General features: G+C 40.9%; 1 protein-coding gene across 3 annotated transcripts; it reads right to left on the reverse strand.

Annotated features, from left to right (window-relative positions):
• Positions 1-20,187: 20,187 nt before the first annotated feature.
• On the reverse strand, positions 20,188-60,628 carry BRMS1L (BRMS1 like transcriptional repressor). 3 transcript variants are annotated; one of them, XM_075530585.1, is made up of 10 exons: positions 60,346-60,628; positions 51,302-51,392; positions 45,684-45,811; positions 43,284-43,363; positions 34,098-34,194; positions 32,813-32,896; positions 27,252-27,316; positions 26,270-26,309; positions 24,240-24,387; positions 20,188-21,767 (listed from the first exon to the last, which is right to left on the reverse strand). In XM_075530585.1, the coding sequence occupies exons 1-10, from the start codon at positions 60,485-60,487 to the stop codon at positions 21,650-21,652; spliced, it is 993 nt and encodes a 330-aa protein (XP_075386700.1). In that variant the 5' UTR covers positions 60,488-60,628; the 3' UTR covers positions 20,188-21,649. The 3 variants fall into 3 exon arrangements, with proteins under 3 accessions (XP_075386700.1, XP_075386701.1, XP_075386702.1); XM_075530586.1 differs by having other exon boundaries at positions 24,240-24,366; positions 60,346-60,627; XM_075530587.1 differs by lacking the exon at positions 24,240-24,387.
• Positions 60,629-60,948: the final 320 nt, after the last annotated feature.

Genomic DNA, 60,948 nt, shown 5'->3' on the forward strand with positions numbered 1-60,948 from the left:
CTACCCTACCTTACAAGATCTCTATGAGTCAGCATTGACTCAACGGCAGTGAGTTTGGTTTGGGGTTTTTATGCCTGACTATTGTCCTCCTTTAAAAACAAAAAGATTTTCTTCGTTATATTAATTAGATCATACCTAAGGAGGATGGGTTCTAAATCTAGTCACTTCTGAGTTATAGAAAGAGCAGATTAGACAAACCCACATGAAGAAAGATCGGCCACAGGTGAACATCGTCTACAACAGTCACCAGGAACCAGAAGACGCACAGAAGAAGCTGACACAACCACGAGCCTGATTTGGGCTTTTAGTCTTCAGATTGTGAGAAAGGACACTTGTTCTTTAAAGCTACCCACTCTGGTAGTTGTGCTATCACATATAGCACAACCAATAGTAGAAACCTAAACAAGTATATCTGCAATGCACAGTACTGAGTGGTGTGTATACACACAGAAATGAAGAAGTTCATTTTTAATGCACACATTTTTGGTAGTGTTAGTAAATGCATAAAAGAGGACATGTGGGCTTTCTTATATACTGCATGAAGAGATGGCTGTCATGATGCCTGTAAGCAAGCGAGTCTCCTTCCCACTCCCATGCCTCTAGCTTTTTGGTTTTAAAATACAAGTACTTATAAAAGCCTGACATTGCCGAGAGTCAACTTTCCCATCTTAAAGATAATCTGGCAGCCTGAGAGTGAAGGTCACGCGGAGGAAACAGCTGGCAGAGAGAGATGTGAGTTACTGACAGCGACAGTTGAACACCGGGATCTAATGGACTGTGAAGTGCACTCAGTCTCTGGACTTTTCAAGTCTTCACAGATAATTCAACTCCCTCTCCACAAAGCTGTCTTGAATTGCATTACTGTAGTTTGAAGAGAAAAAAAAAACGACCTGCCTATTACTAAGGGAACAGGTTTTAGACGTTTTTTAGTATCCAAGATTTACAGGACCTCATGATTAAATGGAAGTGAAGAGTCAAAATTTCCAGCTAGTGATTTAGGTCTGGAGGGGGTTGGATAGGCATTGAGGTCCCAGGCAGGTAAAGATCCATGAAACATGGGAAAAGCCGGAAACCAAGTGAGCACAGTGCGGCTGGTATAAAGAAGTGTGACGCTCTCTAGCTCATGACATGAGGAGCACTTTTGACAGAACTAGTATAAATTGTTTGAAAAATGAATAGTTTTATGATTAGGGTAAAAGAATGATAACGTATAAAAATATTATCAACTTCAGATGCTGAATGTGGAGATTTAAAAAATAGTCATAAGAGTAGCATTGACTTTAATCAATAATTGTAGACTTCATGTAGAAAAGGAAAAAAAATCTGTCCAAGATTTAATAAGAAGTGATTTTTAAGTATTTTTTTAGATATTCAAAATCCACACAAACTAGCAAATCTCTATTTTGCAATACATAATAAAACATGTAAGCTTAAAAATATCAAAAACTTAAATATGGAGACAATTTTTTCATAGAAAAAATAAAAGCACACAGTCACCAACAAAATACACCTTGTCATCATTGTATTTAGTTGCATAATATGTGTCAAAAATAAAAATAGCTCACAACTCTATAAAACAGTCTTTCGGAATGGTGAAATGTGATATGCTTAGTTATTTATAACAAAAAATTAAATCTATACAATTAGCTTTGTAAAATAATATTAAATCTATATTATTCCAAAACATTTAGAAGCTGTGCTTATTAGTAATTAATATCCAAAATTTTCTTCTGTGTAACATCAATAGGCCATATATGTATAACTTGAAAAATAAGATAAAAGATCATTTATTGGTAAATCAGAAGAAATTACTAATAATTATCAGTAAATCAAACACAATATTATATCCTAAACGAAACAGAAGAGAGTAATGTCACCTGAAAACATAAATATATGAATTTAGAATTGATAGACTTGTGTGCAAGACCAAGGGGCTTCTTCATCACAAATATCTTTTTCCAATGACACAAACGACAACTATCTGCATGAATTTCTCCAGATGGAATGCACAGAAATAAAATTGACTATATCTGTGGAAAGAGACAATAGAGAAGCTCAATGTCAGCATCTAAAACCAGGGATGGTCCAATGTGGAACAGACCACCAATTGTTCCTATGTACATTCAGATTCAAGTAGAAAATGAAAACAGGTCCATAAGAGCCATAATATGACCTTGAGTCTATTCCACTCGAATTTCAAGAACATCTCAAGAACAGATTTGATGCATTAAACACTAATAGCAGAAGACCTATTGAGCTGTTGGATGACATCAAAAACAGCATACATGAAGAAACCAAAAGATCATTAAAAAGACAAGAAAGAAAAGATCAAAGTGCATGTTAGAAGAAACTTGAAACTTACTCTTAATTATAGAGTAGCTAAGGCAAACGGAAGACGTGATGTAGTCCAAGAGCTGAACAGAAAATCCCCCAGCATAGCTCAAGAAAAGGACAATATTACAATGAAATGCACAAAGAGCTAAACTTAGAAAACCAAAAAGGAAGGATGTGCTCAGCACATCTTAAACTCAAAGAGCTAAAAACTTCATGCTCAAGTTGCAGGACTGAAAGATTCTATTGGCAAAATACTGAATGACAAATGAAACATCCAAAGAAGGGGAGGGAGGAATGCAAAGTCACTGTACTCAACTGATTGACATGCAACCATTTCAAGAGAGAGCATATGAACACGAATTAGGGGTACTGAGGGAAGACGTCCAAGCTACACTGAAAACATGAGTGAAAAAAAAGGCTCCAGAACTGATGGAATTGTTGAAATGCTTCAGCAAACCTGAAGCATTGAAGCACTCAGTGTTCTATGCCAGGAAACTTGGAAGAAAACTGCTTGACCAACTGACTGGAAGATATAGACAGAGATATGTTTATTCCAAAGAAAGGTGGCCCAGCAGAATGTTCAAATTATAGAACGGTATCATTGCTATCACATGCATGTAAGTTTTGCTAAAGATCATCCATCAATGGTTGCAGTAGTACATTGATAGGGGGCTGCCAGAGGTCCGTTGCAGATTCAGAAGAGGAGAGGACATGGGACAAGGTATATCACTGGTGACATCCGCCGGACCTTGGCTCAAAGCAGAGAATAAAAGAAACAGGCTTACTTGTGTTTCATTAATTATGCAAAGGAATTCGACTATGTGGATCATAACAAACTATGGATAGTCTTGAGAAGAAGAACAGTTCCCGAACACTTCGATGTGCTTATGTGCCCACTTTTCAGGGATCATGAGACAGTTGCTGAATAGAACAAGGGGATGGTGGCTGGCTTAAAATCAGGAAAGGTGTGTGTCAGGTTTGTAGCCTCTCACCACACTTATTCAATTCATATGCTGAGCAAATAATCAGAGAAGCTGCATTATATGAAGAAGAGTGCGGCATCAGGACTAGAGGAAGGTTTATTAACAACCTGCAATACGCAGCTGACACAACCTGCAATATGCAGCTGACACAACCTAGCTTGCTGAAACTGAGGAGGAAATGAAGCACTTGCTGATGAAGATTAGGCAGCCTTCAATAGTGATTACAACTCAGTGTAAAGAAGACCAAAATCCTCACAACTAGACTAATAGGTAACATCATGATACATGGAGAAAAGGTTGAAGTTGACAAGGATTTTGTCTAACTTGGATCCACAATCAATGTTCATGGAAGCAGCAGTCAAGAGGTCGAAAGGCATATTGCATTAGGTAAAGGTAAAAGCCTTCTTTAGAGTATTGAAGCAAGGATGTTACTTTGAGGACTGAGGTGTACCTGACCCAAGCCATGGTATTCTCCATTGCATCGTGTTCATGTGAAAGTTGGACAGTGAATAAGGAAGATTGAAGATGCATTTTAATGGTGGTGCTGGAGAAGAATATTGAAAGTACCATGGACTGCCAAAAGGACAAACCAATCTGTATTAGAAGTAAGGTCAGTGTGCTCCTTAGAGGCAAGGATGTCAAGACTTCGTATTACATAGTTTGGACATATTGTCAGGAGAGAACAGTCCTTGGAGAAGGACGTCATGTTTGGTAAGGTGGAGGGGCAGAGAAGGGAGAAAGGCCCTTGATGAGATGGACTGACACAGTGGCTGCATCAGTGGGCTCAGACATAGGAACAATTGCATGTTGTGAGAATGTTCTGTTGGCACAGGGGCGCTGTGAGTTGGAGCTGACTTGATGGCACCTAACAACACCAGACAGAACAACAGACCGAGTGCATTGGAAAGTGGATTACCTCCACCCCCTGGCCGGTTCATGGAGGACCCATCTCCCTTTGGGGCTTACCTGGGTGGATTCTTGATGGAGATCACTATAGTGGGGGTTACATAATCATAAGAAAGGCCTGGCTGCCTTGGGGGAGCCCCAGGACCATTATTATAAGCGCCTCTGCCTAACATAATGTATGTCCCAATCATGGCTCCAATCCTATATTGATCTGCCCCCAACTAAGTTGTGTGACATTTTACTTTTATCTCTCATGTTCTTTTTAAAGCTCTGTATAATCCTTTGGACCCCATTATGATCTCAGGCTAGTGATCTCCCTCATTCAGAAGATAGGTCTCTGTCGTTGTCTTGCCCTTGTCTCATTTAAGACAATAAACCTTATCTTTAAAACAAAAGGAAAAAAAGAAGCTCCTGGATCGAGTATGAGACAGATGTAGACAAAAGTCAAACTCACGTGTACCAAACCTTGAGGGTAACATAACCACATGGAGCAACTCATAATCAGAGAGGTCTACAAGGCCAGCCCCACTCAGAGCCAAACTCACCTCACCCCACCCCACCAGAGGTGGGGTCAACACTGAACCTTCAAGTTTCCATGTCCATACAGAAGCAAACCAAGCAGGAGAGAGAGAGTAAGGACAAGACCCCATATGAGCACCCCAAGCCCCGAGGATGACGTCCCTGCATGGAGCTTCTACAGCACAGAGGACTGACTGTAAGGCTGACAACAGCCTGAGACATGATGTCCCCTCGCTGGAGCACACTGCAACAAAGGGCAATAATGAGTCCGGTCTGACCACCCCCACAGTGGGGTGAACCAAGGAGGGAACAAAACAGATCAGCAATAGGAGCAAAGAAAAGCCACAGAATCCCTGAAGAGCCCCAAAAATGGACTTCAGGCTAAGAGGGGCTGCTCCCAGAACTCCCCAGGACCGGTGGGGAGCTAGCTATAAAGGTCAGCAAACAGGCCTGGAACTATGTATGCTTTGGGGGGGGATATTTTTTGAGGGGGTGGCAAGGCTAGACTTTTTTTCTTTTTGTTTTTTTCTCTTTTTATTCAATCTTTTGTCCTTTTTTTGTTTTGTCTCTGTTACTGTTGTTTTGCCTACCAATATAAGACAGGCAGGTGAAGCAAGCCCAAGGAGAAAGCAACAAGACCTATGGTTCTGAAGGGACATGGGGAGAGGAGGAGGCAAGGCAAAGTAGTGGTGAGCAAACAACATCATACACAGGGGAACAACAAGGGAATTAAAAGCAACAACAAGGAGGATGTAGAAGTCCTGGGGGTGTTGGAGCAACAGCAATATAACTGAGAGGAGTTACTAAGAGGTAGAGAAAAGGTGCATGCGATGGTGGGACAGAAGGAAGGTAAAAAGGAATCCAAGGAAAGATCTAGGAAGCAAAGATATGGATAGAGGTATAAATATAGGTGTGCACTTGTGTAAATATATTAATTCATAAAAATACAAGTATGGCACTACACTGAGGAAGTGGACAGACTTTGGGATCTTCTCAAGCCCTCCTTCAATGCAAGAACATTTTGTTCTAACAACCTTGCATTCTGTGATGCTCACCCTCCAGACACAATTGCTGCAGACAAAATGGGTGCATAAGCAAATGTGGTGAAGAAAGCTGATAGTGCCCGGCTATTAAAAAAATATCGTATCTGGGGTCTTAAAGGCTTGAAGTTAAATAAGTGGCCATCTAGCAAGGAAACAACAAGCTCACATGGAAGAAGCACACCAGCCTATGCAATCATAAGGTGTCGATGGAATCAGATAACAGGCATCAGAAGACCCAAATATATATATGAATGAGGGAGTTTGGTCAGAGACCCCAAACCCATCTGGGGACAATAAGATATCCCCTTACAGAAGGGCCATAAGGAAGGAATGAGTCAACCAGGAAGCAGTATAGCACCAATGAAACACATAATATTCCTCTGATTCTTTGCGCCCTCCTGTCCCCCCACTATCATGACCGCAGTCCTACCTTTCAGTTCTGGCTAGACCGGAGCATGTACACTGGTACAGATAAGAGCTCACGACACACAGAATCCAGGTCAGATAAACCCCTCGGGAACAAAAATGGAAGAAGCAATACCAGAAGGGTAGGGTGATGGTCAGGGGAGAAAGGGAAGAAGGGGGAAACAATTGCAATGATCGATACAACATATGTACAAATATGCTTGTTACAATTGATGTATGGAATGTTATAAGAGCTGTAGGAGCCCCCAAGAAAATGATTTTTTGGGTCAAATTCATGAAAAAATTTCAGGCTTACCAGGTATTGCCTGGTGGAATCCCAAGATAACATTCCTTTGTAACTCTTCCAAATTTTCCCCTGTGGCTCAATTTTCAGCCAAGCAATAGACACGTACATAAGGAAAATAAGCACATTAGTGATGTGTGCACATGTTAGAAAATTGACTGTTTGGACTCCAGGGGGCAGCCTTTCCCCAAGGACAGAGTTCAGAAGGGTTAGGAAAGAAGGACGAAGGAAAGCAAACACAGGGAAGAGGTGAGGGGAGTGATGGTGCGCTGAGGGGATTGTGGTACATGAGATGAAAGAAAATGAGGATGAATTGCTGACTATACAGCTGACCACCTGCTCTGTGAGCCTCCACCCAGCTCACAGTAGTATATATGATTCACAACACATAACATATATACATATATATATATGGATTCACAACACATTTTTATAGGTGGGGTAACAATAAAATGTCTTTTATTAACATATAGATAATGTCATTCCATAGTTCAATCAAGTCAAGGAGAATTGCGCAATTGCTACCACAATCAGTTTCCAAACATTCTGTTTTCGACATGGACATCATCTCCCCTCCACCCCACCCCACCCTCATCATCACTGTACCTCCCTCCCGCCAAAACCCTTATTCTACTTGATGCCCCTACAGGTTCATCAATCCTGGATTCCATATATCAAAAAAAGGAAAAACATGCAACACAACTTCCAAAAGGTGACTTCCAATAGCATGACACCTCTGAGATACACGCTAATATGAACAAGCCAAAACAAGCCAGAACAATATAGATACAGGCAATTTAGGAAAACAGATCAGGTCCAGCATGCATCGTAGGGGGGATCTACTGACAAAATTGTAACTGTCAAGTCAGATTTATGCCTTTGATCGTCTATACGCATCTCTCCAAAGTTCTCCATTTAGTAACCACTTTCCTCCCATCCCTCAATTGTAGAGAGAGGGAGTTCTCTGGAGACTGATTTCCTGTGCAGTTCCACAAATGACTCGTGGGCTCCCACTGTCGGCCGTAGCCTTCTGTACACCGGGTTCTCACAATTTAGGTTCTGATACTCTTTGACTTTGGATTATATGGTTTACCAACCTTCCGTGACTGAGGATGGTGTGCTTCTCCCACGTGGACTTAGTTGACATCTCACGTAGAGAGCTGCTTGCTTAGAGACAAGCCTTTAAGACCCCAGACACTATTTTATCTGCTAGGCGGGTACCATCCACATTCTTAATCACACTGTGAAATGAACCGCTAGCAAACTTAACAAAGGAAAAGAAGGAGCAGACATCACTATCTAGGATTGAGGGTGAAATAGGGGAAGTCACAATAGATCCTAATGAAATAAAAAGAGTAATTTCGCAGTACTATGAAAGACTGTTTTCGAACAAATTCAATAATTTGGAGGATATGAACAAATACCTAGAAAAGTACTCTCTCCCCAAAATAACCCATATGGACGTTAAGCACTTGAATAGACCCAAGGCAAAAGTAGACATAGATAAGGTCAATGAGAAACTCCTAACCAAAAAAAGCCCCAGTCCAGATGGCTTCACAGGAGAATGACACCAAGTATTCAGAGAAGAGCTGACACCAATCCTACACAAACTCTTCCAGAACATAGAACGGGACAGCAAACTCATTCTATGAAGCCAGCATAACACTGATACCAAAATATATATTTTTTTAATCAAGCAAATTTTGCATGTGTGTGTGTGTGTGTGTGTGTGTGTGCCTTTAAAAAGAAAGCAAATAATCAAATTTGGTTGCATGGATACCTCTTATAAGAAGAAAACAGTAAAAAAATAATATAAGTATTGGTGATTTTCTAGTTCTCAGGCTAGGTGGGTTCCATTTGTATTATAATTTTATAAGTAAATAAAATAGAATTGTGCAGATACCAATGATGGTGATACTATATCTAAATAAAAGATTATCATCAGTCCAAATTCATTCAGTTTAGTCTCATCTTTTTTTTAAAAAAAAGAACTATTAGAAATGTCTTTATCCCTTGAAAAAAGTCTGAAGACAAATTCAAGGGCCACCAATATTTTCAGTTGTAACTTCAAACAAAAACTCAAAGTGCCCTCTACTGGCAGCCAGTGTTAGCCAGTGCTAATCAGAAATTAGAAAATAATGCAGGCTTCAATTGGTACATCTTAAATTTCAAGCTTGTGTCATATATAGGGAGCTATATTTGTGTTTACTATTATTTTCTACAACTTATGAAGTGGAATTTAAACCCTATAGGTTAGATTTGCTCTAAGTTATAAAGAATCTATACTTTTTAAAAATATATATATTTTATTAGGGACTCATACAACTCTTACCACAATCCACACAGATCCTAATGGGTAAAGCACATCTGTACATTCTTTGCCCTCATCTTTTTCAAAGCATTTGCTCTCCACTTAAGCCCTTTGCATCAAGTCCTCTTTTTCCCCCTCCCTCTCCGCTCCTCCCTCCTCATGAACCCTTGATAATTTATAGATTATTATTTTGTCCTATCTTGCCCTGTCTGGCATCTCCCTTCACCCCTTTTTCTGTTTTCCGTCCCCCAGGGAGGAGGTCACATGTAGATCCTTGTAATCGGTTCCCTCTTTCCAACCCACTCACCCTCTACCCTCCCAGTTTAAAGCTTTCTCTTTTTTTCAATACAAGCTTTCAAATACTATACAAAAATAAATCTAAATACTATTTAATAATGAAATATATTCATCTTTTAAATTATTGAGGACAACTGTTATATTCCAAAAACTGCTTTGGGACTTTGGTGTGAGAAGCAGGCATCAATATTTCGGGAATAAATACAGGGCTATGTCCTGAGTATGCACTTCTGACTATTTAAAATGTAGAAACCCGTGACTCTCCTCTTTCAGTCTTTGTAAAATTGTGAACTTCCTAAGAAAGATAACCATGAAATGAGTTTTTAAAAATTCTATGGAATTATGAGAAGTAAAATTTTATTTGCTGTGGGTGACGTGATTACTTGCTTAGCTGCTACCTGAAATGTTAGTGGTTCAAATTCACCAGCATTCCGTGGGGAAAAATGTGGCAGTCTGCTTCCATAAGATTTACAGCCTTGGAAACCCTATGGGGCAGTTTTACTCTCTCCTATAGGGTCACTATGAGTCAAAACAACTTGACATCAGTGAGTTTTGTTTCAGTTTTATTGACTGTGGCTGATAATTTCTCACTTATCAACATGGTTGAATTCCAAATACCAGGTCATTATGCAAAAACTGGCATTATGTGAAAGTGAAGGATGACCACACCCGAGTACAAAATAAAGGAAGATCACAGGTTGGTAAAGCAGAGGGGCAGCGAAAAGGAAGAAGACCCCCAACAAGACGGATGATGCAGTGGTTGCAACCATGGCCTCGAACATAAGAACAACTGGCAGGTTGGTGCAGGACCAGGCAGTGTTTTCTGTGTACACAGGGTCACTGTGAGTCAGAACCAGCTCACAGCACCTAACAACAGCATTGTTACGTAACTTCTGAATCACATAGCTACCAAACTGCATCATGGCATAAATGCCCACCCATTGGAAATCATGGCTCAGCCAAGTTGACACAAGCCATCACAGCCAAAGCTATTCTTGCTCCACACCTCGGTGTTCATTACTGACAGACACATATGATTAGTGCATAAATTAGCCACGCGGTAGAGTTTTTTACTATTATCATAAATGTCAAAGGGAATAAATGTAGTTTGTTATTGTAGTAGAACATCTGGGTTAAAATTGAGTCAAATAAAATTAAGAGGAGTGCTAAAACAGCTATTTTAAAATTCAGATCATCCATGGTAATTTCTAAACTGCATCCTGGGTCAGTATGGTCACAGGAAGATATTGAAAATAACAGCATTCTGTATGTCTCAATAAAAGTAAATGCTTTGTTGTGCAGCCACATACTATTCAATATAAAACCAAATGCAAACCCATTGCCATTGAATCGATTCCAACTGATACTCTATAGGACTGTCCCATAAGGGTTTCCAAGGCTGTACATTTTTAAAATAAATCATTTTATTGGGGGCTCTTACAGCTCTGATAACAATCCATACATCAATTGTATCAAGCTCGTTTGTATATATGTTGCCATCATCATTTTCAAAACATTTAAGGCTGTAATTTTTTTTACATTTTATTAGGGGCTCATACAACTCTTATCACAATCCATACATCTACATTTAAGGCTGTAAATTTTATAAAAGCAGGCTACCACATCTTTCTTCCAGAAAGCAGTCGATGGGTTTACACGACTGAATTTTCAGTTCGCCCCAGAGTACTAGCACCTATTTATTTTAAGTTTTATAGAGACATTTTATAGAAATCTTGTGCTTCTTAATGTTTAAGGTTCAGATAATCCTGTATCTGTAGATTAAGATCACTAAACCTCCTTATTCTACTATATTTCAGTGGCTCAATGACAATGCCCACTGCCTGAAAGAGAACCAATGAAGCAACCCAGGTCTAGAGTTTTACACAAAATATCAATGAAGTATTTTATTTTTCAACACAAGTTCATATTTACTAATTTTTGCTAATTTATACATTCCATAGTAAATTAACAGACCAATGGTGATTACTACTGTTCTTGAGGTTCTATTATTAAAAATAAATTGAGTATTGTTTGGTGCGAGGATAAAATTAGGAAAATGTGGAGTAGATAGCTGCTAAATGGCTATGGATTTAAGAGACAAATAAAAGTCACCTTTTTACTGCCAGATCTTTCCAGATCACTTTGATCTGTACTGAAAGGCTTGCACATGTCTTCGACAGTAACTCTAATATATACAGTCAGTTAAGATGTTCCTACTAAACTTTTATGTGATAAATTATTTTCAGTGAGCACAAATATAATCTTCACACAGTACTGTATCTTCTTACTGGATATCCCATAATTGGTATGCAGTAGGATAACATGCAACTAACATTTCACCGTAAGATTTTTGAGTAATAAGGAAAACTACACGTTCTAAAGTACGCAACCTAGGTCCGGTAGGCATTTACTGCCACCTTCAGGTTTTAATTAAAATGCATTGGTACTGCAGCTTTTAAATTTCTAGAAAACACATCTGACTCGGATTAACTTAGTAGAAAAATTAACATTATTTTCTGCTGGGAGAATAAAAAAAAAATCAAATCAAGCTCATCGCTATCTGTCAACTACAACTCATAGAGACCCTATAGACCCGGTGGCACAGGGCACGGTGGGAAGGGGGCCACAGAAGGCCCATGAAATCACCAGTACCAGCTAGCAGCACACACGCTTCACCAAGGAGAAGCAGTTCCAGCCGGCCTGCGAATGATCAAAAGCTTCCTCAATTCTGCAATAAGATGTAAGTCTTTATGGAAACCGACTCCCCAAGAGCAGCTGAGGGCTTGAATTGTCAGCATTTGGGTAGGCATCCAAGCACTTACCAACTGTGCCACCAGGGCAAAACAACCCCCAAATCCACTGCCGGTGTAGAACTGCCTCCTAGGTTCCTATGACCATCAATCTTCACCAAAAGAGAGCAGTTGGTTCTTGGAACTGCGTCTTTCTGTTAGAACCTGAGAGCTTAACCACTGTAACACTGGGACTCCTGAATCAGGGTAAAGGGCTATCTAACTTACAAGACAAATGGCTTTCAAGAAATGTCCTTTCACCCTGTCTCCTTATCTCTTACATTATCTTATATTATTTCTATAAGGTGTGATAAAAATCAAAACGTATATGTCCTATCAGTCTGTAAAACTGTGATTACATGCATGTGGCTGCCAGAAAAGTATCCTGAATAAACCTAAGGGTCTTTCCAACCACTGTCTTCCAGTCAACTCTGACTCCTAGTGGCCCGGAGAGGGTAACTGTGCCCCAAGGGAAGGATCATTAGGCTAAATATAATGAAATGGAAAATGTGTTGCCCTAATTTAAAAGCTGTTTTAAATGCCCCAGGTGTTAATGCCCTCTACTCAAAGACCACCAGGAACACACTGAAGCTAAAGAATTGAGGCTATTGCTCATTGAAGGGACGGAAAGCACACGCCATGGTCAGCTGTGGGGCATCTCTTTTGGCCCTTTTTAAAGTCCTTTCGGTTTTCTAAAAAGGGAAAGAGAAGGGAAGTACATGTGGATTATGTCTCTGGTAAATTCCCTCTGACGATGGACCAAGGACATGAATATCCTGACGATCTGCAGAATGCATTGGAAAGTGGATTACTGCAGATGAAGTTAGGTTAAAATGCAGCACTATCATTTGATCTCCCTTATGGCCCATTTTAAATTTGTTCCAGTTTTTAATATTTTCTGTATTCTTTTCTATTGAGTTTTTAAATCATTTTATTGGGGGCTTGTACAACTCTTATCACAATCCATACATACATCCATTGTGTCAAGCACACTTGTAAATTTGTTGCCATCATCATTCTCAAAACATTTGCTTTCTACTTGAGCCCTTGGTATCAGCTCCTCATTTTACCCCTCCATTCCCAGCCCCCCCATGACCCCTTGATCATTTATAAATTATTATTATTTTGTCATGTCTTACACTGTCCGACATATACCTTAACCCACTTTTCTGTTGTCCATCCCCCAGGGAGGAGGTTATATGTAAATTCTTGTAATCAGTTCCCCCTTTCTACTCCACCTTTCTTTCACCCTCCCTGTATCACCACTCTCACCACTGGTCCTGAAAGGTTCATCTGTCCTGGGGTCCCTGTGTTTCCAGTTCCTTTCTGTACCTTGTAGCCCCATCTATAAGGTAGAATTGGGATCATGATAGTGGAGAGTAGGAAGCATTAAAGAACTAGAAGAAAGTTATATGTTTCATTGTTGCTACACTGCACTGCACCCTGACTGGCTCATCTACTCCCCACAACCCTTCTGTAAGGGGATGTCCAGTTGCCTACAGATGGCTTTGGGACCCCACTCCGCACTCCCCCTCATTCACAATGATATGGTTTTTTGTTCTTTGATGCCTGATAACTGATCCCTTCGACACCTCGTGATCACACAGGCTGGTGTGCTTCATCCGTGTGGGCTTTGTTGCTTATCAGCTAGATGGCTAGTTGTTTATCTTCGAGCCTTTAAGACCCCAGACTCTATATTTTTTTGATAGCCAGGCACCATCAGCTTTCTTCACTACTTTTGCTTATTCACCCGCTTTGTCTTTAGCAATCGTGTCAGGAAGGTGAGCATCATGGAATGCCAGTTTAATAGAACAAAGTGTTCTTGCATTGAGGGAGTACTTGAATAGAGGTCCAATGTCCATCTGCTACCTTAATACTAAACCTGTAAATATATGCACATAGATCTACTTCCCCATTATCATATATAGATTTACATATGTCCATGCCTGTATTGAGACATCTATGAATGCCCTTTACCTCCTAGTTCTTTCCTCTGTTGTCTTTTACTTTCCTCTTGTCCTACTATCATGCTCAGCCTTCATTTGGGTTTCAGTCATTTCTCTCGGTTACATTGCCCTTGATCAAGTCCTACCAGGCCTCTTACACCCTCCTCACCATTGACTTTGGATGTTGTTCCCTTGTCCCTGGGTTTGTTAACACCACTTCCTCTCCCCCACATTCCCCTCTCCCATGTCCCCCCAGAATCGTTGGTCCTATTGTTTTCTCCTCCAGATTGTTTATGCAGCCTATCTTATCTACATAGACATGCAGAGATAATAATATGCACAAAAACAAGACAGAGCAAAACAAGGCAACAAAAGCAACAACAAAAATATCAATGACAAAAAAAAGAAAAACCTGTAAATAGTTCATGGTCTGTTTGTTGACCTTTAAGAGTGTTTTCCAGTCGAGTCTGATGCGGTGTCAAGCCCTGGCCCCAAAGTCTATTTTTGGCATTCCCTTGGGACTTCCTTGCTCTGCTCCCCTTGCTGTTCTGTTGCACGCCCTTAGTGTTTTGTCTCGGTGTGGTGAGGTCAGATTCGACACAATTCCCACACTGTCTCGTGTTGTCCCCTATAGGGCTATGAGTCAGTGAGGGATGTCTTGTCTCATAATGGGGTCGGCATATTGTCCTCTCTGTGCATTGGCTGCTCACCCGGGAACATCGTCCTCAAGGCTTGGTGGACCAGGATGTGCTCCACTCTCTGTTCCTCACCCTTCATTTGTTCCCGTGTGCTCTGATCAGACATGTCCCTCTCCCTGAGTTGCAGCTTCAGTGCTGTCCTCTGACATAAATTCTGGGGGGGGGAGGCAGCTGTCCATGGAATTGGGATTGGGGTCAGCCCCTCAGATATCTTTACTGGTTCCCTGCTTCATGCTGGTATGTTGCATGCACCTCTTGAAGCACCAGGTTGAAATCTGGTCCCTCTGTCCCTGTGAACATATAAAAATTACCCTCCCCTTTTAATCTGATTCAGTTGGTTATTGTTTGTAGTTTCATCTTTGTTTTTAAAATGTCTTTCTATAGATGAAGTCCAGGGTTGGTAAATCTATCGAGACAGGAACTGGATGAATGACTCCATGGGTCATGGCAGGGAAGATTGGAGGGAATTAAGGAGCTAATATCGATGAGTACAAGAATGAAGACAATGTTCTCAAACTGATTGTGGTGATGATTGTACAACTCTTCCTGATGTGACTGAACTATTGAATTGTATGATATGTGAATTATATGTCAATTAAACCGTTGGGTGAGGGGGAGAAGGTGCTAACAGGATTTACAGGATTGAGGCTTGGATTATGAGACTTTGTGGAATATTTAAAAGAAGGAAGCGAGGCTTTTCCCCAGATTAGATATTGTTAGGAAGCGTCCAATGATTTATGAATCTTATTTATAAAGCAGAAGTGTAAAGCTATCGTTGGTAAAAAGCAGTAGTCATTCATATTAGCCTTGATTTTGGCAATACCTAGACCAGATGATGCCATGATCTTGCTCCCCACCCCACCCCCACTTCATCATGGTCACAGATGGATTTGTTTGATGTTGGTGCTCTGTGGGATCGTTTATGTTCCAGAAAAGAACTGCACGGCCTAATTGAGTGCCAGGCCCATCCGCAGTCCAAGCTGATTGCCAAGCAGAAGTCGGATGTACGTCTCCCCTGCCATGCTCTACACCCCATTCTGACACCAGCCAATCCTCCCCTGACACTGTTTCTCTGCTGGATCCCATAATTCATGGCAATGGCCACACAGAACTCACAGACCATGCTCACAACTACAGGCCTTATTAGGGAAGCTAGTCGGTCACCCAAAAGGAGTCCTGGTGGCATAGTCACCGGGCTGCTCACCATAAGCTCAGACCTGCAAACCCACCAGCCCCTCTGAGGGAGAAAGATGAGGCTTTCTGCCCCCATAAAGGGTACCAGTCCCGACAACCCGCCGAGGCAGTTCTCATCTGTGTAATGGCGTCCCTATGAGTTGGCACCAACTCGATGGTAGTGAGTTTGTGTCTTGGTGCTGTAAGTGGGTCACAGCATGGTAAGGATACAGTTCTGCCTGCAATACCTCTGCTCAGTCCTGCTGGCCAGCATGGCTCGCTCCCATCCTGGTCTCTCAGCCATGTGGCCCCTCGGCCTCTGCCTGGTTCTGTAGGTTGGGAAGACTGACACTCCGTCTCCTCGTCTCAACATGGCTCCTCTGCTCTGCCTCCTGAACTCAGCACTGTAGCTTCAGGGCCTCGGCTGCCTCCATTTGAGAGAGAGGTCTCACGAGCGCTCCGCTGGGGGCTCTTAGCTTTTGATGGTCATGGGATTCTCTTTCACGTGGTCAAAATGTACGTAGTTTCCTCACCTTTTCCTCACCACTACAGACTTAAATTGTCTTAAATTTTTCATAATAAGCCCCTGTGATTGTCTGTACCAGGGTTGCCCTTAGTCAGAATTGACTCAATAGCAAGGGGGGGGGGCGGTTGTTTGGTGGTTGCTCTGTGACGTTCAAAATAATCTATCAGGATGACTCCTGTGGGATCTCAAAGACACATTTGCCATAATCTTCTGAGCTGGTCCTTCTGCCTGGAAACTAACGGTGGCCCTGGGAAGCCACAGCTCTCATTTTGGACGTTTTTTGATGGCACCATAATAAGCTGAAGATAAAAATATTCTTGAGAGAGCACGTCTGCAGTCACACACTGATCATGGAGACATGTATGAACACATTTTGTCCGGGCTAAGCCTGTGCGTATATGAGCTAGAACCGCAGTAGCAATATTTGGGGAGCTTACCTTCAGCATGAGACTTCAAATGAACTCATCGGCACCTTCCCTCTAGGAAAATCTATGTAAAAAGTTGTAACCAGATTTCTTAGTTTAGGTGAAACTTCAGGACCTAACTTCAGGTGAAATTTCCTAGACCCTTCTTGATACTGGGCTGTACACATCGCTATCATCTTACTAAGACTTTCATTTCTTGATGGCTTGTTGACGATGATTTCACTGTTGATACTGTTGGTAGCGTCTGTTATGGTGGCCCTATCAAAGGGTGTTTTTTTTTCCTTATCATGTGAAGATTTTACTCTCGATACTGTTGGTAGCATGTTATGTTGGTCCTATAGAAGGTTTTGGGTTTTTTTTCCCTGACCATGTGCCTTGCCGCTCTGGCCAATGTATTGAACCCTGTGTTCCCTACAGCAGAGGCAGCCAGTGAAATCTGATTGCTTGCAAGTCAGGGTCTGTGTTTAATGTGTAAACTATTTAACACTACTTTCCATGCTTAAAGCAAAAGGTAAACTGTATGTGTTAGGGTTGTGCTATTTACTTTTTATTATTTTCCATCTATTGGGAATTTCTGGCAAGATACTTTGAAAGTCCTAAAAGAAACTGACCGTGTCAAGCTGCTCGACTGCAAGCAACCATAAAGTCTAATTTGGGGAGGAGGCTTCCTAAAGGTGAAGCTAATATGCTCCCTTTCAAAGACATGTTCTATTAAAGGAAGGTCAAGGAAGGACGTTACGTAATAACATTATTTAGAGTCCACTTTTCCTTTGTTCTTTTTCTGTAGTGTGAGGGAGGTGACCTTGCCAGGAGACTGTTGCATTCTCCTGGAAAAAGAGGTGCCATAATTCTACTTCAGAAGCTGGCCACAGAATGACATTTCATCTCTGCTAGTAAAGATGACAAATTACGCTAAACGTCAGAGAAAACCAGACGCTTACGCAGACTAAATGACAACTGCTATTACAGGGATGTTGAAAAAAACATTATTGGAAAACGACTTGTAAATGGCATTTGGAATGGCAAAAATAGTCAAGTGCTTTCCCTTGTTTGAAAATAAATCTGTGATTTCAGTATATTTGGCTAATGTCAAGGTCAGCAATTCAAACCCTCCAGCTGCCCAGGAAAGAAGGCTGAAGCTATCTGCTCTTGAAAAGATTTACAGCCTGAAACCCCCATAGACTGGGGTCTCTGGGACCTGGAATCCACTCAGTGGCAGTGAGTTCTAGGTTGTGTTTCTTAGGAAAAACTTCCTTTTTTTTTTTTTTCAGACTTCAGGCCCTGTTTATATTATTCACTGCCTCCAGCAGTTTCTGAACTGAAGCTTATCTTCCGTGGGGTTAACTTGTAGTTCATAAATACATTGATAGTTTATATATGTATAAATAAAACAGACAACTTGGTTCGGGCCTTTTCTGCACAGCACCAGAGCTGCAGTCTTCTCAGGCTCAATGGTCCTGTTGGAATATCAGGCTTCTGACAGACAGGGGAGCCCAAAGGCTGTGTTCACTCACCCTTCTCCCTTCCTGGAGAGTCTGCTTCTTGGTGTAACTGTCTAAGGGAATGCTCAGGGCCAGTCACAGGGTGAGTGAGGATGGTGCTCTGGCCACTGCTTGCACGGTGCCTGCCATGTCCTTCTGATTCAATGGACTTCCTCCTTTTCTGCCTTCCTGCAGTTGGCTGACACGCAACCCTTTCAGGAGGTAGACCTGTTCTTCCATTTTAACAATGCACCTACTCATTCCTGAAGGGTAGCAAAGGTTGCCCCAAATCTTGTGGGGAAATAGTATTTCATCCACCCTATAAACCTGATCTCATCCCTTTAGACTTCTTTTTGTTGCCAAAACTCAAAAAATAAAATAAAGGAACATGACTTGAGTCCCACCAGGATGCCAGAACTGCTATTTAGTTGTGGCATAGATCAAAGAGCACAATACTTCAGGGTAGATTTAGCAAGATGGAAATACTGCCTTCAGAGGTGTATAGAAGATATGCCGAGAAACAATAGCCCCTTATTTGTATATTTCTGTTTAATAAAGGTTTCTAGGATCTTATAACAATGTTTTAACTTACCCTTGTATCCTTCTCAATGTTGTTTTATTGTTGTACTTTGTAGGAGTCTGTTCCGACACAGAAGAATCCTATGCACAACAAAAACACTGCCTGTTCCGATACTGCCCTCACCCCCCAATGTAAATTTTTCAGATGACCGTCTGTTGTACACTTCAGCCCACTAAGGACTGGTCAATACAACTTCCCAGAGCACAGTTACAGATAAACTAAAAATTCTAGTCTCTGGAACCATGAAGTAGAGGACAAGACTGGTCCATGGTGGCCAATGGAAGAGCTGCCCTGTCTATAAAGACAATATAAGGAAGAGGTGTTTGCTCTTAGCACCCTTCTACTATTCATGTTCTTTGGTAAAATGTCCCTTATTGTTCACAATTTTAAGTCTGTACACCCTACAACTATTTTTCTTGCAAAAGAAATTCTGTTTAATTCAATGTTAGACGAACTTATGGACTCAAAAAAGCAAAATCTTAGAAATGTCAGCTAAATTCCCTGTTTCTTTGTTTGTTTTAAATAATTATCAGTGAACTGAATTGTGACAATAGATACATGAAAACAATTGTACAGGAGGAAAGCTGCAATACACAGTCCCCAGGGCCCCGCCCCTGAAGGTGCCACTAAGGGAGGCCTTGGTGGCCATGGCTAAGAGGCCAGTTGCTGGCCAGGTAGGCCTGGATGGAAGACTAATGGCAAAGTGCCAATAACAAAATGCATCTCAGGGCACTTTACTCACAGACAGGGGTCCGTGGGTAGCATAAACGGATGCCTCTGAAGACAGGTCTGGTGGTAGGCACACTATACACATGGTATTGCCAAGAGCCAAAGTGGACTTGACAAGAACTGACAAGAATAATCATAAACAAGCATACACTTACCTAAGTCCGACTTTTATGACAGAAACATGATATATACAACATTTCTGCACACAAACACGTTTTTTGGGGGGAGGGGAACCAACTGAGCCCTCCCCCGGGTAATTTCATATGCATGCTACATATTATTTTATTTGTTGCTGTAAAAAATAAGGAGGAAAAAAATAAGCAGAATATATTTACAAAGATACCTTAGAGAGAGATGCAGCTGGCAAAAAAGACATGTGTATTATTTGTGTTAAAATATGATATTTAGAATTTGAAAGTAAATATACTAACTCCTAGTCAGTTTTTCAAACAAATATTTTCTATTCAGAAATTCAGAAGCTACCCAGTATATTTTTAGTAAAGAATAGCATGTACACCGTTTGTTTGGGTTTTTTGCTAAATAAAATGTAGCAGTCATGAACACACAAACATAAGCCAACAGACGCTGGATTACGGTTTAAGGACACTGAAAAATGTGGTCGGCACTCTAACACATTTTACATATTAGTTACTATAAACTGGGTCAAGTCTTTCTTAGAAGTACAGAGGTCATAAATAACAAATTAAAATGAATAAATAATTCAGATACTACAAAGGACACAAACACATCTTTTTATTATATACTAAATTTAAAAATACAAATCTTATTAAAAATGCTTATCAAACATTGTATACATATGGACTATCAAATACTATTAGATTATGACATTATATACATTTGCTAAGGTTAATTTGAAACAGAACAAAGTAACATTACTTTGCTAATAATGAAATTTCAGAAGTCAAATATTTTAAAATTTGGCAACTGTGAAGTAGTGATTTACACAGGAAAATGTTCACAGAGGTAAAAGAGTTAAAAACAAAAACGGAATAATGCAGCGATTCCTGCCCTAAGTGTTAAGAACTAGATCCCCCACCTCCCCAATCCTCGGAAGTGTCGCTATAACAAAAATTAAAGTGCACAAGATCACCAGGAATGCCTGTTTTGGTTTCACCCTACTTCTATGGCACAGCCACCAGACAGCGCTGCCTCTCCGAGGTCTCCGTTCCTGAGGCTTTCGAAGGTACTCGTCAGACAGCCATGGCAAGGACGTCCGACTCTTCCGAGAGTGCGCCAAACAGCCTTAAAGTGTTAGAACACTGAAGATAAAACCATTCTTTTGGGAATTGATTCAAGGAAGTTGTCCCTTTCTATTTTCTCCTAGGAATAAAATTGAGCAAAAGCCTGATTCTACCTCTGGAAAACACTTACTGAAAATGTGTTCCCAAAGATCAGACTTGTCCAGCCAGCGCACACAGTGACTGCCCACCGTTTACATACTGCATCATCAATACGAGGCACCGATACCTGCCCCCTAAAGGCTCACAGGCAGTACTTGACACTGATGTCACTGAGTAACGTTATACTTTATAAAAATAGGTCACCACCAGACACCCCAAAAGAGAGGAGAAGGAAATGTGCTAGTCTATGAAAGTGCTCCTTTTAGCTTAGAGACCCAATAGCTTAAAGTTTGGGTAAAACAAAACTGTAAAGTGAAGCCATCAGTTCTCAAGAAGCTGATGAAACCATATATACATACTCAAACATATACATGAATGCTTTCATTTTAATTTTGATTAACACTAATGGACTAGTACAAACCATTTATAAGAAACATTTCATCAGGCATATTTACAAACACATAACAAGTGACAAAGATGGACTTCTGTTAATTGCTGATAATTTGTAGCTATTTAGCAACATAGTTCACTAAAGACAGATCTACTTAATTATTAAAAAAAAGTTCTGTCAGAAACCTCTACCACACACACACACACACATATATATATATGGGTCATTTGGACCCAAGAGACAAATGAATATAATGATCATGATAAATTTTTATTACTGTTTCTTTTAAAAGCATCGCAATAGGAGGTCTATTTAGAGTACTACCTACAAATGCACATCCTCTCACGAGTCAAGGAGAATATTAAATTATTCAATACATTTTTACTCCTGTGGCACATCACACTGGGTAACACTAATAAGGTAGATTTAGATAACACTTAAATCATGATTATGAATGTTTAATTGAATATTTCCCTTTCTGTAGCTGCGAAATGTAAAGCTTAGATTTGCTTCCATCAGGTCTCTTAAACCAAACTTCATCATGGTTAATTGTTGTAATTACGGCACTAAAAAGGAAAAGAGAGAGAGAGAATGAACAAATTACAATATGCCTCCGCCACTCACTTTAGAGTACAGCATTCACTAGAAAGTCAAAATGGGAGAAAAACAAACAAACAAACAAACAAAATGGGTAGACGACATGATAGATTCAGATATGTAACTGTCATTGACCAGAAGGCAGTGCAATTGGCAAACATGACATTCTGTAACACTGAAAAGATCATCTCCTTTCTCCAGAAACCCACTGCCGCTAAGCTGGTTCCAACCGATAGGACAGGGTGGAACTGCCTCCCAGGTTTCCAAGGGGGTCCATCTTTCAGGAGCAGACTGCCACATCTTTCTTGCTGGTTCAAGCGCTGGTGCAAGCACTGTACCACGGGTCACCTATCGTTCACCAGTCAAGCAGGCAAAATTCACTTTCTGTAGACCTTTATTTCCACTCCGTCCCCTCCATCTCACGCCAAAAGAACAGAGAAGCAAAGCCCGTCTCCTTACATAATATTATGCCTCTGTCTTAGCAGCCCAAAGCCAGATTCTCTAGCCATCCGTGACATTGGTATGGGCTTTCTAGAATTTTCATACAAATATATGATGTCAATTTGAGTTTAATTCTCCTTGTGCTATTTCTTCTATATAATTTCTATTATGCTAAGTAGTACTAAATTTATTCAAAAGCAAAAAGGTCAAGAGAAGCATCCAGGAGTAGTATATATAAGCAAGCCCAATGAATGCCATGACAAAAATTGCTGTACACAATGTTTTTGGTATCCTGAATTTTATTTAAATCATTTTATTGGGGGCTCTTACAGCTCTTATCAATCCATACGTCCATTGTATCAAGCACATTTATACATACGTTGCCATCATCATTTTCAAAGCATTTTCTTTCCACTTGAGCCCTTGGTAATCAGTTCATTTCCTCCCTCCCCCACCCTTCCTCCCACATGAACCCTTGATAATTTATCATTTTTTTTCCTATCTTAAACCAACCTCTGTCTACCTTCATCTACTTTTCTGTTGTCTGTCCCCCTGGAAGGGGGTGACTGGTCGGTCATTGTGATCGGTTCCCTCTTTGTCCCCCACCTTCCCCTTCCCTCTTATTATCCCTACTCTCATTGTTGGTCCTGAGGGTTCATCTGTCCTGGATTCCTTGTGTTGAGAGCTCTTATCTGTACCTGTGAACATGCACTGGTCTAGCTGGATTTGTGAAGCAGAACTGGAGTCATGAAAGTGAGGAGGAGTGGGGGGGAGGAAGCACTAAAGAACTAGAGGAAAGTTGTATGTTTTGTCAATGCTCTACTGCACCCTAACTGGCTCATCTCTTGGTATACTGAATTTTTAAAGATGAAATAATAATCAAATTAAAATTACTGTATTTGGGAAATGATTGTTCGAGTCTAAACCCAAATACTTAATAAACCATAAAATCCTAGAAAAAAATATCTTCTAATTGTAAAACGTTACTATGAAAATTATATCCTAAAACCATGAAAGTTTCTAAAACTTAAGGGCTATATAATTAAGCGGAGATAGACTTTTAAAGAAATATTCAGTTGTCAAGTTATAGCTTAACGGTTACTGCTTTTAAGGGTGGTGTAGTGGTTACGCTTTGGGCTGTGATCTGCCTGGTCAGCAGTTCAAAACCACCAGCAGCACCGTGGGGGAAAGACTGGGCTTTCTAGCCCTGTCAACAGTCTCAGAAACCCCCACAGGGGGGTGCTATGAGTCAGCACTGACTCCACGGCAGTGAGATGGAGTTTTCTGGGGGGGTTGGGTACTCTTAAAGTTTATTTTCCTTTTATTTCCTCTTCTATTCAAAAATAATTTTTTATCCAAGATACTGTAACATACTAAAAAGTTTAAGAATCAGTAGGTTCACCAAAACTTGCAGTTCTTTGATTTATAAGTGGTAACAAGCATGGTCGCTCAGCTAGCTAAATCATTCCATTTCCACATATGTTTTTCAATTTAATATGGAACTGTTGTGCGCGGATATTAATACAGGTGTCAACATGTTAACAAAATGTTATGCCCAGTGAAAAAAGAATCTAAAGGCAATTCAGGTTGCATTGTGAATGTACTATAGAAGCAGTATTTTTAACAATAATATTCAGTGTTGGATTACCCAATAAACACAGGCTTACTTGTCTTACTTGTGTTTACTTACTAATGTGGAGTGAACAATTTCACATTTTTTCACTGTATCAAAGAGGCTGCTTCTAGTTATGGCGGGTATCTGCCTACCTTCCAGCCCCACAGCACCTTCCTACAGAACCAGAGCTTCTTTTCAAATGTATGATGCTGACTGGGACTCAGTACCCAGGCAGCAAGGTCAGTGCAGGCTCCCTTGTGCTTACTTACTAACTTGTAGTGAACAATCTCACTAGGCTTTCACAAACAGTCAGCTGATGCTCACCTCGCTTACTGGGCAATGCCCCCTTCGGGTAAAGAATACAGAAACTATAAAGGCTTTTTACCTTGTAGGACATTCATCTTTTTTATCAATACATATCGTTTGTCCACGAATATACCATTCACCATCATAATACAGTCTCCCTTCTTCAGACCTAGCACTGTGCAGATGTTTCTCCAGTTTCACAGGTGCTAAAGGGGTCAGTTCAAAAACTGTTATATTAATAAAACATTGTCAGAAAACAACAAGGTCAGAAAATTTAGAATTAACATTCATCCATGCATCCACGTGGAAAACACCAAAAATATTTTTTTTAAACCTAAATGTACTAAAACCATGGGAGTTTTAGGTCTTGCATACTTTTGTATAATGCACTAAGTATATGATTTAACTACTAAGCAAAACTGTGCAATGAACATCAAGCCATCAGTTAAATGAACACACGCCGCCGAAAAACGTATCCATTACAGCATCAGTCCCCATTGTCAACTTTAAGAAGCATTTGAAACTTCAATTGTCGTATTTCCACTAGAAAATTATATTCCTCATATTTTCTCTTTCAGGCCTTTTGACACATTATTGTAGATTTCCAGGATTCTCCAGGCCTTTAATTATAAAAAGGGAGCTATCCTAAGAAGGACTTCCATTTTTAAATCTTAAAAGTAGTTTGGCACAAGTCAGATAAACTCATGAAAAAGAAAAAAAAGTTCTTCATGGCAAAAGGCTTATCATGAATTAATTGCCTCTTAATCATTCAAATATCACTTCTTCAAAGATCTTCCCCAGGCACCTTTCCCTCGCCTCAGTTAAATCTTCAACCCAACCTTCATAGCAATTACTACAAACTATAAATACCCTGTTAATTATTCATTGACACTTATTCTGCCTCCCCTACGAAAGTTCCAGAAGATGACAGGAGGTGCAAGCTCTCTCACAATTGTATCGAGAGCCTAAAGTAGCTCCTGGTACGTAAAAGATGTTCAACAAATATTCAATCAAACTTTCATTCAACCAATATTTCCTGAACACTTTTTATACACGGGAAACTGGTGCTGGGAATGAAACTGTGACTAAGAGATGTGGTTCAGGCCTTTGTGAAGCTTTGGTTCTCACTTTTGTGAGACAGAAAAATAAGTAAACAATAAAGAAATACAGACTGTGGCAAGCACGATGAAGAAAGCACACACAGAGCGAGGCTCAAGATACTGGGGCCTGGGACGGCCCGTACTCTCAGAGGCATCTGTGACCTCGCTAAAAAGATCAAGGGCGACTCTTCTAGAGAGGCAGAGAGCTGCCTTCGAATTAATTCCCAAGTACTTGAATACAATAGTGCTGAAATTTCCTGCAATGATATAAAGAAATTCGGAAATATCTCTTATAAATTACTGTATCTGTTGAAATGTGGCTGGAAATTCCTTTTCTAATATAAGGGGCCTACAAAAAGTTTACAGAAAAGATAATGATCTCTTCATTCCATTTCTGTACAAACTTTTTGAAGCCCTCTCATATACATATGTATTTTTAACTAGTTTCACTGTACTTAGACGAGTTAAGAAACCTCATCCATAGTGAGAGGAAGTGAAAACACAGACAATTAACTTAGACAGCAACATCCATCGTTATTTTGGCAATGATTTTAGACCCCCCAAATATCAAGAACTTCCGACTGGATGTGAATTTTACTGAGGGATACCTTAGTAAATCTACTAAAGAGTAGGTAAATTTCTTTGATGAATTCCACTGCCCACACTGTAATCTCTCTTTTCAGAAAAGCACACACACAGAAGAAATTATGCATACAGTTTCTAAGGGTTGGAAGATTCCCTGAAGCCAATCCAGGGAGACCCAGGATAGCTCGGCACAAAAAGAACACTAAACGAGTATGTTTTTTAAATCACTGACCCATTATTAACAATAGCAATGCAAAAGAAGAAATTCTGACACTTTTCCATCAGACCAAACACTCCATAGTAATCCCAAACAGATGAAATTAAACTGTGATGAAAGAACCTCCTAACATGTACGTGACTTAACAACTTGGATTCAACAAATCTCCGTAGAGGAGACTTTTCAAATTCAGATGAAATTACTTACGTTCTGTTTTCACTCTGTGTGGACCCAGTGTAGCCATTGCCTTAATAATAAAATAAAATAAAGTTGTCTGAGTTCATAAATCGAAAACCCATGATTATATATATAAAATTCTCCCCAATAGCCGGATAACAAAGTGCATAACTTTTAGCTACTTTAATAAATATTTAATGTCAAAATTCATGAAAGTCCCTAGGGGGTGCAGTGTGCACCCGACTGCAAATCTAAAGGTTGGCGGGTCAAAACCACCTAGTGGTCTACTCTGATCAACTAAAACCACGCCCAGTGCCTTTGAGTTCATTCCATCTCAAAGCGACCAGAGGACAGAATAGAACTGCTCCAAAGAGTGTCTAGTGGGTTTGAACCATCAGCCTTGTGAGTAGTAGCCCCACAGTGCTACAAAAAAATCCTTTCAAGAAATCTACTGTGTAGCACATGGGGTTACCTACCAGGAGTCAAAATCAACTAGGTGGCAACAAGCAACAACAAAGAAACAACTAATAGATATAAAGAATAACAATTTCTCCTACAGGTATTATAAATACCTCAAGGAATGTCTAACTCTCAATTAAGAGAATTAGAAATGAAATAATTGAGTAAGGAAAACAAGTCTCCACTTTCCAATAAGCACAGAAAATCCTATCATTCCTGACTATTTAATTATGCAATAAAAGACACAATAAGGGTTCTTTCATGTTTGTTCACTCAGCAAGTAGTAAGAGTCAGCGCTGAGCTAAACACTAGGCACAGTACGGTATGCTGATCTACTAATTATTATTATTACTACTAGGCAACCAAAGCAAATACTTTTCTGCCCTCTGCATAAATTACTAAGTCATTATTACAGAAAAAATACAAACTGATGATTATGACTCTAATTCTTAAAATATTCTTACTATCTGCTGTTATCTGAAACAACTGCATTAGAGAATTTTTTTAAAGTAGATTATAAGAATAGACTGTTCCTCTGCTATTTTCGACATACCTTCCTAATTGTTGTCCAGTCTTCAAGAATGTCAAGATCTTGTAGCATATAAACTATATATGGACGTGGCAAAGTCAAGGTCAATTAGCTGTAAGAATTTTACACTTTACGCTTAAAGACAACAAAGGTAAATACTATTACATACCCAATCCTTCAATGGTAGTAATAACAACAGTTTATGATCTGACACAAAAGGTATCGCTCAAGTGAAACAGGGGTGGAAAAGAAGATGAGATTTACTTATGAATATACACAGCAGAGACAGGATATTCCTACGTATGTATTTGTATGCGCTGCAAATGTATTTATGAATAGAGTTGCATAAAAAGATAATAATAACCAAACCCATTTGCCATTGACTTCATTACAACTCATAGCAGCCCATATACAGGATTAAACAGGCTACATCGTGATTCTATACAGATTGGAAATTTTATAGAAGCGCACAGTCTCATCTTTCTCCTGCACAGTAGCTGGAGGATTTGAACTGCTGACTTTTCAGGTAACAAAACACTGAAAACTTCCTAGTTATAACCAAAGATCCTGAGTGAATGAATGAAAAATAAGGTGGTTTTTTTTTTTCAAGTAGATTATAAAAATATGCTGTGTTTATCTGCTATTTTAGACATACCTTCAGAATTGCTGGGCCTGGGGGCTATGACCATGGCCTTAAGGGACATCAAGGTCATTTGGCATAATATAGACCACAAGACAATGTTCTACATCTTACTTTGTGGAGTAGTAACTGGGATCTTAACAAGTTTGTATGCGGGCAACTAGGTGAAACAATTCTTCTCTCTTCACCTGCAGCAAAGAAGAATGAAGAAAATAAAAAATCCGAAGAAACAATTAGTGAAACGGACTAACACAAACCTAAGCTTGCACACTCCTGAGACCAGAAGAACCAGTTGGGGCCCAGCTACTACTGCTGACCAGGCTGGAAGGGATCACAATGAAAAGTCAAGTCCTGTACAGAGTGGGAGGAAAATGGGGAACAGAACTTAAAATCGTAAAAGACTAGACTTATGGCTCCAATAGAGACAAGTAAAAGCCTCGAAACTATAGCCCTCAGATATCCTTCAAGCCTAGAATTAGTTCAACATTAGACTAAACAACAGACAAGCCTACAAAATAACCATCACCACCAGGGAAGTATGCGCTCCTCTGAACAATCAATCCTGCAGGATCAGGAGAGCAATATTTCCCCGTGAAAAGCAGCAGAAAAGGACAGGAAAGAAAAACAAATAAAAATAGTAAATACTGGAAGTAAATGCAAAGAGTGCTGTTACACTGTAACAATGCAATCAATGTCACAAAACAAACTGTGCATGAATAATCGAAGAAAACCAATTTACACTATAAACTTTCACCCAAATCACAATTGAAAGTTGAAGAAAACATGTTTTTTTTACATTTTGAATTAAACTATAGGCAAAGTTCTATTTATCAAAGAATTATCAAATGAACAGTTTTGTATATAATTGTGGGGTTTGCTGAATTCTGACCTCAGATTCTTAGAAAAACTTGGGTTTTTTGGGGGGGCCATCCAGTAGGATCCAGCTATTGCTCCCCCGTGTGCAGCACAAGACACTTCCCAGTCCTGTGCCTCCCTTCTAATATCGATCTCTTTGATCCATGGTCACAGCCACTGTGTCAATTCCTCTCCTGCAGGGATTTCCTCCTTTTCTCCGACCCTCTCCTTTCTGAAACATGAAGTCCTTTTCCAGGGGCATGCTGTCTCTCCTGATCCAAAGCACGTGAGACAAAGTCGCATCATCCTCGATTCCGAAGGACATTTTGGCTACATTTGTTCCCAAGCACTTGTTTCTTCCTCTGGCAGGCCATGCTTCTTTCAATATTCTTGGCCACCCCGATTCAAATGCATCAATTGTTCTTCTGTCTTCTTTGTTATCCGGCTTGTGCAATACGTATGAGGCAACTGAAAATACCATGCTTAGGTCAGGTACACTTTAGTTCTCAAAAGTGACTTCCTTATTCTTCAACACTTTAAGAGGTCTTGCGCAGCAGGTCTGTCCAAAGCAATACATTATTTGATATATTTATTTTCAGAACTCAGAAAATTATAATTCCAGTTAATTGTTAGACAACGTTGTTTTACAGATATATCAGAAAGGCAAAAATAAATGGCTGACCCCAATAATATGTACACAAATATAAAATGTAAATACAAAGTATAAACTAATTTTCCTTTTTTGAAGTACTTTTAAGAAAAAAGCAGGACCTTGAAATTCTTGTTTCTTTTTTTCCCCCTCCTATTGCAATGCCTGAATGGTGACTAATTATTTTTAAATACTTTCTGCATCACTCAGTATTTTCCCATAGAATCTCTTAATATTTGCAACTGGGGGCTTGAATTTCTTCTTACAACTTGAGAAATGCTGTATTCTTCCCTTTTTATATTCTTTTGGAGTTAGAATTACAATTCATTAAAATATTTTTGTCTTCTCAAACTGCCTTTTGAAATTTTCTGTTCAGCTCTTACTTCATATCTTCCATTTGCCTCAGCTACTCTATGATCCCTATAAAATTTCAATCTCTTCTGACATACACTTTCATCTCTTCTTAGCTTTTGACTTTTGCTTTCTTCATGTTATATATTCTTGATGTCATCCCACAACTCAGCTAGTCTTCACTTATGAATATTTAATATGTCAAATCCATTCTTAAAATTTCCATATTCAAATGGAATACATTTGAGGTTGTATTTTGGCTCTCATGGTCTCGTTTTAACTTTCTTCAGCTACCGACAAAAGGTGAATGAGTACAATTAGTGGTCTCTTTTGTAGATGACCCGATTTGGTTTTGGCTGACGACATTGAGGTTTCACCATTATCTCTCTCCACAGCGGTAGTCCAGTTGATCCCTGTGGCAAGGTCCATGTTTACATTATTGAAGAGTTGTATTTGCAATGAAAAAGTAAATTCTATCATGTGGTCTCCAACTTCATTACTATCTACTAATCTTTCCTCTAGCTCCAACTTTTACATTCCAGTCACCATTAAGTGTCATTGTATCTTGATTTCATGCTTGATTAATTTCAGACAGAAGACATTAGAATTCTTCAATTTTATCATCACTGACTTTAGTGGTTGGTGTGTCAATTTTAATAACAGTTTTTTGAACTGTTTTTTGTAGGCATATAAGTATTATCCGATCACAAGGAACAATGTACTTTAAGATAGATCTTGAAATATTCTTTTGATCATGAATATGATGAAATTCCTGTTCAACTTGTCATCTGCAGCACAGTAAACCATACACTCACATCTGACTAAAATACCTAATATCAGTCCATTTCAGCTCACCAACATCGATCTTTATGTGGTCCATTTCATTTTTTGATGACTTCCAATTTTCCTTGAGTCATACTTTGTACATTCCATGTTCCAGTTATAAATGAATGTTTTCAGTTTTTTCCCCTAATTTTGAGTCATACCCCATCAGCATGAAGGTTTAAAAGCCTTGCTCTGTCCCTGTCAGTAAGGCTGGCTCTACTTTGGGCAGGTAGTTGCTCTTCCATGCCTCCCAGCCTGCCCCGCTCATTTTCTGACACGGTATCGGACAAGCTTCACCTGCCATTTATGAGGTTTGCAGTGGCTAACCCCTCAGAATTAGACCCTCAGAAATAGAAGTGAACCACCTAGTCCCTCTTCCTTGATATCATAGTCTTAAAACTCGCTGAAATCGGTCCACCATAGGGGACCCAGCTGGTCACCTGGTTTGAAATCAGGTGGCATCCCTCCCAGCATCAGCACAGCAGCACCGAAGCTACCATAACATGGACACACGAGCTGTGGTCCAAAACCGTAGTGCCAGGATAACCATATTGCCTAAGTGTTATATTACTGACGGTAAAATCTACCACCAACCTAATCACTACTTTGAGGTGGGGACAAGAGTAGTGGGGAGGTGAGTGCCCAGATTAAATGGACATATTAAAGATACTCAATTTCAGAGGCATTAAAGATACTCCAGTTTCATAGGCACTAAACCTTATTTTAATGCCTTACTTTTTTTTTTTACTGTAATGCCTTACTTAAGATCATCCAACAATGGTTACAGCAGCACATTAACAGGCGTTCAGGTCGGATTCAGAAGAGGGCGTGGACCAAGGGGTATCAGTGCTAATGTCAGATGGATCTTGCCTCAAAGCAGAGAATACCAGAAAGATGTTTATTTGCATTTTATTGACTATGCCAAGGCATTCGGCGATGTGGATCACAGTAAACTATGGATAAGCTGGATAAACAATTCACTGTACTCATGTGGAACTTGTACATGGATTAAGAGGCAGCTGTGCAAACAGAACAAGGAGCTGCTCTAGGGTTTAACATCAGGGTTGCATTCTCGCACCATGCTTGTTCAGTCTGTATGCTGAGCAAATCGTCAGGGAAACTGAACTATATGAAGAAGAGTCCAGGATTAGAGGAAGATTTATTAGCAACCTGCGGTATGACACAACCTTGCCTGCTGAAAGTGGGGAGGACTCGAAGCACTTGCTGATGAAGATCAAGGAGTGCAGCCTTCAGTATGGATGACAGCTCAGCGGAAGGAAGACCAAAATCCTCACAACTGGGCCAATAGGTAACATCAAGTTAAATGGAGAAAAGTTGGAAGTATTCAAGGATTCTGTCTTACTTGAATCTACAATCAGTGCTCAGGGAACAGCAGTTAAGAAATCAAAAGACTAGTTGCATTAGGTAAATCTGCTGCACAAGACCTTTATTAGAGTACTGAAAAGCAAGGATGTTTCTTTAAGGACTAAGTCACACTTGACCCAAGCCATGGTATTCAGCATTGCCTCTTATCTTATGCAGGTGAAAGTTGGACATTGACTAAGGAAGACTAGAAAAGAATAGATGAATTTGAATTGTGTTGCTGGGGAAGACTATTAAAAGGACAAACCAATGTGCATTCGAAGTAAGGTCAGAGTGCTCCTTAGAGGCAAGGATGGCAAGACTTCATCTTACATACTTTGATATGTTGTCAGGAGAGACCGATCCCAGGAGGACATCATATTTGGTGAAGTGGAGGGGCAGCAAAGAGGAAGGTCCTTGATGAGATGGACTGACCCAGCAGCTGCATCAAAGGGCCCAGGCATAGGAACAATTGTTGGACAGACCATGCAGCATTGCAGTCTGTTATGCACAGAGTTGCATGGGTCAGATGAGACTCCATGACACCTAACAACAAATGTTATTTTTTAAAGTAAATATTTTTAAAAATCACACAATCAAACTATATACTAAGCACCTATTTCAACATCAAAACCCTGTGGGCTAGATAGTCACATTGATTTTCAATGTTGAAATTGTGAGTAAATTTCTACTCCTTTTATCCAAGTTTTATACGGTATATCTGCCTTCAGTTTTAGAAATCATCTTCTGCTTGTGGTGCAATCATGAAAATAAAAGCAATATGTATTAGTACGAGTTACAAAGGTATGCACAATGCTAAACAGTTCTCCTAGGACTTTAGGACTAGTAGTTAGGGTAGAGAGATGAAAGCAAAAAAACCCCAGTAGTTTTGGCGAAGGATATCTGACACAACAACCGGTTTCTTCTTGTCAGGACTGAAAGCATCCTTCCTCTTTCTCCTTGACTGAAGCTCGTCATTCCATAGCTCTGGCGAGTACATGAAATACAAAATATTAGCAGCTATCTGGTGGCCGAAGGGGGAAAACAGAACTAAATAGTTTCATGCTACTTCTTTTTGCATAAAACTTCATTAGTAGATGAGCCCCCGAAAAAATGATTTAAAAACAACTCCATTAGTAGCAATGTACATACATATATATGCTTAAGAGCATGGTATTGTCATGGGAAGGAGTATATGCTGATAAACATTCCTATCCCTTGCTAAGGATAACTGTAGGCAGCAGGATCACTAATGCCTGAGGACCACATCTAGCATTTTGATATGCATCCGTGACAGGTACCGTTTCACCACATCCTTAGAGCTACCTCTAAGGTAAGTATTCTTACTACTTCCCTTTTACAGATAAGGAAATCAACTAATGGGTAATGGAGCGGTGGTGTCAAGAGTTCAGCTTGTCTGACTTCGGTATCCCTATTCTATGCTAGAGACATATAATCTGTGACAGATGAAATAATACTTATCCGAGAAGTACAGGATACCCTAGTAAAATTTTCACCTGATACAAAAAGCCTTTCCAATATTCCTGGGAGAGCCAGCTTTGGTCTGTCCTTTCTCTGAGCCACAAGTTTACCTCCCTGTGTGTAACCCATACAATTTGTCAGTCCACTTAGAGAAGCAGTTCTCAATCTATGGGTTTTGACCCCTTTGGGGGTCGAAGAACCCTTTCACAGGGATCACCAGATCCATAACAGTAGCAAAATTACAGTTATGAAGTTGCAACAAAAATAATTGTATGGTTGGGGGGGGGTCACCAAAACATGAGGAACTGTATTAAAGGGTCGTGGGCTAAGGAAGCTTGAGAACCACTGGTTTAGAGCCAAAGAAAAAGGCTCTCGGTCCTTCTTCCACATGACAGGCTCTCACGACGTGGAACAACGTACACTGTAGTAGTCGCCTAGTACTATTTTTGTAACAGATTCCTGTCACACTTCTCTTTAGTCCCTTTCCCCGTGCCCCATTTCCATACCTCTTTGTAAAGTATGAGTTCAGATCAAAGTAGTAGCAGTAATCACATCAAATTCATTACAAGTCTTCCCTTTCATTAGGGCACTTTATTGAGATGCCATGTTTAAATCGGAAGACTAAGCTATCATGAGACACTGTTGTAAACCAAAGGCTCAATGTCAGTGAAATCATGTATCAGAACCGCCCTGTCTCTCTCGGTACCTGAGGTGATATCAATGCTGTGCCTGTCTTCCTCAAGCCTTCTGATCTTCTCCTCCAGTTCACTCTGGACTGTGTCATATAACAGAAGCTTTTCACTCTGGGAAAGCAAAGTGAAATAGATCACACATTATAATGAATAAAAAGGTCTATCTTAACTAATAGTACTAAATAACTTACTCGTAAAATACTTTAATAAGCAATGCTTTTGTTTGCTCTCTTAGCCCAACTTAAGAATTTTGGAGAAATGTCAAATATATGGAAGTAAAACTATGAAGCAAATTCTATGTAGAGATTTAGATAAATTCAATTCAATTATATTTATGAACATCTAAATTTATATGTAATAAAAATCATAGTCCACTCTTACACCCCTTCATAAATACAAGCAGGTTCCACTTGTTCTGGGATGGCAACATTATAAAAACGAATCACATTTTCCTAAAAGAACGATAATTGAGTGTATTCTTTACAAATATCTTAGCATCAAATTTAAATAGCCTAAAATAGCACATAAAGGGTCACATTAAAATGATATAATCATCTAAAACAATTCCATTTCAATCGAAATCATAAACTCACAGACTAACCATATCTAAAGGAGCTCTGGTGTCACCGTGAGATACACACTGGGCTGCTAACCACGATGTTGGAAGTTCAAAATCACCCAGCCACTTTCAAGGGAGAAAAATGAAGCTGTCTGCTCCCATGAAGATTTACTATCTGGGTGCTTTATATAGGTTCACTATGAGTCCAAATTAGTGCAATGGGAATGGATTTGGGTTTTGGCTTTAATTGTATCTAACTATCACAACAAAGCTACTAATTGAATAACCCGCTCAAAAAGACAAGGCAGCTAACCGGCAATCGAAATTAGAACCCAGATCTATTCTTTCTAGTGTACTTCTGTCTTAATTATAAAACACTGCATTCTTTATTAAAAGCCCATAAAACATACATTAAAATAATGTTCAAATTCATTACATTAAAAGCCAGAAGAGGTTCCCAACCTACCCATTAAACCGGCGGTTCTCAATCTGTGGGTTGCAACCCCTTTGGGGGTCAAACAATCCTTTCACAAGGGCAGCCCAATTCATAAAAGTAGCAAAATTACAGTTATGAAGGAGCAACAAAAATAACTTTATGGTTGGGGAAGGGTCACCACAACATGAGGAACTGTGTTAAAGGGTCGCAGCATTAGGAAGGCTGAGAACCCCTGCACTAAGTGCCTATCTCTAGTAAGGATATTCAGCAAGTGGGATCTAATTAGATATGCTTGTTTGTAGAAGCTACTAAGATATAGTCAGATATGACTATCTTATGGAAGACATAGGCCACACCCACTACCAGTATCAACCATTAATTCCCCTCTTTGGGGTATGAAATTTAGAGTCTACACATTTTAAGGTGCTTCTGTATAGAAGGGAAAACATGATTTTTGTCATTTTGGAGCAAGTCAAGAGCTGGAAAGAAAACATTTTTAAAAAACTAAAACTAGATCACAAAATAAAAATTATCTCACGTTCCTCGTTGCAAAGCAGTGACTTACTTAATATGGAGCTACTAGCCATAGCCTTTTGTACTGCTACCAAATAGCCTTCACCTTAAGAAGGTGAGGGAATTGATTGGATTCTATGATTCAGGTGAGAGTGATGGGTACCAGGGTTAGTGATGACTGCCATCCTGCTCAGTATAAAATCAGCCATCTCAGAAGCAGAGTCAGGAGTAAAGCACATCCTTTGGACCCCAAGGTCCCTGAGCAGCGAACCTCCTGGATTCAGGAGACAGCTTGGACGAGAGAGACACGGCAGAGCAGCAGCAACAGCAGAACGGGAGCCTGAGGATGCGACCGAGCTGGGGATTCCTAGCTCACAAAGCAGGTGAACCTGAGTGCTTCCGGGCAAGAATCTGGTTTGTGGAGTGGAGTGTCCCTGAGTCCTTAATTGGGGAACTGTGTTTTCTGGCTACAAAGCTGGAGCCAAGACAAGCCTTCAGGCTGAGGCTTACAGTGGAATAGCATGTTTCAGGCATTTATTAACGGCCCCACAAGAGCTTTGTAACATTGCTTGATCAAAGCAGAGCCCAGGCCAATAGGCTGAGGGCTGGAGAGAGACCCACCTGTAGACACTGAAGAGAAGAATCTGTCCCTACGGAACAACTATATCCTGAGCATTGAGCCACTGCAATGAAACGTATAACCCAGCAGAAGGTAGAGCGTGCTAGAGAGGCAGAGAATAAAAGCAGAGTGTGCTGTGTGAGTCAGAAAACTCTCCCGGCTTACTTCCTGCTACCTTCTAGTTTACTTCCTTTTGATTTTTGCCTGGCCCTTGTTAAGGTCTAAAGTCATCTTCCAACCTTGTTTACAGGGTGCTACAAAAATAGGAAAATGGCTTAGAGAAAATGGAAGATCAGGACCCACCACAATCACGGTAAGTGTGGCAGCTGTAACGAGAGCTGGATTCCCCAAGCAAAAATGATTCAAAATTCAGAACTGGAGCAATAAGGCTTTTGCTTTTAAAAACATGACATTTAAACCAGAGTATTATCTTTCCTTTGATAAAATTGCCCTGGGCCACGCAGAAGTTCTACAATAAATTCACTAATCAATTTCTTATCATTCATTTTATAAGCCACAATGGGGCTGAAATGTGTCAAGCTATGAAGGTGTCTCTAAATATTGTAAAAAGGTGGCACAAACAGTTACCGGTAAACACTCAATCACAAGCCAAAGGTCGGAGGTTCCAACCCACCCAGAAGCATCTTGCAAGACAGGGTTGGTGAACCGCTCCTGAAAGGTCTCAGCTTTGAAAGTGCTCTGGAGCAGATCACGACTCCGAATGGACTCAAAGCCTACGAACAACAACACTTTAAAGCGTAAAGACAGAAGTGATGCTCTAGTCATCAGATCATGGGGCCCCCGAGCCGCCTGAAGAGAGGCCCACACAGTGAGGAAGTGAGGCGTCCCGCCAACAGCCATCATCGATTTGCCAGGCTAGTGATGAGTCACATTGGAAGCAGATTCCCCACAATCCTTCAGATAACTGAATCATCCACTGACATCTTAGCAGCAACTTCACATGATCCCGAGTCAGAATCACCCAGTGGGCGGCTCCCACAGTCCTGACCACAGAGATGTACAAAGAGTCGGTGTTTAATGTTGCTTTCAGTTACTAAGTTTCTGCTAATTTGTTACAAAGCAATAGATAAGCAAGACAAGAGGTCTCAAACACTCAATTCTATATACCCTTTCCCAGGAAGCTATTGTGGAACTGAAAGAGAAAACAAAATCCAGTGGGAAAGCGAAAGTGGACTTCCAAGGTGATGTGAAGACAGGCCCCATGACAAGAGTGATGGGGTTGCCTATGGAGAACCCAAAGGACGAAACAAGGTGGAGACCAGGTCCTGGCAAGGGTTGCTTCCAGGAGAAAATTCTCGGGAAGAAAATGGAACTCACAGATGATCTGCTCCACAGTGGGAACAGCATTATAGGGCTTCCATAACGCTAGGATCTCTGAGGAAAATAGAAAAAACACCAATCACAAAGAACACTAACCAGCAATAAATGAAGCTATTAACAATTTTGAGCTTTTTAAAATCTTATTTCAAAGTTATACAATGAAAGATGCTTGAGCCTAGCGGGGCAGTGAATACTTATGGTTATTAACAACAAACACTGTGACAGGACAGTCTGAGGACAAGAAGAGAGCTAGGATAGAAGCCTCCATATCCATAACAGAATGCCGAGAATTGATTTCGAACTCTAAAGGCAAATTCCAAAATCAATAGCTAAACCAGTTCAACTGAATTGCCTCTGAGATGCAAAATTTGGAAAGTAGGGCAAGGGACTGGTTTTCATTGTAAGCCTGGAGCCTTCAGGATAGGCCTGCTAAAATTCAGGATGTTGCCTGCTAAAATTATTTTTTCTTAAAGAGTATTTGAGCAACAGGAAAACGCTCATGAAATGCTGCTTGAAAAAAGATACAAAATAGGATATATAAAATTGTACCAGCCATGTAGGGAATAAGACACAAACATACACCTACTTATTAACAGTGATGGCCTCTGGTTGGTATTTTATAGCTGACTTCATTACCTTCTTTACCCTTTTATTTCCTAGGTTTTCTCAACAAAATCTTACTTATGTTATAATCAGGAAACCCCGGTAGCTCTGTCACTTAAGCATTGGACTGTTAACTAAAAGGTCAACTGTTCAAATCCCCAGTCTCCCCTTGGGGGAAAGATGTATAGCTTAGGAAATCTTGTATAGGGTTGCAATGAGTCTCAATCAACTTGACAGCAGTGGGTTTGGGGTTTTTTGTTTGTTTACTGTTGTGAGGACACTCACTGATTCCTCTGAATTTTCCAAGAACTGGAACCTAACCTGAGTCCTGAAGGCCTCTGAGACCTCGCTACCACTTATTGTCAGATCTTAAAACTTCCCTATGTGGACGTGTCTAAGGATCCCAGGTGGTGCTGTAAGTTAGTTGTTGGGCTGCTAACTGCAAAGTGAGCAGTTCAAACCCACCCGTCACTGCTGGAAAAAGATGACGGTATCTGCCAACATAAGGAATACAGACTGAGAAAACCTGTACAGGGTTTCTATGAGTAAGAATCAACTCAATGGCAGTGAGTTGAGGTTTGGAGGTGTTGCTGGTTTTTTTGTGGGGGTGGGGGGGAGCTGGTTAAGTGGCACTTAAAGAGCCTAAATTTAAAAAGCAGCTTTCTCTGTCCTGGTGTCTGGCACATCACAGTACAGGACTCTACAGGTGTGATTTCCAAGCATGCTTTGCTACAAACCATCAGCCGTCTTGGTTTCCTCTGTGGTCGCTGGCACACACACACCTCTGTGGCCATGTCTAGTCTGCTCCTTGGTCCCCTGCTTCCCTATCTGCTGTGAATCAAACTCCGATTCTACCCACTGATACAGTAAGTCCCTTTTCCCACTTCCATTGCCTCTAATAATGTTTATGTGTGAGTCTAATGTGGCACTAATAAGCAGGTAAAAGCCCCAAATTATGAAGTTCAGATTTAGCAGTAAATTCTAGAAAAATCAAAGGATGTGAATCCTGGCTTAGCTGCTCATTAACTGCAAGACCCTCCGTGAATTTCTTAACCTTTCTGCACCTCAGTAACCTCATCCACAAAATCAAGATACTTCCTATCTCAAAAGGTATTATAAAGATCAAGATGAATGTAAAATAAATATAACTTTAAACCCTTTCACAACCTGTGAAACATATATTGCCCGTCAGCGTTTTCAGCCTCAGGAGTCTCAGCAGCTGCTCTCCCAGGTGCAGTGTACGCTGTCGCTTGGCGGGAAATTGTATAACTGTGTGAAACTGAAGAAACAGACCTCACCCCACCAATGCTGCCACTCAAGTGGGACATAGGTGACCCATATATTTGTAACAAAATCTCTATTCCCTCAAAAGAGAAATGCATTTTCCTTGATTTCATTATGCCTTCCATTACGGACAACACAGTATCCACAAAGACATCAAAGGAGAAAATAATTCTGTCAGGATGGGGTTAAATGCAAATTTTCTTTCTCAATGCCCTTTGTGCCTACAATTACCTTTACATACTGATGAGCAGCTTCAATTATACAGTTATCTATAAGATTAATCCTATGGTAAACATGAAAATCACCAAGCCATGCCTACACTAGAAGGAATTTGCATTATTTAGCATCGTATAGAAAGACTCAAAATTCAGTCATCTTCAGAGAGAGAAAATAATTATATTTTTCTATGAAAAAAAATTACCTGAGGATAACTTTTTGACTTTTGTTTCTAGTAATACCAACTAGACATCCTTTAAAAAGACTTTAAAAAATCCTAATATACCTAGACAAAAATCCTGGATAAAATATCAAAAACATTCATGTAAACATATAGCTAAACTCAAAATTAGAAATATTCCTAGGTACAAGAAAATTAAGAAGATTCTCAGTGCTAGTTTGATATTGGTGGAAAGCAGAATATATCAGAAAGAGGTTTATTTGTGTCTTTTTGACGATGCAAAACATTCGGTCATGTGGATCCTAACAAAGGATGGATAACATGACAGGAAATGAGAATTCCAGAACACTTCATTGTGTTCTTGCACACAGATCAAACAGAACAACAGGATACTTTGTTGTTTAAATTCAATCCGGAAAGGTGTGCATGAGGATTGTATCTTTTCACCATGCTTATTCCATCTGTGTCCTCAGGAAATAATCTTAGAAGCTGCATTGTCTGAAGAATAATGTGGTATCTGGATTAGGAAGAAGACTCATTAGCAACGTGCATGCAGTATACAAATGACACAAGCTTGCCTGCTGAAAGCTAAAGGAATTGGAAGCATTTACTGATGAAGATCAAAGACTACACAACCTTCCATATGGATTGTACCAAACATCAAAAAATTAAAAATCATCCCAATTGGACCAGTGAGCAGCATCTTGATAAACAGAGAAAATATTTAAGTTATGTGCAGTGATTTACTTGATATAGCTCTTGAAGCCATATCTTTGTAACTCCCACCAGATGTCCTTCTGGATGGGGTCAAGTGAGATAAGGTGGAGGGAGATGCTCATGGGATTATATGATTAAATTGTGATTGATTATTAAGAGTTAATTTGGACTGTAAAAATCTACAACTCTCACATGAGGAGTGGTCTTTTTTATCATCCCAGTAAGTATAAGATAAGCCATTTCTGAAGCAGGGTCAGAAGATCTCACTACGGTGAAGAAAAAGGAGCCCAGAGTGGAGCGTATCTTTTGGCCCCTGAAATTACTACACACTGAATCTCCTCAATTCAGGAAACAGAGTTGTGATACCAGAATGGCAGCAGCAGAGCCAACAGCCAGAACACGAAACAGAGCAGTGAGCTTCCCAGTCCATGAAGCCGAGGGCCTTCCAGTGAGAGACTCATTTATAGAATGGGTGCCTCCAGACACCCGCTGAGTTCTGTCAAATCCCCTAGTCGCTAAGCATTTCCTATGAGTTCTATGTGGTCACTGCAATGAGTCATCCAATCCAGCGAGACGTAGAGAGTGGCATGGGAGGGATGGCTCATGTCAAAATTGGTAAAAGATGGCTCGAGGATGCGGCATGTCTGGCCTCCGCCTCCTAGGAATCGGCCTTAGGCTGATTTCAGTTTGTCTTCTTTCCCTTGTGAAGCAAGGTCAGACTTGACCGCCATGTCATTTTTACAGTTGTCAAGGATCTCATTTTATGTGGATACACAATCAATACTTATTGAACTAGCAGCCAAGACATCAAAGGTGATCCCTCAATGTATTTCCTGGTATGTAACTTCAAAACTACAACTCCCCTGTTGTTGAGGGGCCTGTTTGATAACGCTAGTCCTGATTTGCTCCCTGTTTGATCAAACGAAGTAAACCCTTCCTCCTTCACTAAAAAAAAAAAGAAGAAGAAAAAAATCAAAGGACATATGCATTGGGCAAATCTGCTAAAAGGGTTTTTAAAAGTGCTAAAAAACACAAACATGTTACTAAAGACAGTGAGGACTAACTAAGGTGCCCCTGACTCCAGCCGTATTTTCAATCACCTCATATGCATGAATAAGAACCATCTAGGAATTGATGCCTTTGAATTACGGTCCTGGCAAAGAAAACTGAATATACGATTGGCTGCCAGAAAAAACAAATCTGTCTTGGAAGAAGTCACTCAGAATGTTCCTTAGAAGTGAGAAGAGTGAGGCTTTGTCTCGCATCCTTTGTGTTACCAGGTGGGATCAGTTCCAGGAGAGGTACATCATGTTGGTAAAGCAGTAGCTGTTGCTGGTCTTGTTGTCAGGTGCCGTCCAGTCAGTTCTGACCCACAGCGATCTTATGCACACCACCACGAAGCACTGCCTGCTCCTGTGTCGCCCGCACAGGGGTTCCTAAGTTTGGGCCCCTGTGGCAGCCACTAGGTCAGTCCATCTCCTTGATGGCCTTCCTCTTTTTCACTGCCTCTTTACCAAATGTGATGTCCCTAGTTGTGGTAGGGGGTCAGAAAAAAAGAGGAAGACTCTTGCAGAGACTGATTAAAACAGTGGCTATGACAATGGACTTAAGCACAGCAATGATTGTGGGATGATGCAGGAGGAGACAATGCTTAGTTCTATTGGATCTGGGATCGCTGTGACACAGAGTCTCCTGGAGAGCATCTGATAACAACAACCCATCGCCCCGACACTCCAACTTGTAAATGAACATCTACTCTCTGGCAGGTCCCGGCATCCCCACTCTCTGTGCTGTCCCAGCTTGGACTGCTATTGGTAGGGGCTGCAATTGCACGAAGTTGATGCCATCTAATGGCAATACGTTTTTGGAGTCCCTAAAAGCACAAACTAATCAACGGACTGGTCAAACCGTGGTGGCTGAACCCAAGGCCTTCCGAGGCGTTCCTGGCAATGTGCTTCCAGAGTGGAACCCCTGTGAAGTACTTCTAGTCTGCAGACATGGGACTGCCATGAGCGGAATCCGCTTGCTGAAAACTGCTAACAAACAATACTGTGAAGTTGATTTTATGTTGAAGTGATCACATATTGGACATACTGGATTAAAAATATATTAAAATTAATTTTACCTGTTTTTTTCTAAAGAATTATAAAACATACCCTATTATTCCCGGTATATTTATGATGTTTTCCAACTTACATGAAAAATCATTGCCGAGTTAGCATTGTTTTATAAAAACTGTTGAAAATAAACAGAATATTAGATAAATACAGTTGTTTCCTATAGTCTTTGCTTAAAATGTGTAAACAGGCATTGAGAGTCAGAAGTTAATTTCACAGTCCATCATTTTATTTAACTACACCGTTAGATAGAAACTTTTTGCATTAATAAAAATATCTTTTTGCATTTTAACTTCCACATTATACTAATTATAATAATATCTTCTGTGATGCCAAATGGTATTATCTTTAAAAAGACTTTTTCAAATAACAGTTGCAAAAATTCCAGAATCATATCACTTGGGTTTTGTCCCCCTTCCCTTTGCTTGTCCTGTTCCCAATACAGCTTCCAATGCAACTGACGTGGGGTGGGGGTGGAGGGGTGAAATCATACACAAGTGATAAGCTGAAGTCCTACTTAGTTGTGTTTCACTTCATTCCATTTTTTAACCACTATACTCAAAAAAGGCTTGAAGAGATGAAATTAGCTTAAAAGTTAAGCAAAATGTCAGTACCTCACAGTGTTGGCGAGAGGCTTGAACTTCACATTCATATTTGTTCTTTACAGACTCTAAGCAGAGCTCTCTATAGATTCCTGCAACCAAGCACAATCACTCTCATTATGTCACAAGAAGAGGGTCCATTATCACTCCCTACAGGAGCTCTGTCCCATCATATTCTGAGATGAAGAAAGCAGAAATCGACAAGTGACTCAAACTGTATCTTTGAATGCTAAAAATAAAAAAATCATTTAAAGTCATTACCACGGAAGACTTACCCAATCAAGAATATTAAGAGCTAGGAAAAAAAACTATCTAATTTTAGTTATCCCATTCTTCTAAAGAATACTCCTAAATGTTTAACAGGTGATGATCAAAATGGAAATAAAACTCCTTTCCTATGAATAAATAAATAATAAACACTCAGGACTCACAATGAAAACAGAGTGATGATAAAAATGTGTCGTCAACCACAAAGCAACAACTAGATTACTATATCGCACCAAGACCGCTGTTTTTAAATTATTATTTCTTTTCTAAGCTCAGAGCGTCCAGAATGATGATTAAGTATGTAACTCCACACAGCAAGTTTACAGTGTGAGGAGTGCTCCTGACAGGGCTTTACGATAGAGCTCAACTTCAGCAAAGGGCAGTGATATAGAATAGACAACACAGCCATGCACATTGGCCACCAGGAAGATGGCAAATGCTCTACACATGTATACTCAATTCAGTGCTACAGTTGGCCTGAGAAATATAATTCTTTCTCAAGGGTAGTAAAAGCAGGGGACAGAGATCTGGACCTATGCCATTAACAACAACAACAACAACACACACACATTATTCTATAAAGTAAAAAAGCAAATGAATCCACAAAGTTGAAAACTGAATATGTATCCAAGTGATATTTCCTGAACATCCAGTAAGTCAAATAGAACGTCAAAGGTGTAAGGACCATTTTTCACTTTGAGAGTATGCTAAACCAGTATGCAAAGACAGCAAATTAAGTATCACATTATCAACATACTTATATTAAGCACAAGAATAAATTTGGACTAAGGTGTTTAGTTACTAAAGCAAAAACCCTTTTATCAACATCTTACCTATTAACAAGCAAACAAAAAAACAAGCCCACTATCAATGAGGAGCATCATTTATTAAAGTTAACTTTGCAGTTTTGACTACAAAAAAATTGTAAGTGATCTTTAAATAGATTAATGCCTAGGTTATGAGTCCTGGAACCTGACACTGAGCCTGGGCCAAACATAAGACTGAATTGTTAACAATACAAATAAAGTACATCATTTCATTTAGTGACAAATGGGTGGCCAAATTTACCTGAAAATAAAAATTAAAAATATATATATATATATATATTCAAATGACCTGGTTGAAGCAGGGTTTTGAACTGGCTCACTCTGATTTGAGGCCTTTCTGAGGACTTGCCTTTCCAGCACAGATATTGAATCAGACACTGCATTTAAACAAGAGCCCAAATGACTTTTACATTAAAACCATACACAGCAAATGGTGCAACCAGAGTGAAACAGTTCGAAGCCCACTAAAGGCTAATCCCATCCTATAATATCTTGATCAAACATTTGAAAATCTTATAACCAATTAAAAAAATAAAGAAAATCTTATAACCAAAAAGGGCCCTATCATTCTTATAAGTGAAAAAAATGCCTTGTTATTTTTTCACCTATAAGAGTGATCAGATTAAATTAAGGTTAATTCGTATACTATATAGTTTAACTAATAGGACACTAAACTGTGATGGTACCAGTTATTCTAAAGAAAAGGTATCTGATTTCTAATTGTTTAACATGTAGAAGTATTTTCTCAACATTGTGAGCAACTTGAGGACTTTTTTTTAAAATTATGGTTAAAACTATACGAGGGAGTGAGCAAAAAGTTCCTGGAAAATGGAATTAAAAGATCATGGAAGTTTTCTGTAAAATTTTAAAAGCCTCTTGTATGGAACAAAATATTTGCCAAATCACCATATTTCGCATGTACAGTTCAGTAGCACTGATTACATTCATCATACTGTGTAATCCTCACAAGCATCTATTACACCACCATTAAAAGAAACTCAGTGCTCCCTAAGCAGTCTCCTGGCTCCTTCTCTACCTTCTCGTATTCACTTTATTAGTAACCACTTTGGTCTCTATTTGTCTGTCCGAGATATTTCACCTAAGGCAGGAGACCTTCTATTTGATACCCCAGCAACAGAAAAAAGCCAAAGGTAGTTATTTGGTAAGTAACTGCGGGTTGACTGCCAGTGAAAACTATTCTGATCTGTGTGTCCATATGCATAATCTCATTAACTACGAACGTCTGCTTAACAAGAGCCTTCTAAATTTACATAGGGTTCATATCCGAGTACATGGAAAAGATGGTTCGCTCTCCTACCTGCTACCTTTGTACGGATTTGCATGTTCTCTTGCAAAGTTGCCAGTGGTTCCAAATACTCTGGTGCCTTTCCAGCTATGACTTCTTGTAGTTTTGCATCTACCTGACTTAATCGTTCTTTATAAAGCCTAAACAAAGCAAAGATTAGGATATTAATTTTTAAATTCCAACAAAATATCTTTACTACACATTATTTTTTCTATCTATTTCATTTTCTATTAACCCACCAAACATAATTTTGTTTAGATCCTTGAAATTGGTACAGAGATTCATATGATTCATCATTAAGTCCTAGTATCAATGCAATAAATATACTTTGGGGGGAACGAACAAAACACCAGTAAGAGAAATCATGCCTTCCAAAATAATGCATTATCTTATCTGGGCTGAATTTTTCTAAAGCTTAAGATAAAATTACAAACATGCACGAAGCCAGAAAAGGACATCGTAATGTTTACATTTCTGAAATTATAACACATTAGGTGAAATGCAAAACAATTTGATATAAGAAGGACTGCAGCTAAGATCAAATTTATACAAAATATTGGTATTATCCCTAATTTGAGAGCCAGAATATTGAATGAACAGGTGATGTGAATTGGCAATACTATTTGGGGTAAATATTTTTAAATTTCTTTTAAAAAGTGGTTGCCAGTTAGTCTATTGGGACGCACAGCGCCGCTATAGGGCGGGGTAGAGCCGCCCCAGGTTTTCCAAAGCTCTCATCTTTAGGGCGCAGACCCCACCTCTTTCTCCTGAGGAGTGCTTGGCAGATTCAAAGCGCTCATCTTTTCGGTTAGCAGCCAAGTCCTCAGCCACTGTGCTACCAAGGATCCGTGGTTCAAAGAACAGAATCTTCTGATTTGATGATAAAGTCGTCAAAGCAAAGCCCCTTGGTAGCAAACACAGTACTATTTTCCATTAATGTCTGTTGGGTGTTGAATGTGAGAACGAACGGGAACTTTGGTGACATCACTTCCCTTATCTTCTTAAGGAGGGGGACTAGAAACTGCAAATGGTGGGACTTCTGCCTATGAAGGGTGTGCTGTTTGTTCTGTTGTGCTAGAACGGGAGAAGCAGGGTAATTACATTATTGCTGTCATGTTTCCTGCCCCTCCACGGGGGGTGTGAGACAGTTTGCAGAGACACACAATACAATAAGATAAAAAAATAACAAAGCAAAGCAAATGGGGCAATAGAAGAAAAAAATCACAAACATGGGGCAAGGATTCATTTTTTCTGAAACATCCGAAAACCAATTCCTTGTAAAAGAATCTTATCAGAGAGTAGTCTTGGGTCTACTTTTAATAGTCCCGGAGACAAGTAAAGCTAGTGGGGGGAACTGGCTGGTGGGCAAGGTGGGCCAGGAGAAAACAAAAATCTGCCAACCGCAAGATGAACAAGGTTAGGGTCAATACTGACAGGTTACAGAGTTCTCCTTTGTAAAAGTTGGTTATGATAACTTACAGAGGTGTAGTAAAGCTTTACAGTAATTTTCATTTCTCACATCGCCACAGATGCACTTTAAAAGCCCAATAGTCAAAACAAACAAGTACATGAGATTCATAAATCACATGTGCTGAAATGGAAAAATGTAAACTGGCTTCCAGAATGCCTGGGATCAACTCTCCACACTGCTTCAGGGATCCAAATTCATTTCATTTAAAATGAATCATGGAAATCTTTTTAATTAAAAAAAATTTTAAACCAGATCTTTCAAAGTCAAATTTTTATAATGTTGGCTCCTTATAAATGTTGGATTACTTATGTTCATTTGCTATATTAACCTGAGACAGCTACATATTTATTTCTAATGCCACTGAAAGTTAAGACCAGAAATACTAGAACTTGTAAGATAAACATATATGACCATATGTTTGAACTACCTCCCTAGCAATTACTATTGAGTTTTCATCTCTTCTCAAATCTCTCTCCAGAAAAAATAGGAGAAAAAGAATAAGCAGGAAAATTCTGAAGAATTCGGAAGTCAGCCTCTGAATTAAGATTTTCAGGTTCTCAGAAGCTCTTCTTTCTTTTACAACCATATCCATATTCATGTCCATGCCAGCAAGTTCCAAAGAGAAAGCTTTTCACTATGGGTGTGTCCCCCAAAATATTTATGTCGTGAATCCTAACTTCCATGTCTGTGGTAGCCCTGGGTGATGGCGATTCACAGGGTCCTCAGTTTGAAGCCACTAACCTCTCTGAGGGAGAAAGATGGGGCTTTGTACTCCCAAAAGGAGTGACAGTCCAGAAAACACACAGGAGCAGCCCTACCCGTCCTATAGGGTCACCATGGCAGTGAGTGTTCTGAGTTTTATGCCTGTGGTTATATATTACCATTCAGGAATTATTTTCTTTGTTATTGGAAGACCCTTCAGAGCATACTGGGTTATAGTTGGGTTGCTGACCGTAAGGTCTGCAGTTCGAACCCACCAGCTTCTCTGTGCGGAAAAACTGAGGCTGTCTACTTCCATCAAGATTTACAGCCTCAGAAACCCAAAGGACCAGTTTTATTCTGCTCGTCTGGGGTTGCTGTGAGTCAGAATTGACTGGACAGACAGCATTTGACTTTTGGGTTTGGGATCTTCATTTTGTTAATGAGGTGGGACTAATATCGGGTATGTTTTGAGTGAACCTTTTTTAAAAAATATAAGAAATTAAAACAAATGAGGGAAGCAGAGAGGGAGGAAACTGATGTGAAGCCATATGGAGGTATCTCTAAGGAACCAAGAAACAGAAGCTGAGGAGACAGGATATTCCCCTTGAGCTGACAAGATGTCTAGCTTCCTAAACCATGACAAAACAAATATCTGTTAAAGTCATCTACTTATGAGCACGCTGTTGTAGCAGCAGCAGATAACTAAAAGATACCTTTTGCTTTTTTATAAAATTAGATCTACATTCTCTCAACTCAATGGGCTCCAATCTTTGTTACTAATATCACTAAAGAGGAAGGAAAACCAAGACCTACAATGTTCCAAGCACATACCGTATATTCTTGTGTACAAAAAATGTGCTGAAAAACTGGGGTTCAGCTTATACACGGGTCAGTGGTACCCCAGCAAGGTGTAACATCTCACTGCCCCCCCCCAAAGGTAATGGGATAAGCACCCATTGTCTCGCGGGTGATTGCTGTTTCTCCGCTGTTCTTTCAAAGCCCCGCTGACACTGCAGGGCTTTGAATGTTTGTTTACTCACATCTAACCAATCAGAGCTGTCCTGTGACGTGTATCTTTGAAGAATAATCCTTTTAAAGACCGTGTGCGAAGGATGTGGCATGAATGGATGTCATCTAGTCAAGCCCGACTAACAAAAGGAGGAAATCTCATGAAGTCTGACATAGAGTTAATAGCAAAGTGGGTTCGAGATGCCTGGGAAGACATTCCAGAAGACATGGTGCGACGTGCTTTCCAGAAATGTAGTATTAGTAATGCTATGGATGGCAGTGAAGACTGCGCTTTGTATGAAAATGACAGCAGTGATGGTGATGACGGCGATCTCAGTGAGGACAGCGTCTATGATGACCTCACACCAGCTGAAGCTCTGCATTGGGATACGGATGATGATGAGGAATCCAGTTTTGAAGGATTTTAACTCTTTACATTTTCGCTTGGTTGCTGATTGAGCTCAGGAAATAGTACTCTTAAGGTATCATTGTTGATACCTTATTGTTTTTGTTGAACCTATTTTCCACTTACTGTGCTGGTTTACTAATGCTAAATAACTTGTTGTCCTTTTATGTATATTTTTATTTAAAATAAATATTTAAATACATTACCACCACTGATGTTTTTAGTAATTTTATTTTCACTTCTTTTGATTATTGAAACTTACCAATAGCTTCTGCATTTTCCACCCTAGGCTTATACTCAAGTCAATCAGTTTTTCTGGTTTCCCAGGTAATAATTAGGTGCCTCGGCTTATACTTGGGTAGGCTTCTATTCGAGTATATACGGTACTTAAAATTTTGACATATTCCCTCTTCACAGTGAATAACAAGGAAGCTATTGTCCCCTTTTAAACGGTCAAAGGAAGCCTGGATTCTGAGCCCAAGCTCCTTCTACTCCACTAATTTTCCTCCAGAATAATGCGCCTCCGTGGAAAGTACACAGTAACACCAAATTAAAGGCAGAAAGCCTGATTTAGCTATCATGTAACTTCTATGTTACGGATTGAATAGCCTCCCAAAAATGTGTGCTGTAAATCCTCTTACCTATATCAGTGCTATAATCCCATTTGAGAATGGGTATTTGTGTGATGTTAGAGTATGTTTCAAGCCTATCTCTTTGGAGATACTAATGAGATTCACATAGCAAGTGAGTTAGTTTATTGTGCCAACCTGTGGGGGATTCACATAGCAAGTGAGTTAGTTTATTGTGCCAATAAACACATGTGGACTTAATTGAAAGGCAGAGGGATAAATGGGTCCGTGAGCCTCGCCTTTCTAGTTCTCAGATCTCTTGCTTTGTGATGGTCGCACCAGGGTGCAGCTGCCTTAGCAGCTCCCTGCTTCAGTTTGCAAGACTGACTTCCTGCAAGACATCCCAAAGGAGAAGTCACATGTACCTACTCCGATGCAGCCCTGGGTGCTGGAGCAGCCATGTGGAGACTCCTGCCAGCGCTGAGATGTTTACACGTTCAATAATACGGCTTTCCTCCTGCAGTTGGCGTCATTGCGTCTGCTTTGTGAGATGGAGGAGGACTTTGTGGATTGGTGTTGGACATATGTCTTAATGTTGGACTTGTGGGCTTGGACAGCACTGGGTTGGGATGTTTTCTTGATGCTACATACATAAAACTCTCGTATACATGAGTTTCTGTGGATTTGTTTCTCTAAAGTACCCAGACCAGCACAGCAAGGGATGGAAGCTGATATGAGGGAGAAAAGATGCCAACCCCCTGAAGACCCCCAGGAGCAGAAGCTCAGAAGAGCCCAGGACCTTCCTCCAGAGCTGACAGGAAAAAGCTCACTGTCAGAGCCAGCACCCTGAATTCAGCCTGCTACCCTCCTCCACCAGGAGAAAGTCATTTTTGTTTGTTAAAGAGACCCATTTGTGGCATTCCTGTTATAGCAACACTAGATAATAAGGAAGGACACTCTCTAAGTATTACTTTTCTCACAAGTACAGTGGTGAGAACACCATCTGTCAACCTCATGGAGTTGCTGCAAGAAGCAAACTGAAAAATACATGTGAAAGCATGTCATTGTATGTACTGCCCAGTGAGAAAATACAAATAAAAATTTTCCAGAGTCAGGTCTTTGAGAAATATTACAGTATATTCTTAAAATGCTACCCAACTATTTAACAAAGGAAAAAAAAGAAGTAGATTAGAGCCAAAATGGGTAACAACAATCCAAGGGGAAGATTTTAATCAATGCCTACATAGAAATCTTATTATATATCCCCTTCCCCCACCCCATCCCTCCAAATCCCCTACTTCAAACCTTCAGATTAGTTAACGAGATCATCAGCATACAATTATTGAAGTCTCAGATCAGTCCCATAAAACACAAAAGGAAAAGCAATTCAGATTAAGCATGATTACTCTTATGCTACCATACATGGGACATGGTCATGATTCCATGACAATGACCTTCTGAAGCCACTACTTACTGATCTTTGAGATCGGTAAACTGTTTTTCAAGATTGGACATTTCATCTAAACATTCCATTCTTCTTCTTTCACAGTCTTCATCATCCATTTCTGTTCATAAAAAAATCAAATATCAAAGCAGAATTAATGTTTACAATCATATCTGAATTTTAATTCAGACAGGAAGAAAGAACTATAACAAGAAGTTGGATGTGCAAGGACTACATTGAGCTTTACAAGAAAACATTCGTCAAAAATAATTTGCATTGTAGATTTTCCTAAATAGCTGAGTTAAAATGACAGCAATCTCTAACCTATTTTGATTGTTTTATATATATTTATATATTTGCCACATTTTCAGGTATACAATTTAGTGATATCAATTATATTAATTCATTTGTGCCGCTGTTAGTTAGAAACTGGCAAAGCGGAAGAAGTATGATGGCATGAATTTGGCAGAAACTGTAACCAAAGGAGAGGAGGCCCATTTCTCTTAATGTATTCTTCATCACAAAGGCGAGGTGGAGATCCTTTCCCCATACGAACCTCTCCAACATAAAGGAAGGTGAAGGACCAATAAGACACATTTTCTTATCATCAGAAGAAACCAGAGATGGTGAAAGCTGGGTAGAGAAAGACAAGATATTCACACTACCTGCCACAATGACTAAATAGACTCTTGGATTTGGGGGCTGACACAAGGGCACAGCATTAAGTCTGGAGTGGTAGGATGCACATACCTGGAAGGAGGTACACTAGAGGATCAGCCGATAAAAGACCTGCCAAAAAGCTAGCCTCAGGTGGGAGGTTCACCATTAAGAATGTAAGGCCACCCCCTTACTGAAGGGTGGTTGTGGGGAGGAGATGAGCCAGTCAGGGTGCAGGGTAGCAAAGATGAAACATAGAACTTTCCTCTAGTTCTTAAATGCTTCCTCCCCCCAGTATCATGATCCCAATTCTACCTTACAAATCTGGCTAGACCAGAGGATGTACATCGATACAGAGAGCAACTGGAAATACAGGGAATCAAGGACAGATGACTCCTTCAGGACCAGTGGTGAGAGTGGTGATGCCTGGAGGGTGGAGGGAATGTGGGATAGAAAGGGGAAACCGATTACATATAGCCTCCTCCCTGGGGGATGGACAGCAGAGAAGAGGACAGGGGGGAGACATCGGACAATGTAACATATGACAAAATAATAATTTATGAATTATGAAGGGTTCATGAGGTAGGGGGGAGTGGGGATAGAGGGGGGAAATGAGCAGCCAATATTAAGGACTCAAGTAGAAGGCAAATGTTTTGAGGATGATGGCAACAGATGTACATATGTGCTTGACGTAATGGATGTATGTATGTATGGATTGTAATAAGAATTGTACAAGCCCCCAATAAAATGATTTAAAACAAACAAACAAAAAGAATGTAAGGCCATTGTTGGTCCCCATGGAAGGGGGTTATATGTTGATCTCTTGTGATTGATTCCCCCATTCTCTCCCCACCCTCTCCTAATCCTCCTGGTGTCTCTACTCTCATTGTTGGCCCTGAGGGGTTTATCTATCCTGGATTCCCTGTGTTGTGGGCTTTTATCTGTAGCAGTGTGCATGCTCTGGTCTAATCCGATTTGTAAGGTAGAATTGAGGTCATGATAGTGGAGAGGAAGGAAGCATCAAAGAACTAGAGGAAAGTTGTGTGTTTCATGGGTGCTATATTGTACCCTAACTGGCTCATCTCTCCCCTGTAACCCCTCTGTCAGGGGATATCCAATTGTCTACAGATGGGCATTGGGTCTCCACTTCATGCCCCCCCCCCCAATTCACATTGGCATGATTTTGTTCTGGGTCTTAGATGCCTGATACCTGATCCTATTGACACCTCATGATTACACACACTGTTGTACTTCTTACATGTGGGCTTTGTTGTCTCTCAGCTAGATAGTCGCTTGTTTATCTTCAAGCCTTTATGACCCCAGATGCTATATCTTCTGATAGCCGGGCACCATCAACTTTCTTCACCACATTTGCTTAGGTACCCATTTTGTCTTCAGTGATCATCTTGGGAAGGTGAGCATCACAGAATGTCGAATTAGGAAAAAGTGTTCTTGTGTTGAGAGAGTACTTGAGTCTATGGAAAAGTGGGTGAGGGGCGATGGAAGACAATGTGAGATATGCAAATAATAATCTATAACTTATCAAGGGTTCATGAGGGAGGGAGGGGGTGGGGGAAGAAGGGGGGAGAAGTTGGGAGCTCATATCAGGGCCTCAAGTGGGAAGAGAATGCTTTGAAAAAAATGATGGCAGCATATGTTCAGATGTGCTTGCCACAATGGAGTGAATGTATGGATTGTGATAAGAGATGTAAGAGCCCCCAGTAAAAGTATGTTTAAAAGAAAAGAAAAGAAAAAAGACCCTCTATAACTATAAAGTAATAAAAAAAATAAGGAGTTACATAATAAAAAACTGTTGGGCTCAGTTCTACATTCTGCCAGGACTTTTAGACTAGCTAAGGACTCTTTGGATTTCTTTTCCAAAGTATCCCCTTCAAAAAACACACTCTTTCTGTTCAAACCTTTTCTCTGACTTTGGTCCAAAAGTAGTCCCTTGCGCATAATCTTTCTTGCAAGCTGGACAAGAACTGTGGAGTAGAGAGGCTGAAACTCTGAGCCTCCTCCACCATCACCCATAACTTGTGAAATTTTCCATCACTGCAAAACAGAAACTCAAGGCTTCCTAAACAATGGCTCTCCTTCTTCCCCCATCCTGTCCCCACAAGAACAAAATTCCAACTCATAGGGGCCCTATAAGACAGTAGAACTGCCCTTTCAAATTGCCAAGACTTTAAGTCTTTATAGGACTACACAGTCTCCTCATCTTTCTCAACTGGAATCACTGGTGGGTTCAAACTGCTGACCTGTGATTAGCAGCCTCATCTGTAGCCCACGATGCCTCCAGGACTTCTGTCATATCCCCTCCTCCCCCCACCCCGGGAACCACGAATAACTTTGGTATCTATATGTTTGCATCTTATTTCACATGAGTGAGAGGATATAACCTTTGTCTGTTTGGCGTTGGCTTATGTCACTTGGCACAATGTTTTCAAGGTTCAGTCACGTTGGCGCATACATGTACGGCTTCCTTTGTCTTTGTGGCTAAAGGAGTATGTGTGTAGGTGCCGCTACAAAAATATTAACAACAACAAAACTGCCGTTGAGTTGGTTCCTGCTCACAGAGGGTCTCCAAGGCTGTACATCTTGTCAAGGGCAGCCATCCTCATCTTTCTCCCAGAGCGACCAACTTTGTGCTCAGCAGTCAAACGGTTACCCGATAGTGCCACCAAGTTCCTATGTGTATCACTAGACCTATTACTTTATTCCTTTTAACTCATTTGAAAAGAACTGGTTACAAGCTGTAACTATATAGAACATGGGAAACAAAATTGTCACAAACGCATGCTTGTCAGGTCAACTCATCCCACTAAGGACACAGGCACTGTAGCAAATTAGAAAAACCTCCAGGCTTGCATTTGAGGCCCTCAGACCAAGACAGTCAGCATATGACTCATAGCCATGACTCATGACCCTGGGACCCCAATTTCTATCAAGAAAATTGCCCAGACAAGTCCCTAAGGGCAAGACGGCCCCTCTCTAGATGGACAGGGGGGGGTCACAGCGAACATACTCTGCCTGTGGGAAACACTGTTTACATTGCTGGTGGAAAGTCAAAAAGAATTCAATGGAGGATGAATTTAAACAGAGACCCAAAATGGGCATCCTACAATAAACACAGCCTTTTGCAAGCCCAGTGCTCAGAATTTAAGCACTAGTCCAGCTCCCATCAAAAAGCAAAGCATACTTGGAAACAAAGTGCTTTATACATTTACTTAGATTCTGCATTTCCTCAGGCTGAGGAAAACACCTCCCCTGCTCTTGTCCTATAGTGGTGGCTTGCATATTTCTGTAACGCTGTAAGCCATGGCAACTATATTTCAAATACCAACAGGGTGACCCAAGATACACACGTTTCAGTCGAATTCCCAACTAAGAAAAGATCAGAAAGAACAGGCTGTCCACTTCCGCGGGAACAACAGTGGAACGTTGTCAGATAAGCTGAAAATCTTATGACTAGCAACGGAACACTGGTATAGTGCCTGACGATGAGCCGACTTCTGCCAGTAAGAGCGGGGATTCCTGAACTCTGCTCAGAGCAATCTGCACAAGGCGATCACGCTGGAGAGCTATCCGAATCTGGTTTGGCTGGGGGGTGATGTAGTGTTTCGGTTGACGCGAAGTGAACAGCCGTGGATGTTGAGGAGTGAGGTAGTGAGAATGCCATGGCCAGGTAGCAAATCAAGGTGGGAAAGCAAGGAAATACGCTAAAGAAGAAACACTTCAACGTGAAATAGTGATTTAGAAAAAAGGCAATAACACCTGTCATGATGATGGAAAAAAATCCATGCACATGGTTGTTCCTCAGAAAATTCTTTTTAAAAATGCTAATAAAATAAATAAGTAAATGATGTCATATGTGAAAAAAACAAAGATCATTTAAAAGATAGGAAAGTAGAAAAGACTACAGTGGATGTCAGAAGAAACTGACACTTGCTCTTGTTTGTCAAACAGTTTTAGGAAATGGGAAAAAATGATTGAAGTAAAATAGCGGAGCAGAAAATTTCAAAGAATCAATCATTTGAATTACAGTGCTGGTGTAGTGAAAGTACTATGAACTGCCAAACACACACATACTGAGTACAGCCAGAAGGCTCCTTAGAAGCAAGGATGGTGAGATTTTTGTCTCATGTACGTTGGACATGTTGTCAAAAGAGACAAGTCCCTGAAAAAAGACATCATGCTTGATAAAGAAGTGAATTACAGTAAAAGACGGGAAGACATATGGCTGCAACAATGGGTTCAAACATAACAATTGTGCAGATGGGCTAAGACCAGGCAGTGTTTCGTGCTGTTATACACAGAGTTGCTAGAAGTTGGGACCACATAGCAATGCAGAAATTGGCATGGAAGGTGACCCATGTATGACTTCCCCATTGCCGAGAAACAGGGGTCCAACCTGCCTCCATGTTCCATCCTTCTTTACCCACTTTATCAACTGTTCCTCCTAAGACACTCTACATCTTTGTCAGATTCAATAATGCATTGCAGGCGCCATGCAGAGCTCACAAGCAATACTCACAATTAAGGACGTTTATTAGGGAATTTGAGAGGCATAGTGGTTACTCATTGGGCTGCTAACTGCAATGTCAGCAGCCACCGGTTCAAAAACACCAGCTGCACCGCAGGAGAAAGATGAGGCTTTCTGCTCTCGTAAAGAATTACAGTCTCAAAAACCCACAAGGGCAGTTCGACTCTGTCCTAGAAGGTTGCCATGAGTTGAAATCGCCTTGATAGCAGTGAACTATTGGGGAATTTAATAGGTTACCACATCAGGATCAGCAAACAGTAATTGGTTGTAGTCCACACAATCAAATCCCTTTGCATCGTCAATAAAATACCAGTAAATATTTTTCTGGCATTCTCTGCTTTCAGCCCAGAGCCTGGGACTTCAGCAGTGACGTCCTTCATTCCACGTCCGCTGCTTGAGTTTCTGGCAGCTTCCTGTCAATGCACTGCTGTAACTGTTGGTGGATGACCTTCAGCAAAATTTCACTTTCATGTGATGTTGTTAGGGAATTTATACTTTCTGTTGGGTCACATTGCTTTGGGATGGTCACAGATATCGATCTCATCAGTTGGTTGGCCACGTAGCTATCTTCCATATTTCCTGTCACAGATGAGTGCTTCCAGCGCTTCTTCAGCTTTTTGTAACACTATAATCGTTACTCCGTCGTTTTTTCCTTTATGCTTTCAGTGCAGTTTGAACTTCTTCCTTCAGTTCCTTATCATATGCTACCTCACGAAATAGCTGAACGCCCCCCCCCCAAAAAAAATAGGAAAAGAAAGCTGAATGCCAACCAGTTATTTTTGGTGCATTCAAACCATATGATTCAAAATAGTCTACACCAACCTATTTCAGCTCACATAATACTAGGAGAATGATCTCGATGTAGTTCATTTCATTTTTGATGAAATCCAATTTCCCTAGATTCATACTTTGTACGTTCCAAATATCTATCAACGGTGCAACTGTTGATAGATATTTGCAGCTGTCTCGTCTCGTTTTGAGTTGTGCCCCATCAGCAAAGGAAGACCCGAAGGGCCTTACTTCTGAAGGCTTTATTCCTTCCACTGCGTTATGGTCGACTCTACTTTGAGAAGGCAGCTCTTCCTCAGTCATATTTATATTGTTTTCCAACCTGCGGGGCTCATCTTCCAGCACTTTATCTCACACTGTTCTTTCTGCTGCTGCTCTAAGGTTTTCATTGACTTATTTCTCAGACATGGGCAGCCTATTCCTTCTTCAATGTCTGGTCTTAGTCGGGAAGCTCTGCTAAAACCTCTTCCCTCTGGGTAACCATGCTAGTATTTAAAGTATTAGTGATGTCCCTTTCAGCGTCATAGCATCACACAATGCATCACAGCAGGACAAACTGACAGACAAGTGGTGTTGTTAGGCGCTGTCCAGGCGGTTCCAACTCACAGTGACCCTGTGCGTTACAGAAGGAAACACTGCTGGGTTCGGTGCCAGCCTCACGATTATTTTTACATTTGAGCTCATCACTGGAACCACTTGTACCAATCCATCTGGTTGAAGGTCTTCCTCTTTTTGTGGTCCTGCTACTTTTTCACACATTCCAAATCTAGGTAGATGACTTTCAAGTTATTATTCCCACACCAGGAATGTTCCAATCACACATTCCCATCTATCAGTCGGACATTCTTAAATATATCGCCTCAAGTGCAGCCTATTTTAAAACAGTGTCCTAGTATTCATCTCTCGTTTTTATCCTAAAACGTTCACATCTTATTTCCGACATCGGGATTTTGTGCTTATCCTCACCCCTTTTGTCCTACACGTGTATTCATTAATATTCTTTTATGTTTTCTTTGAAATCTTTCATACGTATACTTTTCTTTCCCCTTCATAGCTCAAATCTTTCTCCCAACCAAACTGGTTTTCTCACTCTATTAAATAAGCCTTTGCACTTTTTCTGAAACTGCTCCCCCTCAGCTACTTAGGTAACTGTGGGAAGGCCCTTTAACAACCTTCAATATGCAGATGAAATAACTGTTTGCAGAGAGGAGGGCCTGAGGGACTTTCCATGGAGATCAAAGACTGTGGTCTTCAGTATGGATTATAACTTGATGAAAAGAAAAATCATGACAACTAGACTAGTAGACAGCATCATGATAAACAGAGAAAAGACTGAGGTTGTTAAAGATGTCACTTTAATTGGCTCACAATCATGCTCATGGAAACAGCAGTCAAGATTCTGCATTGGGTAAATCTGCTGCAAATGACCATTTGACAGTGGGAAAGAGCAGAGATGTCTAAGGTGTGCTTCACCTAAGCCTCCTGCTTCAATGGCCTCAGGTGCATGTGGAAGCTAGACAATGAACACAGAATACTGGAGAGAAAGGGATGCGTGTAAGTGTGGTGTGGGTGAGGAATATTGACAGTACCTCGGACTACCACAAGAACAAACAAATCAGTCTTGGAGGAAGTACAGCCAGAACGGTCTCGGTTAGCAATGAAGCTGGTAGGACTGGGCCCTGGAAAAGGGCACCATGCTGAGTAGAGAGTGAGTGAAAAAGAGGAAGACCATAATGCGGGAATCTGGGATTGGCTCAGTGGCTGGAAAAAAAAGGGTTTCAAACAAACGGTGGATCAGGCAGCGGTTCGTTTTGTTGCACACAGGATCACTATGACTCCACAGTCCTTTTCAGAAAAGATGGCCTGTCTCAAATTTCTGAAGCACTACTTACGGTTAAACATAAATTTTTAATCTAATCAAGTGGTAAATTCTGACAGCTTTTTAACTGTCTTCAAGGAGACCAGATTCTAACTTTTGTAACTGCTTGGTAGCGATTCAGTGACAAAGAAGGAGACTTTCAAGATGTGAATTGACAGTGGCTGCAACAATGGACGGGAGCATCCCCGAATCGTGAGGATGGACAGGGCTGTTATGTACAGCTTGGCTAAAAGTCAACTCGCTAGCACCGAACAACAACAGAATCAACATCCTTGTCGAACAACTGAAAGTTTGCAAAACTGATTTATGGTATGAATGCCTTCCCACCCTCCCCACTCCCACCCCAAACAAACAAATGAACAAAAAAACTAAACTAAAATAACCCAAAGCTATTGAAAAGCAGGGCGAAAGAAATTAGTTGGAGGACTTGAAAGCGGGCCAAAAGAGTCCATTTTAAAACATACGTGGAATCTTTTGAAGAACATCCAAAGATCACCTTGAAGGCGGTCCCACCGTCTGACTTGAAAAGTTTAGGGCACTATTAGGGTAAACTGGACAGCTCCCAAGTCAGCCCCAGAAAGGGAGCTGATGGCAAATGTTGAATGGCTGACAGAAAGCAAAGGTCAATAAAACGAGGCTTTCTACTCTCCTAAAGACTTAGTCTCAAAATCCCCAGGGACCGTGATGTGTCCTACAGGGTCGCTATGAGTCAGAATCGACTCGATAGCAGTGAGTTGTCCGTAATTTGTCTTAAGTCAGTCCAAGGCCAGTACCAGTGCGCCCCGATAACCCACCCACGTTGAGAACTACAGCTGCCAAGGTGAAAAGAGAAAGAGGTCCGGGGTGTGGAAAGGAGAAGGCATTCCCTGGGTCTTCCGAGCTTGCTGGGGGGCGGCCCGCCCTGTGCACGGCCCCTGGACACGGCCCGCGGAGGTGCCACGGGTGGGGCCGAGAGGGATCGAACCCAGAGCCGCCCGCGGGACCCGGCAAGTCCGGGCGCGCGCTCCGCCTCGCCCCGCGCCGGGGACACGCCTGGGGCCGGGCAGCGCCCCACCACCCGGCCGGGTGCCGCGGGGGCCCGGAGCCAATCTCCGCCCCTCGCCTCTCTCCCCGCCCAGCTCTGCCCGCAGGACTCGGCTGCCCGCGTGCCGAGCGCGGCCTGCCGCGCGCCCCTCCGCGCCCCAGCCCCCCTGGGCCGCCCACCTGAGCTGTCCCCATCCTCGGAGACCGACGAGCTCTCGGTGTCCTCGTCTTCCGAGCTGCTCCCCTCGTTCTCCGCGTAGTCCACCTCCATCTCATCGTGACGGTGCGTCTCCTTCTTATCCCCGCGGGAATGCACCGGCATTTTCCAGCCGCGCCGTCGCCTCCCGCTCTCGGCGCCCAGCCCGGCCACGGCCGCTCGGAGCAAGGGCGCGCCGACCGCCCGGACCCACCCTGCTCGGGAGCTCGCTCTGAACCCCCGGGGCTCCTCCCCGCCCCCCCGGCCCGGGCCTCACACCCTAACCCGCAGGGTTGGCCCCCGGAGCTCCGCCATTGGTGGAGGCGTCCTCCGAGTCCGGGGGCGGGGCTAGCCCGCTCGGCGCGATAGGTCGGCGGCGGTGATAACGCGGCCTCCTGGGGTGACCAGGGAGTTGTAGTCCTTTCATCGGAGCCAGCTCCAGGGCTGCCGCGTTCCCTGCTTCAACGTCGCGGGGCACAGATCTCTGGACTTCAAGTCCCACAAGGCAGGGAAGCTGACACGCTGATCTCCGCTTATAACCTAAACAGATGTTGCAAATTCGGTCTATATTTTACTCTTTTCCCGCC

Source organism: Tenrec ecaudatus, chromosome 14 (assembly GCF_050624435.1).
Source record: "Tenrec ecaudatus isolate mTenEca1 chromosome 14, mTenEca1.hap1, whole genome shotgun sequence".
Classification (NCBI taxonomy): domain Eukaryota; kingdom Metazoa; phylum Chordata; class Mammalia; order Afrosoricida; family Tenrecidae; genus Tenrec; species Tenrec ecaudatus.

Coding starts and splice junctions, on each gene's coding strand:
- BRMS1L (XM_075530585.1), bottom strand. CDS start 60,487: ATGCCGGTGCATTCCCGCGGGGATAAGAAGGAGACGCACCGTCACGAT. Junction 51,393..60,345: donor CGAGGATGGGGACAGCTCAG/GTGGGCGGCCCA, acceptor TTTTATGAACAG/AAATGGATGATGAAGACTGT. Junction 43,364..45,683: donor AATCCGTACAAAGGTAGCAG/GTAGGAGAGCGA, acceptor GCTTGGTTGCAG/GAATCTATAGAGAGCTCTGC.